This window comes from Thermobia domestica, chromosome 3 (genome assembly GCF_964235325.1).
Source record: "Thermobia domestica chromosome 3, izTheDome1.hap1.1, whole genome shotgun sequence".
NCBI lineage: Eukaryota > Metazoa > Arthropoda > Insecta > Zygentoma > Lepismatidae > Thermobia > Thermobia domestica.
The window spans coordinates 52314977-52387065 of record NC_137456.1 but is presented as its reverse complement, the minus strand read 5'-3'; the positions used below and the strand labels follow the sequence as shown (position 1 = coordinate 52387065).

At 34.9% G+C, this 72089-nt stretch overlaps 1 protein-coding gene across 1 annotated transcript; it reads right to left on the bottom strand.

Annotated features, from left to right (window-relative positions):
• Nucleotides 1-13231: 13231 nt before the first annotated feature.
• On the bottom strand, nucleotides 13232-55875 carry LOC145681785 (uncharacterized). The gene is made up of 8 exons (XM_081753395.1): nucleotides 55828-55875; nucleotides 32648-32760; nucleotides 31720-31786; nucleotides 28611-28776; nucleotides 27909-28099; nucleotides 26077-26242; nucleotides 23519-23658; nucleotides 13232-21244 (listed from the first exon to the last, which is right to left on the bottom strand). The coding sequence occupies exons 1-8, from the start codon at nucleotides 55873-55875 to the stop codon at nucleotides 20909-20911; spliced, it is 1227 nt and encodes a 408-aa protein (XP_081609521.1). The 3' UTR covers nucleotides 13232-20908.
• Between the last annotated feature and the right edge of the window lie 16214 nt (nucleotides 55876-72089).

Here is a 72089-nt window from a genome sequence, read left to right as displayed (position 1 = left end):
ACAGCACCCTTCTGACATTTATGTTCTTTTTTAGAGGTATCCAATTTAACAATATAACGTCTGTTATTAATATCAGTGGGATGTGCAGTATGGTTAGCATAGTAATTCTTCAATTTTGTACTTTTATTAAATAGAACTATTTCACAATGTTGATACACGTCATTCGGTCAGACAGGAAAACTCTTCACGTGTATGGCACAAAAAGGGTAGGATTTCCTACAAGATATGTCATAACATTTTCCCGAAGATAAATCCTAAGACATTTCCTAGGATTGACCTCGTGGTGTATAGCGCGCCTAAGTTGAAGTGTTTGTGCATTGTGGAGTTCGAATAGATTGTGTTGTGTGGTGATGCACTGAGTTAGATTACGTTTGTGCTGCTTCATGATTGATGAAGTGTAGATTCGTGTCTGTATGTGTGTATGATACCTTACAGCAGTGGCGGCAATTGGACGTTAAAAGTGGGGGGCAAGGCATGATTTGAATATTTGTGTATCAGTCTTAGTTTCCCTGGTTCTTTCTAACACTATATTTTTCAGTTGAAATACCGTATATCGTATTTCATATTTTATTAAGTAAATTGACAAGAGCAACAGAAGTAGGTATTAGCTCTTTGTACTTTTAAACAACGAAGTATAAGAAGAAATTTGATTCCTTGCTCTTGAACATCTTGAAATTCTGTCTGGAAAATTGTGTGATCAGATTATTTAATAACAAATTAGCAAAACAAATAAATAGAAAGGGTAATATTAATCATAGTAATGAATAATGAGGATTGTTTTGTAGAAGTTACATTGAAACTGGGAATTAATGAACGACTTAATTTTTAATTCCACATGCTATTAAATGTATGTTATTACTCTCAGAAAATGAAAGACAGTAATTACTACAAGCATATGCTACATTTAAAGAAATATTTAGGAGGGCGGGGTGAAAACTTCTCGGCCTGACCCAGAGATGGCACTCCAATCAGCAACATTTTATTATTCTTGCCTGGGTGCGCTTTTCAGTTGTTCGTATAACAAGTGTCAACTTGTTCTCTAGTGCAGGCTAGTGACTGCAGGCATTGTTGCAGTTCGACATTTTGCGTGTTAGTTGTGAAAATGGATAAACTTCAATATCATGCGGTAATCAAATTTTTCGTTTTGGATGGATTAACCCCTACGGAAATTCATCCGAAGTTGACAGAAGTTTACGGGGACTCCGCTCCTTCCATGTCAACCGTTAAAAAGTGGGCAGCTGAATTTAAACGTGGTCGCACATCCCTCGAAGATGAACCACGTGAAGGAAGGCCGAAAACCGCAACCACACCGGAAACAATCGAAAATTGCACGATATTGTGTTGGATGACAGGCGAGTGAAGGTGAGTGAGATAACTGAGAGTGTGGGGATATCGGAGGAATGGGTGCGAAACATCTTGCACAAAGGACTAGGGATACGAAAGCTCTGCGCAAGATGGGTGCCGCATTTGCTGACTGCCGATCAAAAGCAAATGCGAAAACGATTTTCGCAGCAATCTTTGGACCGATTCAAAGGGATCCGACCGATTTTGTGCGGCGATTTGTGACAATGGATGGGACATGGGTTCACCACTACACACCAGAAATGAAACAGCAGTCCAAGCAGTGGGTGGAAGCCGGTGGTGCAGCACGGAAGAAAGCGAAGACGGCCGGAAAGGTCATGATCAGTGTGTTTTGGGATGAGAAAGAGATCTTGTTAATTGATTACCTTGTAAAAGGGAGAAAAATTACAGGCGAATATTACTCCGACCTTCCTGACCAGCTGGATGCCAAAATTCGCGAGGAGAGGCTTGGCTTGAAGAAGAAGAAAATCACCTTTCACCAGAACAACGCACCTGTGCACAAAGGTGCATTGGTGATGGGAAAACTGCGGGATTTGGGGTACGATTTAATCGGCCATCCCCCATATTCTCCTGATTTGGTACCAACAGACTTCTATCTGTTTCCAAACTTGAAGAAATTTCTTGCTGGGAAGCGCTCCACATCGAATGAAGAAGCTGAGACGGTCGTGGATGACTATTTTCGCAACCTTCCAGACTCTCACTTCTGGGAAGGAATACTGATGGAGAAACGCTGGACCAAGTGTATTGAAGTTAAGGGAGATTATGTCGAAAAATAAAATAATTTTTGAACTGAAATTCGCAGTCTTTCATTGTCAGGCCGAGAACTTTTCTCCCCGCCCTCGTACTTTTGCAGCTTCCCGAAACATGTTCGTTAACATTAGGTGAAGTTTTCACTCTTTTGGACCACATCAAAACACAATGCTTAGAATCACTCCACACTCTAGTTATACAAAATAATCTAAAAATCTAGAATTAAGTTGAATTCACTAAATTTAATTGTATATACACCCATACCCATACATACCTAAACACACCACTTGACTTGTATGTTACACTGCAAAACAATGGAAAAGCTAGAAGTTGTTTCATGTTACTCACTTTTTAATCAGTATTCCTTACTATTATAAAGAAAAGACACTTTTGGAACTGTGAATTTTTGTGCAGTTAAAGAATATCGTATAAAAACCTTTTTTTCTCGAAATGTTCTCGCAATTCGTTTCAAAGCGGCTGACTAAGATATCGAGACCTTGTAAGAAGAAGTGAAAGTATGTGCAATTGTGCTCGAATAGGTTAATTTTTGTGTTATTATCACTGGCAATTAAAACCCAATTCCTGTAACTTTCTTAATTCCACAGGAAGACAACCAATATGTACTCACGCAACGGCAAATATTACTTCTATATGGCACCATTTTTTCTATGAACCAGTAATACATACAAAAACTTTACATTTTCAAATGAAACTATATACCTTAATTGGCTACTTAAAAAAGTGAGGGGGCAACTGCCCCCCCTAATCGCCGCCCATGCCTTACAGGATACAAGATGTCGAGGAAGTGTTTAAATCACCCAGACAATTTCTGTTATGTATGTGGAGAGCTGATATTTAAATCGCAACGTCGATGTTTTACTCCACTTGTGAGGAAGTGTTATCAGTTATATTTTGGTTGCTGTGTAGGAGACCAAGATAAGAATTGGGCTCCTCACTACATTTGTTATACTTGCATGAAACGTCTGACTGGGTGGGCAAATGGTGAACGAAACATGAACTTCGCAGTATCGATGATCTGGAGGGAACCAAAAGATCATTCTTCAGACTGCTACTTTTGTATGACACAGATAAAAGGAATAACCACTAAATCTAAGCACACAGTACAGTACTTTAATTTGCCATCAGCAATTAGGCCAGTTCCACTCAGTGCAGAATTACCTGTACCAGTACCTCCTGCTCATCTTACGGTAAATGAGGATTACGTACTTGAGGGAACTACTGAAGTTCCAAAATGAAGTAGATGATCCTACTTATGTAGGAAGCACATCTACATGGGATCCCCATCTGATAACTCAGGGTGAACTAAATGAGCTCGCATGGGATTTAAAACTCTCCAAGATACAGGCAGAACTTCTTGCTTCTAGACTTAAAGGCTGGAATCTGCTCCATCGTGACATTAAAGTGTGTATTTTTCGAAACCGTCATACAGAGTTTCAAAACTACTATTCTCAAGAAAATGATTTAGTGTATTGTAATAATGTCTGTGCTGTGATGGATACACTCGGACATGCACATATAAGTACAGAGTGGAGATTGTTTATTGACTCTTCCAAAACTAGTTTGAAGGCTGTCCTTTTACACAATGGCAACAAGTTTCTTTCAGTGCCTTTGACTTATGCAACCAATATGAAGGAAACCTATGAAAACATCAAAATAGTGTTAGAAAGAATTCAGTATGAGAAAGACAAGTAGACCGTTTGCTGTGATTTAAAAGTTGTTTCCTTGTTAATGGGTTTGCAGCTTGGTTATATGAAATATTGTTGTTTCCTCTGCGAATGGGACCGGAGGAACAAAGCGAAACATTACATCAAGAAGGAATGGCCAAAGCGTGTATTAACTCCTGGACAGAAGAATGTTGTTTATTCCTCACTGGTGAGCCCTGATAAGATAATTCTACCTCCTCTTCACATAAAGTTGGGGCTCTTCAAAAATTTTGTTAAGGCAATGGACAAAAGTAATGCAGAATTTTGTTACCTCAAGGAAAAATTTCCTCAGGTTAGTGACGGTAAAATCAAGGAAGGGATTTTTGTAGGCCCCCAAATAAAATGTTGATTCGTGACCAAAAATTTGAGGATCTCTTAACTCCGGTTGAGGAAGCAGCTTGGTGCTCATTAAAATGTTTAACAGAGAATTTTTTAGGAAACCAGAAAGCCCCAAATTACCGTGAAATTGTGAGTGATTTCCTGCAATCATTCAAAGAAGTGGGTTGCAACATGTCCCTTAAAGTTCACTTTATAGATTCCCACCTGGATTTCTTTCCTGAAACCCTTGGTGCTGTTAGTGGTGAGCTTGGGGAACGTCTTCATCAGGATATTTCCTACGTGGAGAAGAGATACCAGGGACAGTGTTCACAAATGCTAGCTGATTACTGTTGTACACTCAAAAGAGATTTTAACAAAAGAGACACTGACCAAAGCTTAATACGTTACTTTATTTTAAATTATAATTTGTTACTGTTTCGGATATCTAGCATATCCTTCTTCAGACACGATCGAAATTAATGAAAATACAGACATATATATAAATGTTGTTATCTCATTTCTCCACTCACTTCTTTTGTATTATTTATTAAGTAGACATAAAATTATGTTTTAGTGCAGTTCCTGTTTCTGTACCACTATATACAAATAGCAAGTTAAGACAAAAAACATCTTATAAACAACATTTATATATATGTCTGTATTTTCATTAATTTCGATCGTGTCTGAAGAAGGATATGCTAGATATCCGAAACAGTAACAAATTATAATTTAAAATAAAGTAACGTATTAAACTTTGGTCAGTGTCTCTTTTGTTAAAACAATTAATCCAAAGCCATGAATAGTCTTACTATCAAAAGAGATGTTCCAGAAGCTAAACACAGAAGAAAGTCTACAACTAAAATATTTTAGTTAAGGTAAATAAGTGTTCATTTATTAAGGTAATACCACTCACTTCTTTTGTATTATTTATTAAGTAGACATAAAATTATGTTTTAGTGCAGTTCCTGTTTCTGTACCACTATATACAAATAGCAAGTTAAGACAAAAAACATCTTATAAACTACTTTTTGGAGGGAATTTCTCACACAATTCCTCTAGAAATTCCCTCATACAAAAAATGGTGACAGTGTATACATAATTGAAAATATGTTTTATTTCAAATCCAACGAGGTATAAACCGTACTTATATTGTAACTTTCGTGGAAGTTATATGTGATTTTATATGCACAAATGAATACGATAAAATGAACAGTACACATAGCATATTTTTATATAAATATATTTATTTCTCTAGAAAGAATAATGCGATTCTTATGAAACTTAACGGGCTTACTAAGTATAAATCAAGCTAACATGCAATATAATTTGTGTGTTTATATACCTAAAGGTACCCGAGCTACAGGTATGCAAATGGTTTTAAAAAAGGGGAATTTGAGGGGAAATTTCCCGAAAATCCCTCTGTCTCGGCAAAACTGAGGGTGATGGAGAAAAACTGATTGCAGATTCGAATTCTACGTGAAAAGTTCTATTGGAATCAGGTATTTTCTTCCGTGCACCAGTTTTCTTTTTTTTTTTCCGACTAGTGTTATCGATGCAGTTGAAACAGTTTTTGGAAATCAAAATAATAAGTGGATATAATGGTAACATAGATAATTTTACGTTAAATTGTGTCTAAAATGTAATTTGTATATATTACAAATTCGTGCATTAAGAAAACAGGTGGTATTTGTTATGGCGTGCCTCTTGTGGAAGAATAGCGTATATATTTAAGTGTAGCAAATTGGCACTAAATTTTCTTTCCTTTTTTTAAAAATTATATAGTTTTAAGAATAACAGGAAAGTATTATTATTGTTCATCCGCTACTTAATTAGTGTAGCGTGCAGTTTTACGAGATGTCGTTTACTTTATTAAAAGCCCAAATAATTGTGTACAAATTAATAATGTAGCTGCACAACTATGCCTTAAAACTATTATTGATGAGAAAAATTGGCACCAGCCTGTACTACATTATCACTTCAAGCAAGAATTGTATATATTCCCGTTGAGGACAAGGTGAAACTAAAGGGACTATGCAAGGATACGTTCATGAGCAGGAGACGCGAAACAACGGTAGATCAGAAATAAGCCAGTCTGAACATTAAAATTTGCTTAAATGTGACTTCTTTTCAACATCAAGCAGTGAAGTTAATGAAAAAGCCTAAAGAAAATATACACCTTATTATATCAAAATAGAATAGTTTTAAGAAAATTATCGTTTAACACTTTTTAAAAAATAATAACGTTTCGTTAATTAACATAGACATTCGTTATCACAAATGAAAATTGATCAGCTTATTTAACTTTATATGTTTTTCAAATATGCTGTTATTATTTAAAGAATCTTTTAAATTTACAGATATTTAACATAGTATATACCTCCATTGAATATTTTAGTGTCACCTCTCATATTATCTGTTTTTCATTAAACATTCAAAATTTATATGTGATAATGAATTTACCATTTGCTTATCGAAAAGTAAGATGAAAACATTTGAAGTTTTTCATAAGATTGAATTTACATCCTAAACTCACGAATTTTGCACATACAAATTTACACAAAAAATAAATGACAAATTTCGGATTTCTTTGTCAAATACTACTTTCAGAAATAATACCAATATTTTAATGCAATTACCGATTTTAATAAAATAAATATACCAATTTAAACTCATAGTCTAAATAGGAAATTATTTTTTACGATATGGAAACAACTCTTAGTAATTTTTTTTGACACGGTGACTCAATGGTAAAGCGCTTATCTCTGGTGCATGGGGTCCCTGGTTCGATCTCCTGAAGAGTAAGTTTCTGGTGGACAACATTGTGTTCGTGAAGCTTCTCGAGGGGCTCTCCTTTCCTCCCACATTCTCATTCCATCAATTCTTCCATTATCACTTACTTGCCTTAATCATCCGTCTCCCTTACTCTAAAGGGCATAATCTTAAGACGTTAAACTCAAAGATTTCATTTTAGTTTCATTTTCTTAGTAATTTCTGGTAGTGTCATGTTTTGCAATATGCCTATCAGTTTGATTAAAAATGATTTATCTTAAAATAATCAAATATTTTCATGTATACCGATAACAAAATTAAAGCTGTCAATAATTCGAACAATTACAAAAGTAAGAATTTCTAACGTAATAGAAGAATCCATATAAAATAAATAAAATGTTCCTTACTATGTCCCAATGCATCAGAGAGTACATGTGCCGACCAACTTCCAACTGTTACTGAAGCATTGCGATCTACAGAATGAATAGCATCTGCTTGCCAGTTTATGAATGTCAGAAACCTAAGAATATAATAAGATGAGTTAATAGAAATAAATATGAAAAAAAAAATCTAACAACATTTTTTTTTTCAAAAGAAAGGAAGAAAATAAGTCAATACAATTGATTAAATACAGTATGCGGCAAAACAAACAGTACTGAAATTCGCTTACGGATGGCGCTCAGATGCTATGTGGTATGAGATGTGAGCAGCGTTGCCAGATCTAGCGTAATGATGCTAGATCTAGCATAATTTGCATGTCCTTAGCATCTAGCATCTTGCCTTTAGCATCCTGCCCAAATCTAGCATAATTTCAGCAAGTTTATCAAAAAGCCGTAAAACCTGCAGATGAAAAAGAAGTTGGTCGTGGGAAGAAAAAGAACCGCAGTAAAATATCCGCTCCCATTGATTCATACAGTCGGTAAACCATACAGGAAGTCTTATTTTCCGAAGTAGGTTAGAAACGGCTTTGGGCTTTGTGTGTGTGTGTGTGTGTGGCTCCACCCAGGGTTTTCTAATCCTCTAACTGCGAGGCATGGGCGGAGCTATGGGGGCCATTCTCCCCCCCAACTTTTTGACAATTCCACTATCTTTATTTCTGACTTCATGACCATCTTTATTCCTGAAATGAAAGGTCTAAGACCGACCAAAAATTTGCCTTCCAGCAGACAATTCCCAACTCTGCTTATGCTGCGAGGTAATTTTCTTTCAAAATATGTAAACAAACACTTTTCCTTCATTTATACGATATATACACCATTGAGTCTGGCAACGACTGCACTACTTCAGTTGAGTTAAAGCTTTGGTGCGTGAAGTATTGAGTTCTATCCCCGCATTCTTGCGCTCTGCATATTTTAAGTTACGTTATCTCAACTTCGTTTTTTTTCTTTTAAAACTCCTGAATTAGTAATTATGAGGATCTAGCATAATTTGACCGAATCTAGCATAATTTCGATCAGGTTTTGGAATAATTCCGAGCTGTGAGTCTGGCAACGCTGGATGTGAGTGCCACATGTGTGCTCAGTTGTGTGTGGATTAACGTAGTGTGCAGTTGGTGCGAAGATAATGTTACTCACAACAGAAGAGGAGATACTTATTGTCGAGCAATATTTCCGCTCATACGGTGTGGGACAGCGTCTCACTGCAGGAGATTAGCGTCGATGTCTACTGTATTGCTTTGGAGTGTTAGCTATGGCATATGAAAATGAAGATTTCATCAGTATCATATGGTTCAGTGCTGAAAAGACATGTGTACTTTGATCGCCACATCAATCAACAGTTGATTATTGACCCTGTCTTGCATGATTTGTGCAGCTTTTACCGCACGTAAAATCTGTCGTTATAACAACAATGGATGCAGCAAGACGAAGCTATTGCACATACTGCAAGTGAGTCACTTATCCTTCTGCTCACAAGAGTTTGGACATCGCTTGATTTGCTGTGGAACGGATTTTCCATATCCTTCCCACTCCCCTCACCTCATGACTCCAGATGCCTACATACGGGCTATGCTGAAGGAAGCAATTTTCCGAACAGATAACTTCCTACCACTATACCGGAGTTAAGAGAAAAGATTCGGTCATTTGCTTTGTCATTCCAGCAAACCGTGTTCACTAACATGTCCATTGATCTATAGGACTACTATGAAGAATATGTGCGACATAATGTTCAACATTTTGAACACATGATGTACAGGAATAATTCCTTGTAAATTTACAATATGTGTTGAGTAACATTTAGTTGACATACATTTGACAACCTTTCTTATATTTCGTTAAGTTGTACAACAAATAAATAAATAAGTAAATAAATAAATGTTAAGAATGTGATTTCAGTACTGTTTGTTTTGCCGCATAGTGTATTATAATCGATTCTACATTGAAATGTATGCATTCCTTTCCATTCACTTAAGTCGAAATACCAAAATCTTCAGAAGTGTACTTAACATTTACTTTTAGAAATAAAGAACATGTATAAGAGTGAACTAGCTAAATGGTAGAAGGTTAATACTGCAAAGGGCATAGGCGGATAAGGCGGTGAAAAGTGCTCTTACATGGATTGCTGTGATATTTATACCAAAGATAACTTTGGCCAGAAAATCAACTTCAAATTCCTTCGAAATTCGAAGTTATTGTTGAAAATTCGAAAATCAAAAACTGTTCATATCTCGGAAACAAGTTACGAGAGTGAAACAAAATATGTCCCTAATTAGAAAACGAAAAAGTCGTTTAAAATGGAGATCACCACTTCATAGCTCCTAGATTGTATAGCATCTCTAAAATAGTTTTAGAAAAGGCTTAGAATTTAATAATTTTACTTCCAAAATAAGAATTTTCGAACTGAAGCTGCTTCAGTGACACTCGATTGAACGAAATACTGTATATTGCATAAAGCACACACAGACTTGTTTACGGTGTATGCGTATTGATTGAAGAAAAACACAAAGCTGAAAAATTACGATTGAGTTTACGATACTGAATAGAGCATATTATTTATTCTATTATTGATGTATGTAAGTTTATTATTATTATTATTATTATTATTATTATTATTATTATTATTATTATTATTGTCGAGTATTAGTGGGGCATATAATTGCATATTTCAGAATAATCGTTCAAAACGGGAAACAAGCACCAAAATTGGTATGGATATTGTTTAAGGGTTACTCAGTTAAAAAATAACGTTAGCCACTTGAAATTTCAAAATGGCGACCATTTTCCAATGTGGTGAATATATCAGGCTCGGAACAAAATATTATTGTATAACAGAATTGATATACTGACTGATTTCAAAGATCTTCGATCGAATCTCCACTTTTGCCAGTGTTGAAGTCAAATTCACAATTGCAGAAGTTTATATTCAAAATGGTCTCAATGTTTTCAAGATGGCGGATATTCCAGACAGATAAGGACGTATTATATAGCAGAATTAATACACTGAACTGATTACATAGATTTTCGTATCGAATACTGTCCTTAGTAGTACAGATGTAGAATTCTTAAACATGGAAGGAAGTTTTAAAAGTAGGCGGTCATTGTTTCAAAATAGCGAATATTTCAGCCATAGAGAAGCACTTATTAATTCCCTAGATTGTTATAAAAAAAATACTACACTCCCAGCAATATATGTTAAAGTATATATATATATATATATATATATATATATATATATATATATATATATATATATATATATATATATATATATATATATATATATACATATACTCCGTTTTCTAAGTTGGACCCATTCTAGGCATCGAACAAGACTTTCTATATCACATAATTTTTTCTATTTAGGAGATTTCTGTTCTTTTTAAATAGCGTATCCGGGCTGTGAAAATACCAAGTTCAGTTCATGTCTGTAAAAAGTTTTCAAGGATCTAAGATTTCTTCGAGAGTTTCCGCCACGTTTTGGCTGCTGATATTGCTCTCTTTTAGCACTATAACTACGAACATTTAGGAATATGGAAGGGGGACAGGAGTATTGTCCTTTTTTTATGTAAGAATCTCCCTCTTCTACGCAGCTTCTTTTCGAAAAAAAAAAATAATGAGAAAGTATGTGTGCTGGGAAGTTCGTAGAATACTCGCTAGATTGCAGGAGCTGCCATTTGTTAAAAAACATATATTAGTTACTCTTTAATTATAATTTTTTCATTTATGTTGCCGTTACATTATTTCAAATGAATGTAGTATCGTTGAATTGAGTATTTTTACTTGCTGTAGATATGCATTTATTATATATTTTTTCAACATATTAACACCAGCTACTGACAGCAGTGGCGGCGATTGGAAGTTAAAAGTGGGGGGGGGGGGGCAAGACATGATTTGGATATTTATGTCTCAAGCTTAAGTTTCCTCTGTTTCTAATACTACACCCTAAAAAATGGTATAGTTGGCATAACCATTAAATGGTTAATAATACCAGAATAGTATTGCTTATATAGGGACAGCTATGCTTATGGCCAGTAATAGCATACAGGTATGGCTATTAAATCCGGGTTATTGTTACCATACATATGTGCAATAGTATCATATTTCTGTATTGTAAATTTAACTATAATCGGAGTTAATAGTCAATATTACCATGCAGATTACAATACAGCTACATCCCAACTATACCTTTATAGCTCTGCCTACAATACCATATTCGTTCGAATACTATACCGTATAGGTATTGCAAAGATACTAGATGGTTGGACAACAGGTGGACAACCATACCGTATAGTCATTGTAACCATTATATATTGTTGTATTTGCAAGACTAAATTACAGTACCTACAATACCCTATGGCTATTTTAACAATACTGTCTTATTGAGACAACCATATAGCAGGGTAGGTGCACCAAATTTTATACTTGATGTAACCATACTATATTGCTGTAGTTGCAATATGATATGACTATATCTACAATACGGTATGGCTATGTGAACAAGAACGTCTTGTTGAAGCAGCCATGTAAGATGGTAGATGGAACAACCTGCATAGGTACTATAACCATATTATATTGCTATGGTAGCCATGCCGTATTGTAATATTGAAGATAAAGTATGTTTGCTGTTACCATGCTAGATTGTTGACAGAACAATCTAGCATAGTGTGTGGAACAATTTCGGAATTGTTATAGAAACAACACGCATAAACACACCACCTTGATTCTGCTTCATATTAAACTTCACAGAAGATAAGACAAAGGTATTATTAGAAACAGTTCCAGTAACCATTTCAATACTTCTTTAAATGAATAATGGAAATGTTTCTAATAATACTTTTGTCTTATCTTCTGTGAAGTTTGATATGAAAGCAGAATCAAGGTGGTGTGTTTATAGCTATCGTAACCATGCAGTGTTGTTTCTATAACAATGGAACTGAGGTGGTATGCAATGTAGATCAGAAATTACACAGCATTTATAACAACTACTTTTATTTTCCTTTAATCAAGTATACATTACAGAAAAATTAGAAATGCAGCACAGTAATACCAGAAAAGGAACTTTACAATAATGCAGTTATGAAAGTATATAAATCTTTTAATCAATGCAATGAAAATATACCACATACTTTTGATTTACATTTCTTTCTTAATATTTTTACACGTATTTTATAAAATGTGGATGTTACTAAATAACAGTTATTCCAAGTAACTGAACACGGAAGACACATATTGATGATGTGTCCAAATTAGAATTATTTTTCATCTTACACAGTTTCAGTGTACATCTGACACCATCTTCAGAGAGAGGAAATAAGATGGCAAATAACGGGTAAGGAAATTGAGAAGAACTCGAAGTATTCAATTTTGTAATCCATTCTTTTCCCATCCTATTTTTCTCTATCTGAAGATGCTGTCAGGTGTACAACCAGACTGTAAGATATAATTCTAATTTGGATACTAAGAATTGCCCCAATTACATAAACTAGAAGTTTTGAAGAATCAAGATTCACTTAATACAATACACATATATACACGGTGATTCAGAACTCGAATTCGCAGGAAAATGAACTTTGAATACCCTGGTCCTCGTAAAGTCCTTAAAACTACAAAGAAAAACGTTCTTCGCAGGACAATCCGCCTCCACCATATCCGTTACGTTTCAACACAAAACTATGAAATATTCAAATTTGAAAGTTTTACTCCCTTGAGCGGAATATGGTACATCAACTCTGTCAATCATAGTAGAGGAGTTAGTGTTCTAAAGTTCATTTCCTTACGACTTCGGTATGCATACAAGCAAGAAATATATTGATTCTAGTAAGGAGCATGTAAATGAATATCAAATGAAATTAAATGCTGATTCATTTCACATTCTAAATTCAAACTTGAAAATTAAGTGGCAAGTATTTGTGCTTAAACTGATTCACACAGAACAGGAATCAGAAGAAAACAAATATATATATGTATTATTCCATTAGACGCAGACTTACTGTTTTACTGATAATGAATATATTATAATACGATTTATGGCTGATTCGTTTTATTATTAATGAATTTAACACTAATGCTTTATTGTTGTAAGATCATATTGCACTTATTTTTAATTTATTTTCCACATTCCTAATACTGATACAATAAATCATTTTTCAACCAAAACTGCTAAGTTTTATCTTAGACAGAAAACCAAGAAGAAAAAAAAATGAGTACAACTTAACAAATATACAGAATTCTTTTGAAACTTGGTAACCGTTTGCATTAAAAATGTAAATAATATGAAAAAAATACAAAACATGTTACAAGACTGCTTTTTTAAATGGAAAATTTTGTAACTACCATGTAGTTCTTTAGGGTCAATACCTACATCATAATAAATGTGTTTCTTCCTACGCTTGATAAATAATACGGAAACATGCATAAAATAAAGCTTAGAAGATTGAACTGAATTAGTGTTTCGCTATGTTAACTGAATTTTCCTTATCATTTTATTATTACTTATTTTTCAAAAAGCTTTTTGGAGTTGGTAGTGCGTATTTCTAATGTCATTTAATCTCTCAATTTTTTTTTCTTTCTTTCTAAAGTGTACCGTATATAACGGAGTACTGAAAAGTTTTCAGAATAGTTTTGCAGCTCGTGAAGTTTAAGCTAGAATGATTAAACACCACCAAGCAATTCCTCGTACATCCTTTGAGAGTCAGTGCCCTAAGCGGCTTTGTCCTAGGAAGTCGCATTTAGTTTTTAAGCGTATCTTCCCCCAGTTATGCGCTGAGTAACAGCGAAATTGAAGGTGACGAAATTTATGAAACTAGGTAAAGCTAGAAAATCTGCTTCAGAAACTCATGAAATGTTGAAGTCAACATTTGGAAAAGATGCTTTAGGCCATGGTCAAACGTAAGAGCATGTTAAAAGTGACAGAACATCGGTTGAAAATAATGTCCGTTCAGGATACCCGTCAATCGGCATAGGATTTTGTACCACGAAGAGAACATGGGAGGATTACTGTAAAGGCTGTGTAGAGACTTGCTGTAAAGACTGTGAAAAAAATTATACTACTAACTTTCCATCGGATTTACCCAACTCTGCACCGTGTAACATTTTCTTCTTCTTCAGAATGGAAATCAACTTCAAGGGCCGAGGATTTAACAGTATACAACACTCAAGCGAAACTGCCATCACGAAACACACGAGTGGAAATATATGCAAAAATTAAACGTGATCTTCTAGCACAAAGTCGCTTAAGCATTGACCACCAAGTGATGCACGAGGAGCCATCTGCCGGAATTTTACTGTACAGACACTGTGGAAACTGAGTACCCCATCATACACATGACATTATTTAACATGATAAACGCAAACAAAAATTTACATTAAATGCCCACACAGACTGGATTACAAACGACACAATTTCACGACGAATATTTTCGTTAGAAGTAATTATTATTATTTTACATTTTCTGAAATTATTTTCTTGGTACAATATGCATTATTTGCATCTAACAATAATACGAAAGTATTTGCTAAGCAGTAATAAGACTTGTAAGAAAAGGCATAAGGACAAATAAAATACTTAAATACAAGGGACAATAATTAGAACCATCGTTAGCGTAACGTTTCGTAACACATAATATAAACGTTACAATACGAAAGAATATCTACTGATTCATGTTCTATCATAGGTTCGCTACATGTTTCCGTACCTATCTCTTTTTAAGAGTTAATGGCATTTGATTTTCGCGACGTCACGCCTGTGGTTTTCATTCCTTAATAGTATTCGATTTCTCCTAGAACCTTTCCTTATTTTTATAAGTTTAAAATAAAATGAGGAGACAAAATGTATAACAAAGAAATTGGAGCAGCTCCTGCAAGTATCTACATTTTAAGGAGTAAAAATTTTGTTAGTGCACCAAGGATCAGAACAGGAATCGTCAGGCTGACGTCCTGGATTCAATCTTACGTCCAATAGCATATTTTCAACTCTAAAATTAGAACAAAGTATAGTTTGAACTCAGTAAAGGTTATAGTAAATGGTTATGTAATTCAGTGAGATTTTGAATAAAGAAATATTATGACCACTAGCAATGTATTTGTAATCAATAAAAGCTATTCTTTTCGACGTACGACACATCATACTACCACATAATCGGAATTTAATGGCATCATATGTTTTTTCTTAAGACGGACACCTTCCCAAGATACGGTTCTTGACTTTGACACATTTATATTAGAATTGCAGAAACCCATTAAAAACTGCTTTCATAAATATATTTTTAGTAGTTTAAACTTAGTGTCACATGACATCAGGGTTGAATTCAGGGGGTAGCCCGGGGGGGAATCTCCCCCCCGAAGAAAATCCTTTCCCCCCCGGAGAAACAAAAAATTTCAGTCACAAAATGTAGAAATTACTTCACCCAATTATTTGCTTTCTTTCTGTGCACGTGCAGACGAAATCCGATCTCTCAATATACATATAAATGACGCAGACCCATTCTATATAAATATTAAACATGTAACATCTAAGATAGAATACTAAATAGTCAATAAAACTTGTATTTCTTAACGCTATGACCGAGTTTGGCAGAACATGAAATTGTTAACTATTGAAGAAAGGTTTGTATTTTAGTAGGTACTATACTCTCGCCCGATATTATATATTAGTAGGTAGCACTAGCACAGATTGAGATAGGAAAGGAAAGATAGGGAAGATCTTTCGATCATTCCATATGATCTCTGATTCAGCAGACTTCAGTTCTTGAAAATGTACAGTTCTTGCATTATTTGAAATAGGGCGCCTAAATCCCATTTCTCGCATCGGAAGTAACAGACGTAAATGTGTTTTACGATTGTTAAAGTAAACACACCTTTCTTTAATCAAAAATAATTCAGTTAAAGGGTGAGGTTCAGAGGGCGTTATTTAGAGGGATCAGGGAGGAAGTTATCCCTCCTGGGTTAGAGATTTATATAGATTTATCAATATAATAGTAGTATATAAGTGAAAGATTGCTATTGAAGGTGATGAAGATCCTGCTCAGTGCCGTGCCATGGGGGAGGGGCAAGCGGGGCGACGGCCCCGAGAGAGGAAGTAAGAGGTGCAAAATTCGGGAGGGAAAAAGAAAAGAAAAGAAAAGGTAAGAAAAACAGAGGAATGAAACACATGTGGATATGTGCACATATATAAAATGAAAGCACAAAAGTAATGAAAAGTGCTCAAAATCAAGGAAAAGCATGGTTTACTTTTTAAAATTTTCTCACCTTTCGCGGCTGGTCTGTCGACCTCACTCATATATACGGGGGTGCCGTCGTATACTCTCGCGCCAAGCGCTGATTTTCCACGACACGGCACTAATCTACTGAAGATTACGTAAACTAAACTATTGATGTGTATGCAGTGAAGAAACCAAGGCTAATATGCTTGATTTAGAATCAGTAGTTTGAGAAAGAATGATAACTTTTTGTTAAGATATTCCTATGTATGTTTGTTTTAGGACAAAAAATATTTGAGTTAATTTAAATCTTTTTAAAAACTTCTACATTAGTAACAAACATTAACTACTGAATATAGGAAATAATAACAAAAATAGATACTGTAAATAGCAGTTAAAGTTCAGTGTAAAATATTTTGCCAGTCTTTATTTAATGTTTTAGATAAAATTAAACGATTGTTTTTTTTTTTAATTATAATCTCACATTGAATATTTATCAGCAATTAGTCTCAATATTAGGTAAGATGTGGATGTGAATGGAATTGTTAAATATTCTGTTTTCTTGCAAAAATACAGAAAAACAACTCTCCCCCCCGAGGAGTTCACATTCCCCCCCGGGTGAAAATGTCTGAATTCAACACTGCATGACATCCTTCCCAATTAAAAAAAATACTTAGAAATAAAAATGGCAGACAACGATTTACCTTTCTTTCACGCAATATTGTTTAACTTTTGTTTTAAACCCATTTCGGTAACACTAAATCCTTTTCATTAGCAAATCCAAGTTACATTCTTATAAAGGAACCGAACCCATACAAACTTTTGCGACTGGGTACACGGATTCCTTTTCCAAAGCGGTTTTATATATATCGGGTGTAAGGAAAAGGTAGTACAGGCAGACAGACTTGATTCTACAGCTAAAACGATACGAAAATGTCTTTATAAAGTTGTCCTTTAAGGCCCCCTTTTGGAAGGGAGAGACCGGTAAACTTTGGTCGATATGGCAATATCGCACGGGTTGTCCGTAACAACACTTGACAGCAGCGACTTTGGAATGGTGTTTATCGTGGAGTAGAGGAAAGTGCCGTACTTCAAACGAAGGTACCTAACTTCAAAGCTCTTTGTCATTTTTCTTTTTCTTCTTCTTTTTTTTAAATAAAAGTATGGAATATGGGATGCAGCAAAAGGTCTGAAATGTGGCGGGAAAATGTGAAGAGATGAAAACGTAAATTTAAAATGTCAAATTGAATAAATGTCGTACAAAAAGAAGCTTTCTGTGCCCAGATCATGACAAAACATGCCGTTTCAAATCTAGCCATTTTGTTGTTAAAATAAAAAAACTGATTTAAAAAAACCTTAGATAACGAAGAAGTTTAAACTAAACAAAACTATCACGTGTTTCTACAGAGTACTGCAAGGTGTTACCTCATAGTCCAAATTTTACCCGTCTGTCACTTCAAAAGGGAACCTCGGAGGACAAAATATCGTAAGACATTTTCGTTTCATTTCAGCTGTAGAGTCAGATTCTGTCCAAGCTGTGCGATCTTTTCCTTACACTCGATATGTAACCTTTTTCTATTCCGAACAAAAAATCTGTATAAAATTTACATAGAACCAACCATGTTTTTTAAAAGTTTAGTTCCTACTTCGGTGGCCATAGGACCATGCAGGCAAAACATCTAGTAGTACAGGAATGTATGCTTCATTGCAAATGCTTTGCTAGTGGATATAATATTGTTTGACTGAAAATCACATGGATTAAGAAACATTTTCTTATGCTCGATCCCTATTACGATTATGTTAGAAAACACTGCCCCACATGCAACACAAAATCATACCGAAACAGAAACATATATGTTGTCATTATCGATTATCTTATAATACGTAGGAGGCCCTGCAAAATTCAAATTTACTGGTATGCAGATCCACTCTTGCGTGAAAGACAAATGATATGCACAGTAGTGACTGTCATAGCCAACTGTTTTCATTTTCTTACATAGAAGGAAAATGTGCGACTCTTCGTCTAACAAAATTTTTTTTATATTATAAAAGTTTAAACCATCTTCATGAATTTCGAACGCTACCATGCAACACTTGAACACAAATCCGTTGTATATGCACCAAGCTACTGACCGACAAAGTTTCAACAACGAAGGAGGTAAACACATTGAAAACAATGGAAAATTCTGATCTTGTGAAAGGTATATCTTTGCTCCAGGTCCAATTTCTTGTTGAATATGAAAACCGTTTTTCTGAAAGAACTTATAACATATCTGCAATTGGTGTTTCAAACCTATAGTTTCTAGAACATTCTTTCGACAATAAGCAATACGGGCAGCAATCTTGGACGGTTGGTGTTTGGATTCATACCTCATACACCATGTGAAAACAAGTGGTCCTATATGTCGCATTAAACGTGGATAGTGAACCATATGATGATGCTTAGGTTTTAATGTATCCTGAAAAAAAGATTTGTATATCTCATGATGTTCTTCAATTAAGGTACAAAGTAATTCAGAAGTGTTTACGTGAATAACTTTTGATGTTAATATGACTGTTATTTCTCTTAGCAGAATATAAAATTTCCAAACGATATTTTCCTCGGGGATTAAGTCACCCATTATCAAACCAAAGTACCTTATGAGAAATAACATTTCAGCAGCAGACAAGTTTAATTTATTCTTTTCAAGATTTTCAGAAGATAAAGGTGCCGGCTTATTTACGTCATCTGACATGCTTGCAAAGGCCGAAATCCTACTGTTTAAAATATCCATTGTGAAAAGACGTGTTTCGTTGATGTACTTCAAAATATGCATCATATCATAGTTCCCCACCCCTTCCAAAAGATCATGCATCACGTCCACACTGTAATTTTTGGTAACATGAAAACTCGGCAACATGTTCCAAGTGCTATTCTCTTTTACTCCTGTCTGTGAAGCATCTCCGAGAATTACATGTAGTTCATAATTCTCAACGTCCCGCAAATTCCGGACGTTTTCTCTTGACTGCGCCTGTAAATCTGTTTTTGATGTAAGGCAAAACCTGCAAGGGTACTTAGCAGAAAATGACTCTGTAAAGCCAAGAACGGAATTCAATCCAAGATTGTCACCTGTAATAACACACAACTTAAAATAAATCTGTACTTCTAAACCATTATACATTACACATATACCTTCACATTCTAGGAAACGCAACTCTTCAATAAGAATTGAAAAGGTTGCTTTATTACCGAAAGTTTGAATGAAAGAGTAAGGCGAGAAATATGTTCTCTAGTTTCGCGAAAAACTCCGGTGGAATACATGCAATTGTATAATAAACTACCCCTATCTTTTTTGTACCAGCATGCCCACTTAAAGGATTGTTAATTTCATAATCGTCAAAGTAAAGAAATAAAGGTAATATCAAACGATCATCAGAAAACGTTACCTCGTTTCTCCAATGCAGTCCTTGCACACTACTGAAAAGTACTTCAGTCTCTTGTTCTGCACTGTTCTTGAAGTGGAGTAACGTTGACAGAACATTCGGTAACTCCAAAAATCGTTTAAGCATTTTTCGCATAGGCACAAACTTTCCAAGCACTTGTAATGTTTCCATCGAAACCTCGCCTTTCTTTCTCTTTTAAGATAATTTCTGTCCAATAACATAATCAATTGGTTTTATCAAACTGCCCATTGTCTCTAACATGCCAAATCGCCTATATTCGGTTTCCAAGCTATAAAATGGACTGGACATTATACTAAACATGTTCATTACTTCAGTTACTGTATTATCATCAACATGATTTCCTCGAAGCGTTTGTAAAATTTTCTCTCTTAGCAGTTGCATCACACTACCGCCCATAAACCCGTGTACCCAGTCGCAAAGGTTTTGTATATGAGTTCTGGTTAAGTTACATTGACTATACAGTTTAGTAATAAAAAGAAGGGCTTCCTCCTTTACAGCCTCACGGTAATCTTCAAGAGAAAGGCTTTCCACAGAAGTTTCAATTGGTATATCACCATTATCAGTCAACTGTCTCTCAACATTGATGTGACACACCTCATTTTGGTATCCTCGAAAAGGCTGGTTCCCATCACCACCCGTACTTGTTCTTTCGTGTTTCAGCAAGTGTTTGCGGAATGAATTGGCGTTATCAAATTCGCGTCCACACAATGATTCCCCACAACGAAAGGGGCTCATGGCACCTAATTTGTGACAAAATTTTAAATGAAGTAACAGAGACTGACTCGTTCTTAAGTCACTATGACAAACAAAACACTTAGGCATCTTCTTACAAACTAAAAAGAACGTATATACATGAAAAAACTATTTTACAAACTAAATGATTAACGGAAAACAACCTTTCCCGCCATTACACCTTTGATATTTCAGAGATAAGCGTGTTCACTGAAGGAAAATTCTTGTCGCAGTCATTTTCAATTTTGTACATATGTTTCTGCACAAATGTCCACACCTGTTCCGATTCCTTCGGATATTCTGCATCCAGTACTTGAAACGACTTGAATGTGCTATCGATTGCTTTCAGTGGAGTTTCAACTCTGTAGAGATTATCCTCAATACTCACGTAGAAGGCTTGAGGTTCATCTATTTTTGAAGCGACAACGACGGGCATGGGCTGCACACTACATCCAAAGCGCTGCATCTTTAGATGATGCCTTTCTAACTCTGTTTGAAGATCGGACGCTTCCTGTAAGTCATGTACACAGAATTATTATCACGTTACACACCTATTAACACGTTATCAAATTCCAAAAACTACAAATACACGTATAATTAAAATGAGCTTGTATTTTAAATACGAGGTGCACCAATAATATATATAGCAATCCAATTAAACTGGTACCAACTGTTTTCAGGCATTCTTCTTTACTAGAAATGTAATGTAATGAGGTCATAATTGACGCGAGTCACTTCTACGCGATATGAAATGTCTTGAAAACTAATATAGGTTAATATGACAGTATTTCGAATGTATTATTATACCCCTTGAGTTGTACATTTTTAATACCGTTCATTGTGTTTGTATTATCCGATGCAATTAAGAAAAGTTCTGGAAAAATTAAGTAAAGTTCCTTAGAGGAATCTACCTTTTAGTATAAGGTTTGAAAATAATCACAAAGAAAACAATCTGAATTATTGCACTTATAAACTTGACAGTAGTTACGTGAATAGATAACTGCGACATCAATAAAATTGTCCTAAGCTTACACTTAATGGTTTACATTTACAGTAATAAATATTTCAATTAAATGTGGCAAACTTGGAATCACATCCAGACATAAAGTAAGCACGGATATTTTAAAGATAAAATAAATTTAGATCCTGTACGTCAATGACCGCAATTCTTGACGTTACAAATCTCCAGGAAGAAGAAAGAAAAACCTCTGCGGAAATTTGAAAAGTAAGGATGCTACAATATCAATGAATTAGTTTTTAAAATAATGATCGCGAAAAGGTTGGTGCCGTTCCCCTACGTGCTGTTTAGTATTTTTATAAGATTGATATTACACACATATCATTACCTCGAGTATAAACACTTCTTACTTATTTATGCCATAAAATGAAGAAAGGAGTGCTATCATAGTTCCAATATTTGAAGGGTTGAATGAAGAACATTTTTAAAGACACTGGGAAAAAGCTGTTTTGAGCCAAGTAAACATTTTATCCATGACCATAAACATATTTAACCTCTACTTATGTTTCAGAAAGTTTACATAGCATTCACCGAAAGTTTTACAGCATTTTTACGTTTACTATTGTTATTGGAATATAGGGTTTCATCACGGGAACTTCATAAGGCATAAACCTACAGTGGAACCGAAAATACGAATAACATCCTAAAATCCCCTCCCCCTTCCTCCCGGGAAATCGAACGCAGTCGCCCAACAAAGGAGATAAGTGTACTAGCAACGAAGGAGTAACTTTTAGGTCGGCCTTAAGTTCGTCACGTTTGAGGGATGTCGTCCCTCGGAGAGCACACAATCCGAGAGAGGGGAAGCAAGAAAGGAATGGATGGGGAAGGAAGCGGTCTGGGACCTGTGTGTTAGGTACCATCCCGGCATTTTTAGCATCATTCACTGTGTTTATATTAAAAAAAAACTCACTCAACCCAGGAAAAAACACTCAGGATGATTGGCCTGAAAAAGCTGTTACACTTCTTTGATCGAGTGATCCCACCGGGAATCGAACCCAGAACCGCTCGCACCAAAGGCGAGGGCGTTAGCGACTAATAAATATTGTGTTTTCCTATTTTATGCATATTCCTTTCTATCTACACAACTTAGGTTCACGATATCTTCGTAAGATACAAATCGCGTCACATACACCGATACATGCTTTACTAATTGCATGAAGAAGAGTCATGTATATTGCAAAATATGGTTGATAGCTCACTCCACCAAGGGCGTGCTGTCCCGAGGGGGCCTTTTCTTAAACTTTTTTGTTTCCATGTACCACCAATATGATCCTCTTGATATGGTATGGTAATCATATCAATCGAGTGCACATCAAAGATGGAGCGGGTCAGTGGCTATGGATCACGTGGGGATAATTTTGAGTATACTTTAGTGGATCTTGGGTTACATTTACATGTTCCACTGTTACGTATGACTACCCTAACCCAACAATAACAACTGACTCATTGTAGTCCTCAATATAACACATTCCACTTTGATCCACTCTCGACATATTCGGTCAGTAGGTCGAAGTAGATCAGTAGATCATGGTGACACGTGGTGAGTCAGAGTGGATCGTGGTTTGATGAAAATGGTGTTTGCTTACACAATATTTTTGTTTGAGCATAGCAGTTTTTCCAGAAAAGCTGATTTTTTTGTTTGTTTGTTTGTTCGATAAGGTTTCGTGCAATGTTCTCCATTCTCCAATCACTAATTAAATGTTAATGACATATTTCGTGGTAATCAAGTGTAGATATTAATACATTATATTACATAATGGTACATACTCTGACATGAAAAAGGAATCCTTGCTGTGCCTCGTATTTGGAAGGTTTCCATAATCCACCTCCGTCTTTCCTTTTGATACACGTGGTCACAGATGGGAAATATCTTCCAAGAAGTATTAATATTACGACTGTTCTGGCATCTGGAAAAGAATGAAATATCAAGAACATTTGTAGGTAATTAATTTACGCTTATACAGCGAGGTCCGGAAGTGGGCGTACCTCTTAATTGGTGTTTTCTGACGGTTTTTGGTTTTACCTACATGTGTTTGGTAACACTGCTTGGCATTGTCTGGAAACATTGCTATCCATTTGTTTTCTGCTTGGTAACAGTTATCAGATCAGTTCCTGGCCGCTGGATTGGAAGAGGTTGTGCATCCAGCTCTTTGCCAGGCCTCCAAGAAGTCCCGATCTGACGATATCAGACAATGCTCCCTGGGCTTTCATGAAGCAACACGTAAGAAACACTCGATATCACACAACGCAGGAATTACGAGCAGCTGTGGAACACGCCTTCATCCTCGTTGACTCCGGAGTATCTCCGCAAAACATCTGCCAGAACTTTGTGCAGAATTCAGTTGTGTTATGACATGGATGGTGATCATACCTTTGTTTACGACTCTTACGACTTTAAGGTAGCTGTGTACAGACATTCTACCATAACTAACACTATACTGTTGAAACTAAAGGGGGGTACGCCCACTTTTGGACCACTTTATACTAATTTATTTGAATGTAAGTGCTAACTTTCTGACTGCATTCATTCTCATACCTGCAGAGGTTTGCTCTGTGATACGCAATGAATACTGTATATTACTTTAAGTCAATAATCAAAGAAAAAAGGAAATTACGTTTTGTAAGCAATGGACAGCAGTCTGAAAAAAAACACACACAAAAAGTATCATCTTTTGTAACTACACCCAGATTCGGCAAAGGGATAATGCGATGTTTCTTATATGCAAATATTGGGTCCAAATAATGGTGAAAACTAATCTTAATACGATACTTATCTATCGCCTATAAGTACGTGTATAAAAGCTGTACATGAAGTATATTATTTCAAGAACCAAAGGTTAAAGTCAACGTATGTATTTCTCTTTGGGAAGTTGCAACAGATACGGATAAAAAGAGAGAAATTGAACAGCTTAATGAATCAAAATAGACAATTAACAACAAGTTAAAGACTATACGCTGCGGAAAAGTTCTTTCGTCACAAATTCTAAACATTAGTTTCATTCATTGCTACAAAAGGGATTTCATATCTGCTTATTAACCCTACTGAATCTATCTTCTTCATATACTGTTATTCAAGTAATTACTGATTTCAGGGATGTAAACTGGTCACTGAACTCAGTATTTCAGACTCTTTGGGAGATTAAACGAAAAATGTTCAATTACTACACAGCAGTTGAAATATTTCTCGTGATCTGAGCTCAATAATGAAACAAAAGAATAACAGAGCTTTTTTAAGTGCTCGATATGTTGTCGATTTACAATTATCATTTATTTTTCTTCTAGATTTTGATTTATTCTGCTCGGACTTACGACTAAAAGGAGACAAGGGAAAATTGCCGGAGCACCTGTAATTGATCTTTTCTTTGCTTACGGGAGTAGGCTGAACAGTGTTGCGTTTTAATAATTATAGTGAACAATACTTAATGAAATAATAAACAATGTGTACACCATTTCTCCACAGTCAAAACTTACTTCCATGCACTTCGATAAATTTTATTATAATTAGCAATTTTTAAAAAAGGGGGCAGGAAGGACTCGTAAACCTTATTCGCCTTCTGTGCAGATGGTATGGTAAAAATCAATACTGGATAATGAAAGTGTAAGTGTAAAGGCTAATATGAAACAGAGAAACAAAAGAGAACTTCTTCAGAAGGGAATTGGGAGGGGAGGGGATGAGAGTACAATGCTGTGACACTTAAAATGCGTCTTGATTTGTATACTTCAACAAACTTTTCTTATTAGATTACGCAATTTCTAGTTTCTTACTCCGATTATTCAAAGTATTCAAATGTTCTCGGAGGGAGTGACCGCCCCTCCCTTTAATCCGTCCGTGGTGTCATTCGTTTGGCTTTTCGCTACTAATTCAAAATGCTTTCCGAAACAAGTTGTCTTCTTGTGACAGCAGGGGGTGGAAGAAACAAACAAACCGTGAAAGGAAGAAAGAAGTGGTTTTGGGCTCTTCCAGTCCAGACCATTCTAACCACTGAGAAGTGAGAATCACAACGTGATTTTTCTGGTAAGAGCGTCCTTTTTAAAGCAGCTAACAAGCAAACAGATGGTCAGCCCTCTTCCCTCTGCAGCATACTTTTTATTCTCTGTTGCCAAACTTACTGAAGAATATATTGCAATTAATCTAACGCATGTAACGTAAATTGGAGACCGTGGTTGGATTTATATGGGTCTTGTCTATTTGTATTAAAAATTTCAAGTCATTACCTACAATACTTTGTTAGAAATTACCATATTAAAATTTACATGTTTTCAAATGGGAAGTTAGAAACATAAGCGAAGAGGTAGAAGATCCCCTTAATAAGAAAAATAATTACCTTCCCTGATGTTCTCCTGCAGCAAAAGTTCTACTAATGTGGCTCCGTCATTTGTTGTTTGTTTGGTCGTGGTAAGTATATGCTGAATCTTCTTTAAGTCTGCATTCCACGTTGAAAAAAATGTTATATCTTTCCCAGGATATAACTGGCCAAAATCAATGTCGATCTGAAAAGTAAAAGAAATTGTTGTCACATATACCTAACGCTGTTTGATGATATAATGTTCTATGCTTTCTTCTCTTTATACAAATGTTTGGTAGTATAGTTTCCTTTGAAGTTCATTAAATAATCTTTGTTTCAACAGAGCGTTTTTAATCAAGTTATGAACATCAATGGCATTCACCCCACTATAGTATCCATTTTCAGAAAATACTATGTCTGATTGAAAAAGAAATCCCAAAGTAGGCATGTAAAAAACAATTACTTAGAGTGGAACTGATAAAATACACGCAAATATAAAACAAACTTCCAAGCGCTTTCGCATTTATGGAGTCGTCATACAGGGACGCAAAGACGAAAGTGGAATAAGAAATAGAGAAAGACACAAGGACCGCACCTATACCAACAGTGATTTCTCCACAAGGTTCTCTACTTTCTCGTATGAGTACTTGACAGCAGTCACGTGATCACATGACCACCATAGCACCTAGCAGAAATATGGCAAAATGAAATGAAATCTTTGAGTTTTACGTCTCACGGTTACGCCGGTTAGGCTAAAGGAGACGGTGATGATGAGAGATGAATGAAATGGTGGAATGAAGAAAGTGGGAGAACCCGAGAAAACCCACGAGCACGGTGTTTCTACACCACAAAGTCCACACGGCGGGAGCAGGGTTTGAACCCGGGACCCCAAGCACCGGAGGTGAACGCTCTACCACTGAGCCACCGCGCCCCCCCCAGAAATATGGCGTAACTCGTCTTACTCTGTATCTTTCTTCTTCCACTTTCGTCTTTCTCTTCCTGCCTAACAAAGCCATAAAAGGTGAAAGCTCTTACAAGCTTTTTTTTCTTTCTTAAATCTTTGCGCGCATGTACTGCACGTGTATTTTATCTAATTTCTGGTAACTGTTTTATACATTGGTTGGTTTTTAATTACACAAAAACGCGTCTTTAACGTAAGCTTACATAATTCTGAACCTTCTGCCGCTGATGCTGGTATATTTGTAAATTAAAATAAACTATTAAATGTTTTCATAGGAACATTATCAACAAGAGTGAGGATGTGGGGCTGATCGGGGAGCGGGCTGGGTAGCGTAGAGGTTAACTTATTGGCATTGTACGTCGAAGACAAAAGATCTATTTTCGGCCCACTCGCACTTTTTCACTCTGATTTTTCATTATTTCTGAATCTATACAGGTTTTGGTGTACTGAAAATCCGGTTGATTTTCTCAGAATTACTAAACGTTCTACCTGCTACAAGATGCACCATCTCGTCCATCAGCTTACTCACAGGAAAAAATTAGAACCGAAAAACTCCGAAACATAGTGCAAGACAGGGTACAACTTCATACACCGAAAAACATTTATAAACTCTCTCGCCTCATGCTAGGTGCTTTTTTTGCAAAGAAAAACTGCCGTGTTCGCAATTTATATATAGCATCAACATAAGACCCTTATGTTCATGATTTTTTTTTTAACTCATTAAATTTTGTTACTCGTTTTTTTTTTTTTTTTTTTTTTTTTTCATTTTCCTTTAAGTACAGTTAAGTACAGAAGTGTGATACGGAATTACACTTCTATAAAATAATATAAAGGTATTTTCTTTCTTCGGTTACATTCATAAAATAATAATAGAAAGATGTAAACTTCTTAGCAATATCACTACACTTACAAGTGTGTATCCAAGAGGCTGTTTTAAAGCAGGAAATTCCTTGAAGTAGGAGCTGATATCCTTCTTTGACTGAATGTAATTTGCTCTCCGATTTAATGTCGTTTGTTTCCACAGATCACACACTTTCTCCCATGGCTCTATATTATTTCTCAACCACGTGAGAGCTTCCTCGGCAAATTCATCAGTGGACTCTGAAAATAAAGGACACCATCTACATAATTCAGTGTGAAAGAAACGTACATACTCAGTATACGTAAATACATATGTATTAATTTCTAGGACAGAAGTACAAGAAATAATATTTCAATAAACATGTGAAACAGACAGTATTATACTTCTGAACACAAATGTCATATGAGGTGTTCGGAACATGTATTTACAAAACGTCCCGTTAATATATGAAAGCAGTGATAGAGTTTTACACACAGATGAACAGCAGATATACTGATTGCACAAATTCACGGAAATTTGTTGATTTATAATGAAGGTAGTGCCCTTGAACTGTGAATCTGTTGATTGACCATAATACGTGAAAATGTTTAACCATGTAAAAAATCGGCACGCATCTCTTTTAGGAAGTTTTGTACCCTTGTCTGAATATAAGATAGCATAAAACACTATGCATCGTGATTTACTGATAAAATTATAATACAGAATTTATGAACATGAAAGCAAATAAATGAAAAAGAACTATGAACGTACCATCTAAATCGACTTCGGTAGAAGTTGTAGCTGCACACCGGTTTCTCAAAGGCAAAACACCACTTTGCCGCAAATACCTTCTTGTGTTGCAATATCTGTCCCAAAGTTTCCCTCTTGCCAAAACCTTCTTCCCTTGAGCAACTTTATAGGGGACGTAGTAAGTATGCTATTTGAAAAACAAATCACTGTTATAATATACAGTCCTGATATCCTATTGCACAACACAAAATTACAATTAAACTATATTATTTCCACAGAGAAACAAAATACATGGAAACCTGTTTAAAACGAAACTTATATAAACCGGAAATTTGCCGAAGATGAATAGTTTTTAGTCCCGGCAACTCTGTCTGATTTGCCATATGGTAAAGATTTTTCTCTTAACTGATTGCCAGCTCGAAACGTAGGGGCACTGTAGTCTGTCTGTCTCTGCGTTGGCGTTACTACTGAACTTCTGTTTTCAATAGTTAAGATCTTTCGACCGTGAACAAGAATGGAGATAATGTTTCTGTTATTTAAGTTACCTGTTTCCTGTTTTTGTTGATACACACATAAGCACTTTTCTACTGTCAAAACTTTCTTTATAAATTAAAGACTTACTGCTTGCTACTCCGTCATTACACATGCATTTCCAAGAATTCGGTCATTTTTGAAAAAAAAATGGTAGAAATTTAGACCAGTTGTTGAAAATTTCCATTGTTTCTGCTGCAGAAAATGTGGTTTCAGTGTGGCGTGTTTGTGTGCCCAGTGTTGTGTACAAATACGGCAAAAACAAATGTTATTGTTACTTTGGAGGACACAATACGATTATTGAAGAGAGAAAAAGAGACAATGTTTGTAAAATATAAAGTTCATTTCAAATGTTGCAAACGCAAATTTCCAACACTGAAACCCAGAAAATGAAAACAATCCTTAAAAGGCGGTGAAAATGTAAAGAGGAATGTGAGAGGAAATACATAATAAAATAATACATACTTGTAGTTTCTACTTTAAGCGTCTGTCTTATTCAAATAAGTTCACTTTGTAAATTGAGTTTATGTTGTAAAAACATTTTTGTGTTAATTAATCTTTCACCTCAACCATTTTAACCTAGGTATAGTACTACGAGATTATTTTTACCAGCAGTTATTGTTACAGAACTTAACTTTTCGAATTTGCACACAACGGAAAATTATTTTGTTCCTTGACGTTCCGTCTTATACAAGTTTCACTGTATATATATGCTGTAAATTAGACATATTGGAATTTCTTTTTTTTTTCTGGATTCCTTTAGTACTTCAATAAAATGAGCATTGAAAAATGTATTCTGATAAGTTATGGAAAACGTTCACTTGTAAGTTAAATTGTAAATTTCTCCTTGTTCTGAAGACAATGATAAAATAAATATTAATACAATTAAGTCTAATTTTCAATGGGTGTTCAGAAACTATACCGGCGAAATCGGAAGATGATAGTTAATATAATTCTAAGCAAAAAAGCTTCTACACATATCCGATTCTCAGCGGCCTGACACCTACAGGTTGGTAACAATTCTGTACATTTTTCCAAAACAAAAATGTATTACTCATCCTGTATTTTTTCTAAAGGTCATCTATGATGCATTTGAATGGTGACAGAATGGCCTTTCCAAGGGTATATGGCACGTGACGATAGTTGCGTTGGAAGGAGCCTCATGAAGCTAATTTTCAGAACAAAATATCTTTCTTCCAAGAGCTTCAAGAAACACGGTTGCCAACACTGTCGCCAAATAGGAACGACAAAAAATTACGCATCAACTTCAATTTTTATGCTGAATAATGTCGCAAATTTATATTATATATATATATATATATATATATATATATATATATATAGGATGGTGCATTTAAAATTTGCCACCCCTATATCTTCGAAACGACTGCGAATATGAGAAAACGCTAAAACACGTCCATCATTATTTTAAGGGGCTTGAATTTTCAGCTATAAAAGATCCCCCTAAACACCCCATATAGCGGTATCTGGAGTCAACTTGAAAATTTTAAATAGCAAAGGGGGTCGAGTGATATATCGTTGGAAAGGTCTCGACAAGAGAAATATTTTACCTAGAGTTTCAAGTCCCTATGTTGACTCCATCTAAAATGGCTCGGGTTCACATTCTTTCCAACGATATATCACTCGACCCTCTTTGCTATTTAAAAATTTGAAGCTGACCCCATGTACCCCCATATGGGGGTACCTGGAGTGGACCGTTTATAGCTCAAGATTCAAGCTCCTTAAAATAGTGATGGACATGTTTTTGTGTTTTCTCATATTTACAGTCGTTTCGAAGATACACTGGGTGCCAACGGACTTTATGGACACAAAATGGGAACCCCCGCCATTTAGGATAGGGTCAACATTGGGACTTGAAACTTTTGGCAAAATATTTCTCTTGTCTAGACCTTTCCAACGATGTATCACTCGACCCCCTTTGCCATTTAAAATTTTCAAGTTGACCCACGTACCTCAATAGGGGGGTACCTGGGGTGGACTTTTTATAGCTCAAAATTCAAGCCCCTTAAAATAATGATAGACGTGTTTTTGCCTTTTCTCATATTCGCAGTCGTTTCAAAGATATAGAGGGTGGCAAATTTTAAATGCACCACCCTGTATATATATATATATACTACAGTATCAGAAAGAAAAATAAAATTGTCCTTATACAATCGAACTACTTTTATTAAAATGAAGAAAGTTTTTTTCTTCCTCCACAACTTCCCTTCCAACTCCACTATCGTCATATATACATCAGTGGAAAGGTACTTCCATTGCCGTTCAAATACGCCATGCGTCATCTCTTTAAAGTACATACAGGATGAGTAATAAAATTTTGTCCTGAACAAATTTGTATAAAATATTTACCAACCTGTAACTATCAGACCGTTGAAAATTGAACATATTCTTATGGGATCATTTTTGCTTAGAAGTACATCAGCTATTATCTCCAAAAGTTGTCAGTATGATTTCCGAACAATCTTCAAAGAATCATAAAATACTCCACGACTTTTAAATTTTTTCCAGTGAACGCAAAGAAAAACGAAAAATTAGCAATATACAAGAATTCCCTCACCTAACTGAATTTTACACAAACCTTGTTTTCAGACGGAAACAATCGTACAATCGCCTCACTTATTGAAATGAATGACTGTCTACTGATCCTGTAAGACAGAAAATGAAATTTCACAAAGCAATTCCCATAGAAGCTTGAATAAATATTAAGAGACGACGCTCCATTGGGGAGGAAAAAAAAAAAACACTTGTTTATAAATTTTAAACTGACACACAATCATAGTATTCGTCTTGCGAATAAAATCAGAAAAACACACTGCTGAACAAGACTGTACTTTTAATATAAAAATATATTTACACGTGACGTTTCGATCTTCTAGCCAAGATCCTCATCAGAGTGTACGTCTGATGAGGATCTTGGCTAGAAGATCGAAACGTCACGTGTAAATATGTTTTTATATTAAAAGTACAGTCTTGTTCAGCAGTGTGTTTTTCTGTTTCTTATAAATTTTGTAACACTGGCACTAAAGAAAGAAGTGAATGTTTAGTTTCATTAAGTCAGGCAAATAAATGAACTGTAATATTTAATACAACTCAACGTGTTCCAAGTTACTGCAAACAGTTATTAATCAATCCAAAGGGTGCTATGCAGTCATCAGAACACTTTCAAATTCCAACTGATCCATATTGTTGTGTACCACAATGAGCAACTAACGAATTAATGTGTTTGAACTTTTGCTTTGATAATTTCAATGCATTTTGAGACCAAATTAATCCTAAAAACACAACTACAAACATACTTGTAATATAGATCATAAGTGAAAAATACTGTCACGGTGATAAACGCAATCAATACCGTCGAATATGTGCCATGTGAAAACGAGATTCTACTCGGAATTCTTAGTGAAGACGATAAATGTATAGGACAGCAATTACTTAATATTTAAGACTATTGCATTTACATTATCTTTAACATACGATACCACAAAATTTAACGAAACGATCTGTACCTTTTATCTGCGCCAATATATCGAACGATGACATCTGTTAATAAACTGCGAGCTCTGCTATTAAGATTCCCAAATTCTTGTGCGTAGATAATACTTCTTTTCCTTGCAGTGAACTATTCAGAATCTTCTGCAAGTCCTAGAACAAGGTACTTGTGATCATAGAATTTGAAATAAAACAAAACTTAAACAACAAAAGCAAAACTATAAAATAATTTGATATCACTTATGTTAAGATCACATAAACGTGAATACGTATAACCAGACGTATTTTATTTCAAAAATTTACAAAAAGAAACTCTTGTTTTCTACGAAAAACAAAAACGAGCATGAGCATGTATGTGTAAAAGTACACATATGTCCCAAATTTCGTCGAAATGGGTGCAGTATTTTTTTTTTTTTTTTTTTTGATATCTGGTGATTACCTGAAGAAGAATTTCATTTTCAACGCATCACAACTTTGACAATTTTTCACATGGAAATTTTATTTTGATGTCACTTGCAATCTTTTCTACCAGAAAACAAATGTTTTAAATTTCATTCATATCTGTTTCGTAGTTGTCGTAAACGAACAACGCCGAAATGCCATTTTTTGTATTCTAGAAGCGTAAGCACTAGTCGATCTACTTTTTAAAGCCTTGCTTGCAGGGCGACCGTCCTGCCTGATAACGTAGAGTTGGTTTTTAGTTTAGCGTCCCTTTCAGCAGCGAGGCTATATGAGACGTGGACCTACTGATTAACGTGGATTCTGTATATTTTTCTCTGAAGGCTATATGTATGCCAAGTTTCAACTTTCCACGTCAACTGCCAGTTCCATTATTTTGTCAGTTAATGGCACGATGAAAAGTTTGAAACTTCCGGCTTTTATCCTAACTTAACGTACGCTCTAATGCAACGTGTGAACCAGATAATTGCTAAGGAGAAGTTCTATAACACAGGTTCCCCATATAAATTAGCAAGGTTGGTTCCTTTCTGTACCAAAATTTAAATTTTATTTCACAGAATATTGCTAGCGAGCGTCAGCAAGTGAAAGCGGGTTAGAAGACCGCAGGATACGTTGTTTTCTGTTTTTATTACAGCTAAATGGGAAGTGGGACATGTGTTCTAGAACCTTGTAATTTCTATGACGTTTATATTTTCTTCTCGCTTATTACAAAGCTAAGGCATTACTGCCGCATCGCCGGACCAGTATTAGAATCGAAAAAAAGTACCAAAATGTACTGTATACGGATATATTTCGTTGGACTACATTAACTTACATTAGATTACCTCACATTAGGATAAGGGCATAAAAAACTACAGTGCAAAAAACACAAACCAACTTGTGCTAGGTGGCCACTAAGTGCACGAATGCTATCTAACCGAGCCAAGGTAGGGCGGAGCTAGCGGACCAGCGCGGTAGTGCCCCCGAAGGGAGCAGGCGCGTCAGCGACGATGTGTACACGCGTAAGCGAGGGTACTGAAAACATCTGGTTTCCGCAATCATATACATTTCAATAGCACTTGCCATACTCCTCTTCGCGCCACTACATCATAACAACTATATCTCTCCGCGAAATGGTCCATCCGCCTCCACATACAGTGTCGCTTACAACATCAAAAATAACCAATTTCTTCATTTTTACTATTCCCCTTACATGACTTTCACTCATTCTTGCTCATAAACAAACAAACAAACAAACAAAAAAAAATTTAACTGACCCGGCAAATTTTCTAAAACTGTTCCGGTGATACACCAGTTAACCCCAAAGCTAAATAAGCTCCATTTCGTGGGAACAATCACATACAAAATTATTATGAATACTTGACTAATTTCAGTAAACTGTGAGATCAACTAAGCTTATATATTAGTTTCATTAGATCATGGTCCCTTGTACGAAGGTACTGAATGTTTAAACTTAGGTCAAGCTTCAGTACTGCTTAATGGGCTGACTGGTAAATAATTTGTGAACTACTGGTACATCATTTGAGGAATTAGTTGACCTCTGACCGAGTCTGATCGGGTTAGATCACTTCTTGAGGTCAAAACCGAGCACTCAATCCAATCAGCGCCCCACCTTTACTTAGTTTTAAATAGGGACTTTGTTTACTCCACTTTAATTTAACCTAAATATATTTAAAAAAATGAACTGGTTCAAACAAAATATCGGATTTAAAAAGAAAATGGTTTCTGCAAAACCTGTTATTTATGTGCTTTGAAGTTTGACATCACCATCATGAATTAAATTAAAAGTGCAAAGGTGGTGTCACTTAGTGTAACACAAAGAGAAAGGCCTTCTGTAATAATTTGAAAGCGACAGAAGCACACTTAAAAAGCATTAAATCGTAACCTATCGTGTTTTCTTTTTGCTACACATACCTAAACTAGCCTATATAACCATACTTTCGCTCGCTGTCGCTTGTTCAGCATTAATTAGTAAAAATTAAGGGTGAATTATTATTAAAATTCTTGATCCCATCTGTACTGTTTGTAGAAAGTAATAAGGGCACAAAGTATAACAATTAAGGGGTTAAATTCCAAAGTTGGACGTCCGTTTTCAGCAAAATTTTGAAACTTGCACGGAAGATACGTATAATTTGATCGTTTGTGTGCTTGATAATATATAAAGATAATACAACAACACTCTCTCTATTTGTTATATATAATTGGTTATAAACATGGGACTACTAAGCGAGCGAAGAGAACTACCTCGCGCAAGGTAACCGAATAGTTGCATTGTGGGAAAGTAACGAGCATTCATAATATCAATATTGCGGGTAATATACCGAATCGCTGTACGGGATGTGAACTGACAGTGTTGAATTTCGTGAAGCTCCCGTCGAAGGGTACTTCTATTATAGATCCTAACGTAACCTAACCTAACCTACACTTTCTCCCAACTCGCGAAATTGAAAAATTATACATTTTAATAGCTTTTACGCAATTTTGGTAGAAAAGTATCGGACGTCCAACTTCGGAATAAATGCCCAATTAAGTAAAACTCAACGTAGAAATATCAACATAGGACCACTATGATCCTCAAGCATCGAATCGTTCTGCAAAAGCTTAAGCCTCTTCCAAATAGTACGAACTCTCATATTAATAATAACCTTTCTCTCAACTTTTCACACAAACATCTTACAAGAAGTCTTAAATCATTATTATACCTTATATAATTTCATCTGTACATTTTCGGGCTTAAGTTTAGATTTGCCCCTCCAGTTTCCAACCTACGAAAATGCAGTTAAAACATTAAAAATTGTTAGGTTAGGTTAGATTAGGTTACCTGGTAAGACTTTAGTTAGACTAGAACAGTGACTGAAACAGGTTCTAATATCGTAATTCCGAGTAAAAACGGGCTAGAATCTCTAAACTTACCCTCAATTGCGTGAACACATCGTGTCTCTATTTTGAAGTATTTTGATTTGGTGATAATAAAAATAATATTTTGGAAGCGTCATAAATGCTTAATAATACACTATTTCGTACAAGGGACTTTCGTTGCTTGTGCGCAATACAATTCAAATAAACATTTACAAATACATATCTTCAATTTACATATTGAAACTTACTGACTATCCACTTACCTTGAAATTTCATTATTAGGGTTTCTAAACCCCACTCTTTTAAGATATTTTCGTAATTCATATTAACTATAGAATCCATTATGGCGGCTACATGACAACTCGTAAAAGGCGGGATTTCGCATAGTTGCCATAACAAGAGTTTTATATTGTAATAGCCATTCTAACCATAATGCTATCGCTATTTTAGCAATACTAAATAATCTGGTTATATAAACAATATGCATGATATTATTAACCATACTAATATTAGCAATATTTTTTTCTTACAACAGCCATACTAAAAAAATAGGTGTTGTATAAATAACAAATCAGTATTTATACATCAACTATACTATAGTCAATATTAATTTACCAATTAGCAATACTCATCAACAATGCTTTTATTGTCAATTCAGCTATACCATTTTTTAGAGTGTACCGTAGTTAACTATGGGTCAAGACCTCACTCAGGAATAAGTATGTGCCTTATTAAAAAGTCCAAGTTTCAGAATCCTGCGGTATTTTAGCTATAATTTTTATTTGTAGAGATAAATAGCGAGTACTTCAAATTGTATCCCCGCAGACAAAAACCCTCTATAAAAATTATTGCGTTAGTACGTTAGAAATCTGCAAAATGTATTTTTGGATAGCGCAAATACTGGTTTCTAAGTGAAGTCTTGAACCGACTAGGGAACGTCCCATAGTTTCGGAGCTATGGACTTTAAAGTTCAGTTTTTTTTTTCATGTTTTCGGCAGCTTTATAAATCCGAAAGGAAGCATTAGTCTATATTTTTTTGTCTTGTCTTGGTGTTAGGAATCACTTCCCAAACGTTGTCCATGATGTTTGCAAACACTCTCTATATGTTTTAAAATGAAAAAAAAAAATAGTTTAACATTCCACTCGTTCACCCTTTGGACTGAAGGGAACGAATCATTAAGCAATCAAAGAGAATGATTGTCAAATATTGTTTTGTGTTTTCCCACCGGGAATTGAACTCGCAGCAGCATAGTAAGGATTGCTGCAATATGGTTACATATGCTGCTAGCAGAACAAAGAGCCCAAATATAGAGCTATTTAGTAAGTTATTTTGTTTACTATTTTTTTGGGGTAGATTTTGGGATCGATTTGCTATAACAGCGCACTATTGATTAGAAAGACGAATCAAAAATCATTAGCAGTTATACTCCAGACAAGACATTCTCAAGAATTTCACAACTGATTTATATTGAAACATTTATATTCTGCACCATGTTATTCAGTTAACATACACATATGCGGTTTTGCAAATATGTGTTCATACTTCTATTTTCTACTTGGAAAGACATTAGTACAATAATGCATTATTTCTAGATAGCGCGTCTGGTATTGACAACATTAGCAGTAATACGAAATTTCAGTATATTCTGTCGCTTGAAGCAAAGTGACAACACAGAGCAAGTGCGATTGGAAAAAGGCAAAAGCCCTCTCCACCTTCAGGGTCATGCACCTTCTCATTTGAAAACAGCTGTATTGGAAGAATAATTTTCCGATATTACTCATAAACAGTGTATCTCGCGTTTTATGGACGGCGAGTTCTAGTGCTGCATAACTCGCGTGTATCGAAGCATGCTTTTAGCTTATGTTTAACAGCCATGCCATTCAACACGGGAGACAGTTTGAATACAATGTCTTATGTCAAAGTCTATAAGGTCGACATTGATTTTTATGCTTAACACGTATATCTATTCTGAAATGTGTTACAAATCAATATAAAACATATGGTCTTTTATTTTCTTTGTCCGTTTGTAAAGCTTATGCAATTAGACACACACACACACACACATACACATATATGCTGCATGTATACGAGTATATACAAGTATGTATATCTATGTGTGTGTGTTTGTGGTGTGTGTGTGTATGCGTACAGAAACTGCTATGTAGGGACTGGGGTGGCTCAGTGGTAGAGTGTTCAGCTTTGGTGTTTGGGATCCCTGGTACAATCCCAGCTCGCGCCAAGTTAACTTTGTTGCGTACAAAAACCGTGTGTGTGAGTTTTCTCTGGCTCTCCCATTTCCTCCCACTTTCTTCATTCCATCATTTCATTTATTTCTCATCATCACTATTTCCTTTAGCCTAGCCGGCATAAGCGTGCTACGTAAAACTGCAAGATTTCGTTTCAATGTTTTTCTGAATCTGCTGTGCATATGAATAATATTGAAATCAAGTGCAAGGAATCGCCGAAAAGAAATACTTGTAAATGATATTTTATAGTACAATAAAGATTAGAAATCTGCTTAGGTATATTTTTTTCGGCAATTGTAATAATTAGCTTCAATAATTAACATAGGAACAGGAGTCATTATTACATACATTCCTCCAAATGAGTATCCCCAAAGCGAGAAGTTTATGTTCAATACGGTAATACTCTACATTCCTTTTAATTTCCCTTCTTTTTTGGTATACTTCTATCACGTCCATGGATATATTTGTTAACCAGTATCATATTAACAAATTAAATTTAATTTCCCGTATTTTCTTACAGTTTTCTCAATTTTGCCATATGAAGGTACTCAGTCTACTTTTCGTATTATTTCGGGACCGCGATGGCTCAGTGATGCCCTCCCCGCTGGTCTACTGATTAGCACATGCACTTTCGGTGTACGTTGTCGTTCTAGGTTACCTTTAAAGAAAGTTAAACAAGTAAAAAGCTAGTAAAATTAAGTAGAAACTAGTAAAAAAGCAGATAAACTAGTTAAATAGGCACGCTCGGTGTATCAGTTAAGTTTAAAAATGTGGTAGATTGTTCAGCTGTGGTGTATAGCATCTTTGGTTAGTTCCCTGCTCCCGTCAAGTGAGGTTTTCTGTAGGCAAGCACCCATTTCAAAAATTAACTTTAATCACTTATGTTGTGACTCCTGGTAAATAGTAACGTTGCATTTTCATTAACATTGGGCAAATTAAGAGTATACAGATTAAGAGGAAACCAAATATAGTCCCCAGTTTCTGGCAACCACCTAAAAGCGTACTACCGTATATTTTCATTGCAGACTGTTCCCATAATGTCTCGTGACTTACATTTTGCTAAATTTGAGGAATATATTTAACTATTAGTTTTATAGTCATTGTGAAGGCAATCGACTACACTACCATCATGACTTTTTTACGAGTTTATCAGCAAGGAACCATGTATTAGGTACAGTAGTCTAAAAATATTTGAAACTTTGATTTACTAGTTTCTTTTTACTGATCTTATGGATATATTATTCAGTACAAATGTACAATGAAATTATGGATGTCAGAATATATTTGGCCGCACAAGCATACGGAAAGTTACAATTTCATTTCGTTTCGTGAATAAGTTCCTGTATATATGTGAAACTCTATCTTTTGGTAGCTACTGGCCGCATTAAAATCGAACTTGACGTGCAAGTTGCATACCGTAAAATTAAGATATTTAAATTTAGTGGCCGAAGTTTTCTAGAAAGAGGTTCAGCTTTGATCCTATTCCCTTTTCAAACTTTTAAACTATGGTATACATAGTTGTCAAATTGTTTTGTCTCCTCCGTCTGTTAGCAGGCATAAGAGCGAAAACTGTGAGATATATTGAGAAGTGTTTTCTTCCTTTTCTTTTCTTTTTCTTTTTCCTTTTCTTTTCTTCTTCTTCTTCTTTTTTGCAATGGATTCAGTGTCACAAGAATTGATTGCATTTTCATCGTTTTCCATTTCTATCTATGAAAACCGAAAGTGGTTCAAATCAGATATTTCCGGTTTGAATCTTCGCCATCAAAGATCAAAACGAATAACAGATAGTTAGAAATGTTTTTCTTTCTGCAAACAATTAAACGTCTTGGGGAAAAATAATATGAGTAACTCTAATACCCTACCAAAACCAGAAGTGGTTCAAATGTTCTATTATTTTCAATTTTAAAACCGATTTACATAGACCAAAATATTAAGAACATGCTTTATACGTAGAGTCGATTCGTCATAACAAGAACAAACTCCATCTTTGCTATTGAAGCTCTCTTCGAACCAGAAGTTGCCTACATTATCATTCTCAATTTCAAAGACAGGTACAAGTTAACTTAAAAACCATGCAAACTAATGATTCGATAATTCAATCCTTAGTTTTATAGATTTTGCGCGACACAATTTCAACCTTTTCTAATGCTAATGGTAAATTAAATCTTAATTAAATGACATTAGCAGTGCCATTATTTATATAATTGACTCCGGAAACTATGAACTCAAGACTAATATCATTTATTTTTATTTATTATTATTTTTATTATTTTTTATTATTTTATAATTTTTTATTATTTTTATTATTTTATTTATTATTATTTATTATTTTTATTTTCATTTATTTTTACATGTCACTCCAGCTGGAGAATACTAATGGGATTGAATTTGGATTCAGTCGTCATTGGAAACATCACTGTACATCTTAGTGATCCTGAAAACTAAGAATTCATTAAAATCGGCCGTTTTCAGTCATTTTATGTAGCTCCTTCTATTTACCTAGGTGTATTAAGGGGTATTACCTCACATGGATCTTGAACTTGGATTTAGGGCATCGAAACTATCAGCAATCAAGTTATGTACCCCGGCAAATATGGATTTGACACTAGCATTGGTCGTTTCCGTTCCGACTAATAAAACATTCCTTTATTTGAATTGACAAGCTCTTTGAAATATTGTATCAGCTTCTGTCATATTGAAATTGCATAACAAAAATCACATGCGAAGACGAATATGACGAAAGGGTGAGAGGGGCTTCTTGTACAAGTTTTGTAACTAAATGAATTTCATTACTTCAGTATCATAGTTCCTTTGTCATAGAAGAAGAATGCAGAATCTGCAGTTTTTCTTTATGACATCATCCATCTCAGTCTTCTTGCACTCTCTTAAAATTGTGTTACTTGTGATTACTTACTAAGAAATCAGTCTCGTACTTGTAACATTGAACTTGTCATTTATTGCAATAGTGATTTCCTAGGGAACCATGTTACCTAGAATTTTCCAGTTGTTATGTTATAATGATGCATTGAAACCAATTATTTTCTGGTGCAAAAGGTTTTCAGTTCGATTCCTTTATAGGGCTTGACTTCGTTGTCATAGGATTATCAGTGAAATCATGTTACTTATTACAGGAAAAATTTTGCCAGTAGTGAACGATGGTGCATTGAATCAATTTACTATGGTGAAAGAGCTTCCCTCATAAAATTGTAAATGAGGAAAAGAAAAAAAAAACTGTTACGATACCATGACTCTGCTTTAGTTTTCTAAACGAAGTGAACAGTTTATCGTTTTGAGCTGCTACTGATTGTACTGTGGTGCTGTAATATGAGTGATTTGTATTAAATAACATTGTAAAGAAGATCGTTTTCGGCTGGAAAACAAAATGATTCATAAACGTGAACAAGTGCGTCTAATGCGAAAAGAGTTTTAGTTTGATCCTGCTGACGCTCACTATTTTAAATGAAGTTTTATACGGTAAAAGTATTCACAAATAGTGTGTGCCTACTGCTAAAACTTCATTACATTTTCATTTAAACCAATACAAGTAATACATTTGTAGTCATAAAATATATTCAGTATGTAATAAACAACATTATGTGTGTAAGTGTACGTGATGTTAGTCTAAACAGTCTTTTCGTGAGTGGTTTTCGTAAAATTATCGTTGTAGTATCTGTTCTCCGAGAACAGCTGAGGCCTGCAAAATGAGCTTCCTCGACTCAGTGACCTTGAGTGTTTCATGTCAATGAATGTTACGCATATCATTATCTCCATCAAATATTTTGTTTCTATTTTACATCGTGATGCCTCAATGATAAAGCGTTGACCTCCGGTGCGTTAGATCCCTGGTTTCATCTAAGCTAACGCCAAGTTGTCTTTGTGATGGACAAACACCTAGTGCGTCGGTTTTCTTAGGGTTCTCCTAACTATATTTATTCTATCATTGCATTTACCTTTCATCATGGTCTCCTTTGGCGTTGTTGGCACAAACGTGACAGGTAAAAGATTTAATTCGATTTGTTTTTTACGTATGAAATTGATTAATTAAAGTTTTGTGTCACTATCCTGTATTAGGCGTGAAATATAAAATCTGAACCAGCATGAGTGTTTTATGTTCACTTAATAGTACCGAGGACAGTCGTTCTTTCATAAAAACTGTTCCGGGGGGTACACGTACCATTGCGGTGTGCACTGCTCGTACTAATTTATTTATTTATATGTTATATACGTATTATTTTGGTCTCGTCCGGAGTGGCACCCTTAGAGCTCCGGGGGGCAGTGCCTCCCCAAAAACATGTCTGGAGGAAACACTGACAGAGAATATATGATACGTAAATCTTGTGTCTCTAGACCGCATAAGACGTGAACGACAAATATAAATATAAATATAAACGTGTTATTATAACGTGTTATAATAACATTTTATTAACTCACGTCTTAATATTCGCTAACCAAGTAGTATTTCATTCCTGGAGAAATTACAGATTATGTCCAGCCAAATGGTTACGACTAACCAAAGATAACAAGGTCGTTATACAAGCTTTGCTTGTCGTTTAGCGTGGAAGACCTGAGATTGATTCAAACGAAGCTCATGTGTTCCGCATTCCATGTTAATCAGTAGGTCTTATCCTTGGAGTTGAATGAGACGTCAAACTCAAAATCAACTCATAAAGTTTAGTTTCAAATTTTGATTTGAAATTTTCAAGTTTGATACTTCCTGAGTTCGAAAAAAAAGTTTGAATATTTGGTTCGAAAAATTTTGTTTTGAAAAGTTTTTATTTTCAAAATTCAGCTTGAAATCTTGAGTTTGTAAAATTTTATGTTTATAGGTTTAGTTCCAAAAAGACTGATTTAAGAATTTTAAATTTCCAAAAACTTGTTTTGAAATTTTTGGATAAATTTTTGAATTGGAAGTTTAAAAAATTGTTTTAAAATTTTATTTTGATTTTTTAAATTTCAAACTTTTGTATTGAAAATTTTGTTTAAAAATTTTTAGTTTCGAATATTTTTAGTTTGAAAATTTTTGTTCGAAACATTTTTAGTTTTGAAAATTTTGTTTAAAATTTTCTTAGTTTGAAAATTTTTAGTTTTCAAAAGTTTTAGTTTTTAAAATATTTGCACTTTGCGGAACCGTTTCGAAAAAGAATCAGAGCAGTTTAAATTTTGAAAATCTGGCAACACTGTTTCCATCATTGAAGTGTTTACTGAGCAACAAAACGATGAACCTTTAAAAATCGCTCGAACAATGAACCAATTAGATTTAAGTAAAGTGTAAAGGTGACGTCAACTCTTTATTTAATCCACGAACGGAAACGAGAGGTACTAACTAGGTCCAAAATCATCTCATTCCATCCCTTTTGTCCTTCTCAAAGAGTGAATATGTCCTTTCAAAGTTATCCATTACAAAATATTTGACAATTAATCACTGGATATGTTCATTATGCAATAACGGAAGAATGTCAATTATACTGACAACGAATAGGTAATCAATTGTAAAACAATATGACTGACATTTGCTTCTGGACATATAATTATAAGCCAATACACGAAGAAGCTTTTTAAACTTTGCAACATATTTATTTAATCTGCGAACAAAAACGACTTAAATTAATGTTGTTAGCCGTGTCCAAAAGCGCCCCTCATTTATATATTTTAGAGATATTCATCAAACGAACTGACATTGTACTCTTCGTAAAAGCAGATTCTGCAATTTCATAAAACAACCTCGTATATTTACCAACCAGCAGAAATGTGTAATGCAACATAACCTGCCCAAAGTCTGTCATGATCTTTCTATACCTGAAACTGCTCACACAGAAAACAAACTAAAAATTCTTAATGGTAGAGCGTTTACCACAGTGGTAGAGCGTTACCCTCTAATGTGTGAGACTCCTGGTTCAATCCCAAGACAAGTAAGTTTATGATGTCCATGGGTTTTCTTCTCCTTTTTAGTTCCGTTTATTTCTCACCATCATTGTTTCCCTTAGCCTCTCGTGGGACGTCAAACTCAACGAAATCGGTATTAAATTTCTGAAAACTAGCACCAAGGATCGGACTCGGGACCGTGTTCTGTTACATTCAGAAGATTGTAATGTGCATAACGTAGTTACCACGAGGTCCTACGTTATCCCAAATTGGTAATTTTCAAAATTAAGTGTAAACAATAAACATTTAAGGTATCTCTGTTCATCCCTGAGTATCATTTTAAGGAATGAAATGGATCTCGAAGTACATATACTATTATATCATATTTAAAAATTTGAAACTTAAGGGAATAATCTTAAGTACAGCTCCAAATGGATAAAGGTTCATACAAGTCCATATAAACATTTAATGTAATTCAGAAGATTGTAATGTGTATAACGTAGTTATCACGAGATCCTACGTTATTCCAAATTGGTAATTTTCAAAATTTAGTGTAAACAATAAACATTTAAGGTATCTCTGTTCATCCCTGATTATCATTTTAAGGAACGAAATGGATCTCGAAGTATATATACTATTATATTATATTTAAAAATTTGAAACTTAACGGAATACTCTTAAGTACAGCTCCAAATGGATAAAGGTTCATAAGTGTCCAAATAAACATTTAATGTAATAAAGCCCCATTAAAGGGAATGTCAAAAAACCTCCAAAATTGATCATTGATACCCATCAAAGGGAACGGGATGACTCCCAAATTTAAGAAGATGTGAACTATTGTACTCAATCATGTAACCATATCAAGTAATAAGGTCTCACCAAAGATGATAGGATACGTTTAAGAACAACTTCCGAAATTAATATTTTTATACTCATCGAAAGGAACAAGAAATGTACATTGGGCACCTTCTACTCCATTATACAACACTATAAGGTAAGAAAGAGGATAACAATCTCCAAATTTTATGCCGTAAAAGGAAACGAAATAGCCTCCCTCAGGCGTAGCATAAAACCACGTGAGCCAGAGAGGGCGGGGCGTGGCCTAGGGGAGCAAAATTTCGTTCGGCGACTAGGTGGAAAACTGAAATCAAATACAGCTAGGTGGGATATACATACACCCTGTACTCCAACACAACAAGATAAGGAAGCTGATAACAATCTCCAAATTTTATACCCATAAAACTGAACGAAATATACTCTCAGTGGGACTACCCCATAAAGGCGGAGCATAAAACCACGTGACCATAATAGAATGTGTCCTAATTCCACGTGACTCCTGACGTCATCTCAGGGGCGGAGCTAAGGTGGTCGCCCGTAATCTCGAAATTTTATGCCGTAAAAGAGAACGAAATAGACCCCTCGCTGGGACTGCGGTATAAAGATGGAGCATAAAACCACGTGACCTAAAAGGGGCGTGGCCAAACATCACGGCACACTATGACGTCATCCCAGGGCCGAAAATAAGGTGCGCCCCAGGGTACAGGTTGGCCAATATTTCGATGTGACGCCGGACGCCATGCTCCAGGGGGCGCCAAAAGTGCGGTCAGCTGCTGCCATTACTACTCACGGAAATGGGAATGGCGGGTAGTTCATAACAACTAACTACATATTTTATACGGTTTACCAAATTTGTTAAGATCATCAAGTCTAGGAGGCTTAGGTTGGCTTGTCATGTAGCTAGGATGGAAGAAAGTATTAATGCTTCCAAAGTCTTAACTAGAAGAATCGAAAAACGGCCATTAGGATGATCTAGGCGCAGATAAGAGGATAATATAGAGATGGATCTCACAGAAATAGGAATATAAAGTAGAAACTGGATCCAGTTGGCCAAGGATAGAAGTCATATGAGATATTTTGTGAACGCGGCATTGATTCTCTGGGTTCCGTAGGCCATAGAGTTAGTTAGCTAGTTAGATTGATAGCATAAATCGCCTCTCGATATCTCTTGCCGTTTTGTTCTTATGAGGATTAGCCTTGAAAATAAAAATGGTTAATTTGTACCACTTGTGATTTGAATGGAGGTTAACGCAGGAAATGGAAACTATTCTTAGGATGCGAAATGAATTTCAAGAAGCATCTCAAAATCTTTTTCCTTCTATCTCCGTGGAATTGAGTATTCACGCTGAAAGTTGTAGTAAATTTCAACTAGTTATGGTTCGATAGAATGTTGCGTGTTGTGTGGATACGTTTTTCTTATACACTGAATCGATGAAATACTCTTTTGTTATATTTGTGTGTTTCTTCTACGGAGATAAACATTGAAAAAAAAATGGTTAATTTCAATTACATTAGGTTCAAATAGATGGCTAACGTTGAAATTGTAGCTCTCTTTTGGACTCTGAATCGATTCGAAAAATCCGCTTCCTGATGTTCCTTACTGTCATTGTTCTGATACATGTTGATAAAGGAACAGACGAACAAAGCTGTTCTCTAAAGTTATAACCTCTCTCAAAAGAGGAAAACTAAGAATTCATTATATGTTTAACTCGTGTTTAAGATACATTGACGAATTACAATTTATTTATCCCTTGACCATATAATTTTGCTTTCGCTGCATGGCTTTCTTCTATGTAGGGATTCGCTGATTTTTTTCAAACCTTAATATTATTTTTACTAAGCACTCCCTTATAAAGAAAAAAACTTTCTTCGGAGATGCCATCATCAAATAAATATGCAGCATTTGATATCTACTTGCTGTTTGAAAATTTCGGCATTCGTTAAAGCATAACTCTCTAATATCTATTTTCGACGATACCCAGAAATTGTCGAAAATAATAGTTGAAAGAATTAATTTTTTGACCCCTTTTGTTTTGAATTCTTCCACCTGACCCTTTCTTATTTAGTATATGACTCGAACCATAATATTAACCTCAGCTCCGATTACTAAATAAATTTCATTTTCGACGTTTCCTTTGCTTAAATCGAGCAAATTTCTCAAACATGTATTATGGTAATATTGTGCAATTTAACGCGCATTGCAGTAATTAACTAAGTCACAGTTAAATTTTATACTAATTTCTTTGGAGGGATTCATTTTAAATAATTCTCCCTCCCAAATGACCATACACAACAAATGATGCATGAGCATATTTGTAATGTAACAATAGAAGTGCAATAGGTACGGTTCAACATAAAAAATTCATTTAGAGTACATTCATAAACTATTATCGTCTTTCACAGACCTTTCATTCTTAGTGCTAAGTTGTTCCATGACATCAATTTCTATTGAGCATTAAGCTAGCATCTGATAAGAAATGTGTTCTTAATGGCCTACCATTAATACAAAAAATGTAATTTATATTTATGTTTAATAACACCCATTATGAAGTATAGAGCAAGGTAACTTATATTGTGAATGTTGTAAGAATCCATTTCCTGTCTCTAAAATAAAGAATGGCCATTATTGCATCCATTAATCTATTTTCAGGAAGTTACAGATATAGTCATGCAGTGCTAGAGAATTATATTGTGTTATCTTTCAAGTTGGAACTGAAGAGAAACAGAATGTAGAAAATTACGTAATGACATTCCGATTTCATATAGTTAAAATTACAATTTTTGTAGATATTTTGTAAGTAATTCCTGTTTCATTGTTTTAAGTTTTCAAAGTAGTAACAATAATAATTGATACTGTGACTAATGCACTAGTTGCTTTGTTAGAAGTACCAATGTTTTATTCTACACAAGTATCGAATAAGATACATTTTACTACGGAGATAAAATGGTGAAAATAATAACAACTATTTTTAAAGTGTTTAATTTTATGATTTGTATTGTGCAACTGACAGCAATTTGGTTCGTTCATTTGATTCTTCACAATACAAATCAGGATAATGCCAAAACTTCCTTTTGGTCAATATAAATACCAAAATACATTAAAATTACCTATTTATAGAAAAATCCATAATCAGGCAGCTCTAAACTATTTTAAGAAAGCTGGCTACATAAAGGAGCTCGACATTTGGGAGCCACATTCTCTGTCTCCAAACCATTAAGTTTTTCGAATTTCTAACTGCTAATATCTATTGAAACTAAAAAACTAGAACATTGTTTACCTGAGTGATGAATTGGATAGAGAACTACAAGAATTGTGCAAAATAGATTGTATCTGAACTGAAAAGATTTATAATATATGATAAAACCATGTGATGTCAAGACAAGGTTTGATGTGTATTTAGTAGAATCGAAAGCGTACCACGACCAACTGCCGTATGACAGATCCACAGGCTTGGTTCTATACTAACGACAATTACCGTGACTGCATCTACCTATAAAAGAAATCGGGTTCACCTGGTCAAAAATATAATGTCATATACAACTCTGGCGACATGTAAGTTTTTTTTTACTTTGCCGAGACTAGCTACCCGCCTAGGGTTACGCCTCCATGGGGAAAGAGAAGTTTGAGAATTGGGAGGAAAGGACTGAGAGAGGGTCTAGGGTATTTTTTCATTATTTTATTATTACTTTATTTCATAATATATATTATTCAGAAGGTGCATATTGCTATCTTTGCGATAACAATCATGAAGTAGGGGAATGTCGGCATTGCTAGATAAATTGAATACAGTACACTGTGAGGTTGAACAATATTTCTTTATGGGGGTTAAAAGAGGAATGAGATAACTATGAGTTGAGGTGCACTTGATAACACAAGGGTGATTGTTAGAGGACAGATGCAAGTTAATCTTCTCTCTTGGGTTATGTTCCAATCTTTGATGAAAGACAAGGGGAAGCCCTGTTAGTAACAGAGGACTACTGTGCGGAATGTGACAACATAATATCAGGTGGAGGATGGTCGATGAGAAAAGTACTAGTGAGTGGAAGATTGGGGTGGTCGGGTGGTAGACAGTAATTATACAATGTGGAAAGGAATGAAAGGGAAGAATGTGTGCTGGGATGTAAAAGACCAAAGTTCTTATGAGCGTCAATAGTATCACGGAGGAGCGGGTGATGAAAATCGAGACGTGCCCAGAAATATTTAAGGCGAAGCTTTTCCAGATGGAATAAGATGTGGGGAAAAGACATTCGACAGTACAGAATATGAGTTAGACTGGGAAGTTTGATACAGTAAGCGATAAGAAGGGCGTATCATTCTATGACTTTTAGTTTGTGATAATAGGAAGGAGAAGCTGCAATCCAGGCAGGATGACCATAAGCTAGCAGCGGGATAAGAAATACTTTGTGTGTGTTTAAAAGGAGTTTTGAATGAAGACCCCAAGCTGTGCCGGTTAGTTATTTATGTAAGTTAAGTCGACGGTATGCTTTTGCTGTGACATCCTGTAGATGTGCTCTCCAAGTAAGGTTTCTGTCTAAGGTTAGTCCCAGGTAATTGACTGTTTTAGAAAGCGGAATATGGGTATCATGAACGGTGAGATTCAATAAAGATGAATTGCGGTGAGCTTTTGAGGTGGGAATACTGTTTTTTTAGTTTTACTTACAATGAGATGAAGAGTGTATCTATCGCATCTTGTAATGCTTTTATCAATTGATGAATAGTGAGGCTTACTGCAAGAAAGGCCATTTCGTCGACATATTGAAATCTGGACGTTGGCAGGAAGTGGAGGCATGTCTGCGACATACAGCAGGTAGAGTAGGGAGAGAGAGAGGAGAGCCATGGAGCACATCGGAATATAGGAAAATGAAATGTGACGAATGCTGATTGATGAAAACGTAAGCGAGGCGACCAGATAGGAAATTATAAATGAATCGTATGTATGCAAGTGGAAGGCTAAAATTGAGTAACTTGCAGAGAAATCCCTGATGCCAAACTTTGTGCCGGGAGGTTTATCTGGTTTAATAAGCATAAGAACTTTAGACGTTTTTTATGTAGTAGGTATGTATCCGGTACGCAGTATAATAGTATACATCAAGCAAGTGGGCTTTCTTTCACATTGCGGTACGAGATGTTTCCGATGCCTGAAGCGGTGTTGCGTTTTCGGGTAATTCCAATCGGGATCTCAGTATGAGTGATGGGGGCAGTGAGTGGTTTGTGAGAAGAGGCTGTGTGATTTACATCAGGTTGAAGATTAGAAAACCAGAAGTTAAAGTTCTCTGTGGGATGATGACGAAAGGAAGCGAAGGCATTAGCTTTATCTTAGTCTGAGTGGAATGCTTGATAGTGATAAATGAGTAGATAGGACGTTCTGGTGTATTTTCCGGTGAGTGCGTTGAAACGCTTCCAATATTTTGTAGGATGAGACGTGTCAAAAAGTGAATTGCAAGCCTTGATCCATTGTCTTAATTTGTAAGCTTTAACATAGTTGGAGACTGTACGGTGTAGGGCTCGATGATGTTTAAGAGCTTCAGGGTTTCCAGATCGTACGTATTCTTTATAAAACTGGCGGGAGCGCTATATAAGAGTAAGATATTGTGTGGTGAATATATAGAATTAGGAATGAACTGTTCCGAGGCCACTTGTATGTGATTAGTGATATGATCCAAGTTAGAGTATAACTCATCTTCCGTAGTAGGAGGAACGCATTGCTCAAGAGAGAGAGTTAAGTAAGTACGATATTTAAACCAATCTGCTTTATCATAACGGAGAATGAGACTTGGAGGGAGTGATGTGTTGGTGATAGAGGGAGTGGATACTCGGAGGCTGAGCTTAATTGGGACAGGATCGCTACCTATAACATCTAACCGCATTTATTTAACGACTAGTAGGAAATTCGAGAACTTGACTGTGAGATTTAAATTCCTACACCGTATAGTCTGTACGTAGCCCTATTAGACTGCTATTTGTTTCGGCGGGGCAAGGTGGCTCAGTGGTAGAGCGTTCACCACTAGCGCATGCGGTCCCTGGTTTGATCCCAGCTCGCGCCGTGTGGACTTCCGTGCTCGTGGGTTTTCTCGGTATTCTCCAATTTCCTCCCACTTTCTTCATTCCACCATTTCATGTATTTCTCATTATCACCGTCTCCGTCGCCTTTAGCACAACGGACGTAAAACTGAAAAATTTAATTTCATTTTCATTTTTGCTGTTTGTTTTGGTCTCTGTAGAACCCTTGTGAATCATATTTGATTCATTTCAGAAGAGGTGTGTGAAAGCTCGCATTACAATTTTTAAGCACATAAAATTTTATAAATTATTGAGTTCCTCCTAGCAGTAATGATGCCAGCTGTAAGAACTTTCCTGCCCCTGGGACCCTGTTCTAGGATTTATTAAATTATGTGATTATATGGGCATGTATTGGAGTTCAATTACTTTCAGTCGGCATTGGGACATTGATGCTAACCTCTTGCAATTTGGGAAGGGTACATTTTTCAATCCTTTAAATTTTTGAGATTGAAAAATTCTCAAATTTTCTATAGTAATATAGGACCACTATAAATTTGAGTGGTTCATCTCGTTCCCTTTCATCAGTAAAAAGAAACGCTAAAAATTAGTATGACCACTTGTTTGCCACGAGGTCGATCATTGATAAGCGTTTTCTTACCTTATATGATTATATGGATACGAACAGGAGTTCATTTTCCTTTATAGGGCATGGGCACATTGACGCATCCCTTTGAAAATTTGAGATGGTTAAGTAGAACCACCCTTACATTTGGCGATAGTAAAAAAAAACATTGATTATTAAATGCTCTCTAGGACTCTACAACAAACATATATAACGTTATAAATTTGGTTGGTCCAGCTCTTTATTTTCTATGGGTATAAAATTGTCAAATAATAGTACGGTCACACCTGTTAGCCACGAGCTCGATAATTCACCTAATTTATTCCTTTGATGAGAGTATATCACATTATATAATTTTATGAATGAGTACAGGGTTCATTATCTTCATAATACATGAGTATATTGGCAGCGCATTCTTAAATTTTGTAAGGGAATCATCAGTCCTTTAAATTTCGAAATTTTCGAAAGCAAAATTTGGTAAATGTTTGGTAGGTCCCATTGTAAATTTGGGGAACTCAGCTTCTGTTTGTGGTTAAATAACTACCAAACATTGACATGGGCACTTGTTCGTCACGACGTCGGTTATTTCCCTATTTTTTTTTCTTTTCTGATGATGCTTATCATCCTATATGATTAAATGAAAGAGATTAGGGATCCATTCCTTTTATAAGGAATGGGTATATTGATGCTTTATCTTAAATTTTGGGAGAATTTATTTAGGGCTACCACTTAAATTTGGAAATTGTCAAAAAGTGAAATAAGGTAAATATTCTCTAGAACGAACTGTATTTTTCATTAGTCTGGATGATTTCCCTTACCGGTAAAAGAATATCAAAATATATATATATAAAATACCAAAGCAATACATTGTATAATGTGAAGTTATTGACATTAAAATTTGCTGGTTTTACCTCTCCTTTGATAAGACTTTATTATCTTGTATTGCAGTAGGTGTGAGGATTTGAATTCATGACATGGGCATGTTGATATGCTACAGTCTTGGAAGAAAGCCACACATGACTACTCCTTAAATTTGGAAACTGTCAAAACACAAAATTTGACAAAAAGGGTGTTGCTTATTTCTTTTATGGGTAAAAATAAATATCAAACAATTAGTATTGTCAGGTAGTCGGTTAATGACCTATTTTTATGAACTTTTATGATGATATGATTTAATACATGTGGTTATTCTCCTTTCATAGAATTAACATTTGGGTAGTGTAGATAGGGCCACTGCTTAAATTTTGTAATTGTCGAAAAACAAAATTTGTAAGAAAGTGAAATAAGTTAAATATTCTCCTTATTATGTTCTAGTATAAGGTACGATCTTTCATTGTCTTGCATAATGATTAATAAGATATAATGTAACAAGATCCAATTGCCTATCATTGGAAGAAGTACATTTCACTCATTCTTAAAAATGGAATGTAAAAAATAAACAAGAAATCCGTAAACGTATTTTAGGACTCTTTTAGATCTAGATGATCAAACCTTTGTCCTTTAAACTGTATGAAATTGTTACTGAATAGTTTTTCATTTCAATTTCACACTTTGACCCTTAGCCACAACACAAAGTCTAAAGTGACAGGTGAAAATTTAACTTTAAAGAAATCTGGTTGCTTAATCTCTTGAAATTACACATTTTTGGGGCAACTGAATCCGATAAGCAACCTATTGATGTACATAATATTTTCACACTACAATTAATGTACATAATATTTGAACACTAGGATGAATTATAGTGTAAGGTTACAATGTAAAAACAATTATCTGATAAATCTATTGATATACAACAATACTTTGTACTTAGTCGTAACTCACCGGATAAGGTAATTATTTTTGATGAAATCTAATTGGTTTATCATTGGAAACTTATTCTTGATGTAATCTGATTGGCTGATTACTTGTAGTTATTCTTGATGCAATTTGATTGGCTGATCACTTCCAATTCCTGTCTTCGTATTTTGTTTAAGACTTTTGTTTATCGTTTTTCGATATTTTATACAATTTTAGGAAACAAAATGTATTAGTTGCAAAATTTTGTTTTTAAAATTTTGTATTATTTTTTTGTTTAAAAATATTTTGAAAATTTTAGTTTTAGAATTTTTATTTTGAACATTTCCGTCAACTTTTCAGTTTCTACTCACAGATAACTCTGTTTAATAAACTGAAAACCGTTTATTTCTTAATTGATTATTTAAAAAGGCGGATAATGTTTGACTATTATTCGTGAAACGTGTTTGAATTTGGAATGCACTTAAATTTCAAATGTCCAAAATAAGATCAGTTTCGAGGGTAATCAAATCTATTACAGAACAGCATCTACGAAATGGCTGACTCGTTGCTAATTATTTTTAGAACTAGTACAAACGTACTATTTAATTCTATGTTTTGTTATTTTACTCTGATTAGGTGTTGTGTCCCACAGGAATATGTACAAATAAAATGTGATGCAGGAAGTATTTCCTTACGAGTCCATCAAGCTAGAAACATGAGATTCGGCTTATCACACATTTAAAAGCGGATTCTAAGGGGATGAAGAATTGTGATTACATCTTTAAATCTATTTTCGTGAACAAAGAACGAGCATTTACACGTATTCTTTCACATAAGATGAAATCTTAAATAAATAACAATAATGAGCTTTGATGCAGTATTCATAATTTGAAGTAATTGAGTATATTCGACGACTGTCTTTATGAATTTCCATCATCATTATATAGCCTCAAAATCACTCTATGACAAAACATAATGTATTCCCAATATGAATTGTTTTACTTATCTTCAATGAATAACCAAATATCTTTCGATCTCAGTAATAGCACTATAGAAAATTACAGATATGTGGATAGCAATCATACAATAAATGCTAATAAACTGTATTATGCTATAATCATAAACGTAAAATCACATGCATACTAGGAATATAAAACTCTTTAAATATAACATTTTCTTTTCTCTTAATTGATAATATTATAAATTTTATACTGTTCGATAACTGCAGTGTAACCATTAGAAAATAATAAAATCTGTCTCCCATATAATAAACATCAACGTTAACGTCGATCATGTATTACAAATAGAAAATTAAACTAGAAGTTTCAGACAAAATAAAATGACCAATCATGTTTATGTGCGTGTTTAGCTCAGAGTAAACTGGTGTTAATGGTCAGTTAACAGTATTGACATTTATGAAACCGCTTCAGGTCATAAGAGATAGATAGAAGCTATTATTATAGATATACACAGCTAAATGCGTTTATTATGTTTATATAGTTCAAGCAGATCAGTATCATAAGTACAAAAGAAGAGCATTTTTGCCACGTGTAACTTCTAGTGTTAACGTCTTCTTTCCTATATTCGTATTAGATTCAAGTTGTGGATACCTTTTTTAGTAGTGCGTGACTGCGTATTTAATAATATGAGTACTACAAATAATATGGTATGGTGGTAGTAAAATATATAAGGTAGTTAATCCTAAAAGTAAACTCATTCATTTTTCATTGTAAACACACAGTCCTGCCTAATTGTGTTATTAAAGCATGTGACGTTTGAAGCGAGAGTCCATATTCGAAACCCAGGATGATCACATTTGTTATCTCTCGCAAGTTTAAGCTAAACATTTAGCTCCACTAAACAAAAATCTAATTTGTTCTCTGAAGATAGAATCACCATTAACGCAACGAATTCTAAATTCAAATACAGAAACTGATGTTGTAAAGTAAAATGTACAGTTATTAATGAAGTGGGCGCAAATCGTGTTTATATTTATAAGGTCTGAATTTGCTTTATATTACTAGTCACTAGATCATATATCATTTAAAAAGACAATTACGTTAGTGAACTCAGTAAAGTGCATTTCAAAGTGACGAACCTACCACGTTCTTTGTAAACATTTAAAGTTAAATATAATTATTTGAATGCTTACTTACAATGCTTTCCATCTCGAAATGAGACTCCACTATTGGAAAAATATGATCATATCCTTAAAATTGGTCTGGAGTCAATTTTAAACTACTCCTTAAGCGACGAATCTTGGATCCAAGCATCTTTACCTATGAGATTAGGGGGTCTTGGTATTCGGCGATCCGTGGATATGACGATTCCTTCCATTTTAGCGTCCTACCACGGATCTCTTCGTTTAGTCGAGGCTCTTCTTCCGCAAGGTTACCACCTAGACCCAGATGGCACAGTTCAAGAAGGCTCTACCAAATGGAGAAAATAACAGATACAGATTTTCCAGAAATTAACAAAAGAGGTTCTCAGGCATGTTGGTACACACCAATTGCAGCGAATTTTCATGAACTTACAGTCAGTTTTTGCTCCTGAGGATAAAGCCAGGATTCGTGCTGCCTCATCCCTACATGCTGGGGCATGGTTGAATGCAATACCCTCCCCACCATTAGGTCTTCATGTGACTAATGAGGCATTTCGAATCTCTGTCGCCTTAAGATTTGGTGCTGATATTTGTGAGTCACATCGCTGTCCAGCTTGCGAGGATCAAGTTAATCAACGTGGTCTGCATGACCTTTCATGCATGAGGAGCATGGGTAGACACGCTAGACACTCCTCTGTGAATATCATTTTACGAGCCCTTACTACAGCTGGAATTCCTTCCATACGTGAACCTTCAGGCTGTTGTCGTGCATATGGTAAACGACCTGGTTGCATGACATTAGTTCCTTGGTTGAAAGGCAAACCGCTAGTATGGGATTTTACGTGTTCAGATGCATTTGTCTATTCAAGTCTCCCTTTAGCTGTTATGAATTCTAGAGCTGTTGCTAGTCGTAGAGAAGTAGAAAAGGACAGGAAATATAACAACCTCCTTGATAAATTTATTTTTCTCAAATTTCCATAGAGACTAGTGGTGCTTGGGGACCTGCAAGCCTTCATTTTATTAAAGAAGTAAGCAGACGTGTTTCTACAGTTATTGGAGATAATCGTTCAACATCTTTCCTAATTCAACGCATATCTATTGCTATCTAACGTGGCAACGTGTCGTCAGTTCTTGGCACCTTACCACATGGAAAGGAACTAGATGAGGTGTTTCTTCTCTAACACAAAGGACAACACTGAACATTTATATAACTGGATGACATACTACACAAATGTAATATCATTGGATGGCGTAGAAAAGTAGACAGTAACATTAGATATGATACCGTTGATACATGGTTTTCTACCCCTTCCTTTGGTTCGACTATCGAAATATAATTCCTGCTGACTTAATTATTTTTTCGCAATTATTTCATAAATTTATTTAATGCAATTTTTACAATTTTATTCAAATTATTGTATTTTTTTGTCATTCTGTTTGCAATTGTTGTTCCATTCCTCATTTATGCCTGTTGTTATTTTATCTGATGGTTGAATAATTTTGAATTGTAATAAATATCGCACGAAAATGTATTTAAATATAAAAAACTTCTAGTTTACTATTATTTGAAAATATATTAGTCTTGCAAACTACTTAGATCTTCAATTTTAAAATTCCTGTGGAAGTTTCTAGAGAAATACCTGAAGGCAAAACATTAGACAGCGCCGAATTTATCTATATCTGCCTCTCACATGTAGATAAATTGATAGTGTAAAATTGATATTGAAATTAACGTTGAAACTATAATTTACAGTCAACGTGTACAATTGATATTGTTTCAGATTGATTGGATTTAATAATTACACATCAGTTTGCAAGTCTTTTTCTTACCAATGACTATCTAATACGACTTGTTCCTAAGAATCGAAGATATAATATTAGGTCAACATCCCAAAAAATGAATTTTAGTACTGTTATATGCACATTAGCATAAAAGCATAAAAGCAAATTACATAACGCATATTTAAAAGATCCCTTCATAACAATTAGGACACGTTTTTATTTTGACATACAAAATTCAAGGCTGGGACAAATATATATATTTCTCTAGGAATTTAAAAAGAGTGTTTCACTAAAAGTCATGTTCAATGAAAGACAATGACACATTTTATGTTAAATCCTTCTTAGTTAATATTAACAGACAGCTCGCCATGGAAGCAGTTTACCAGCTATAACAACAGTGTTACCAATTGAATGTACATGAATGGAAAAATTTCAACAAAAAGAAACAACAGAAAAAATCAGAACAAAAATTTATTTATCTGGGGTCTGTCAGACCTTAGAATTTCCACGCATGGGTGTATATATACAATTTAAGATGTGGTATAATATATCCATAATGCATTTTGAAAGAGAAACGTCAATGTAAACTTCTTCTGGGAGAGAATGAAGAATGTACTCAGCTACATAATGATATAATACACAAAATATTCTTCAAATAGCGTATAACAAATGAGAAACATCCAAAGTTTAACCTCTTTACCCTGAGACAGAACAAGCAGAATTGAGAAAATTTACAGAAATATGTGTATTTTCTAGTCCTATTGAGTAACAATGATGCCACATATCATATTTATTCGTATATATCGAATGAAATTTGGATAATGTCAATAGTGTAGAATGGTTCACTAGAAATGTACATGGGTAGCCATCATTAATGGTTCTTGTGAAAGCTTTAACGATTTGACTTTGTAAAAAACAATCGAGATAAGCGCTCTAACTCCCTATTATGAAAAACTATAATTCAAAAATTCCCTTACTTGTATAATATATAAACCATAGAAAACCACCCATACATTTGGTGTTAGAACTGAAACTTTTAGTGGATCGACTCTACAATCAAGTTTTCCCGAGGTAAGTGCCCCAGTCACTCATTACAAGAAACATAATTCATGAATTTGCTTTCATGTATTTGATAAAAAAAATAGCCACATTTAAAGTCATGTTCACGCATTAAGATATTAGCGATTTGACTTCTTTTAATGAACTCCGAGAAGATAATCGATTTACACATCTCTCGCAGAAAAAAATAACAAAATTCTAAAGTTCACTTTTCTTCAAGAGTTACTTCTTCCTGAGTCGAAAAATTACAAAAGCATTTTCAGTCCATCTACCCTGAGTAGTTCTCCTGGGTTTCCGTTATTCACACCAGGAAATGTTTGGGTGGTACCTGACATACAAGTCCCAGCCGCTTCGTTTCTTCCCTTTACTCGAGTACTGTGGTTGCAGAAGGACATCATCCCTCATACTTGACTGCTTATCATGGGTACAGACGTCGGAAGGCCAAACAGCCAATTCCTAATTCTGTTCTAACATTAAGATCATCTCAAAAGAGACATAGATCATTCCATGGCGGACTGGGTTCACCTCTTAGTTCTTTGGTTTCAGTTTCACATATAAATTGACTCGGTTATTGTTTATTCAATGTCATTAGCTTAGATATTTTTCTCCATTAGTTGTATGCTTACATTTTTTCGACCTTATTCTACCAAATACAAGTAAGATGATCGAAAGTGGGTAAACGCTTCTTGACAAGTTCATTAATATGGTTTTTAACGACTCAAACTGTTGATCGGCAGAAAGGATTATCTATGAAGTATACAGTAGATAGTACTGATATATAGTAGATCACAGATGATGTTGGAGTAGTTGAGGAAGGCCAGGGAGAAACTATTTACATATTTATAATAACAAGATCATATTTGGATATCAATTTGCAGCTATAACGTAGATAGACGAATTGTTTAGCAGGGATTGAACGGTGTAATGCAATCCAAGACAAAGCAGAAGGATCCCTGAGAAATGGTCATCACTGTACACTTAACGTTGATGAATAGCATATGCCCTCACGAATTTCGCTTCTTGATGCTCACTATGAACCACTCACCCACGTTTATATTCTTAATTTGTAAATATTATTCTGTTTCATTAACTTTCATTCATTACATGTATGTACTATCATTGTCTCAACGATCACTTAAGGGTCCACTACAGCAAAGTTAAACTACCGCTAATTTTAGAGTCTTTCTTGTTACGTGTGATAATTTATCACACTATATTTATATAAAAAAGTTAATATGGTCATTGTTTTCCTAAAAGGTTATGTTATTAGTTCCTCAACTATTGGGTAATTGAGCGCCTCTAGTGGAAGTTTCTGAACCGCATACTTTCGAATGAGCTGCCGGTAGACTGAACAGCCATTCGAAACGATATGTCGAACTGGGCAAGATTAATCTCGTCTTGATATGTAAATGTATAACGGCGATAATGAAAGTTGAATAGTTCTACAAATATAGTGTACTAAATCGAGGATTACGTGAAGTTTATAACAGTTATTATATTATATACCTATTTATTCGAGTGAAGTTTCGAAGTTTCAATATTTGGTGTGTATTTATATAAGGGTTATAAGAGGCGTACCGAAACATTCCTGCCGTAGGTGGACTATGGTTGTTCATAACTTAATAAGTTGGGTGAGTGTAATTTTTTATTATAATATATTTTCTTTATATATTTATATTTCATTAGGAACAAATATATATTTCAAATTGTTTTGATAAAATTCAGGAAATCTAATAGATAGTAGAATAATTATTGATAGATATTTTTAAAGCGTACTTCTTGTTGTATAATTTCATAGTACCATTCAACCTAGCTTTTAAAAGCGAGATAATTTCTGATAAATGTTTTAAATTTCAATATAGCTGTTAATTGTTATATTTTGATGAAATTATATTTCTGCATTTCATATTTATTTATCTAGTAATTTTGTTATAAAATTTTCAAGTTTGAAAACAGATATTTCATTATCCGTATTATCTACTATTCTCACTTTTCTTGAAGGATTGAAGATTAAAATTATTTTAAAAAGTAATTGCGATAGGTATAGTAAAAATAGACAATAATTTAGGACGAAACCTGATAAGGATGTCATAAAAAATGTGAATGCTAACTTATAATTATATCCTTTATTCATTGAAATTACAAATCCCGCTAACCATTATTTGTCCTGGTTTATATAACCAGCGGCCCAGGGCGGAGCACTTGGAGGCACGTTACGTTCTCTAATATCTTCAAACCAAATAAAAAATATTCTAAAAGCAAAAACGTAGTGAACTAGACAGTACGATTTTGCATGTGACACCGTAATTACAACTCATCTATTTGCTTTTGATTTCCAACTGTAGATACATTAAGCATTTTTTGTTAATAGGGCATTTTTTGTTATTTCTGTAAATAGCGACATACCAAAAGTAGATAGGTGAATTGTGGTAAAGGTGTCACAACCAAAATTGTATTCACTAGTTCCGGACGTTTCTGGTTTTCGAATATTTTTATTTGTTTTGAAAATATTACAGAAAAAACTCTGAAATTAGAGGTAGTTTAATTTCGCTGTATTGAAGACCTTTAATCTCTGTTCCGAAGGGTAGAAAGGGCTTCATCCGTTCAAGATTCGTTGCGTTTTATCTTAAAACGTATCCTATAATGTGTTTCCCATACAGGATAGTGTGTTCCCTATAATAACCCATATTAAAATTATGATCCAATGTCGCGAGTTAAATATAGGAGGTCAACACAATCCTTTCAGTTACATGTTCCTCGTAGTAACATTTATAATTAAATGTCAAAATCATGTCTTACCAAGTTTTCTTGTCGCATTCATGTTCTGATATCTCGATTTCCTAATATGGGATACGAGTTCTGATGGTCAAATTTATAATAATATGGCATAATCCTACGTTGCCTAGTTTGCTTTCTTGCACCCGATCTATACTACATTATTTCACAAAAAACATTAAATTCCACATCAACATTTACTAAATACTTGTAGATTTATTATATGTAACAAGTTAGAGTAAAGCTCGAGTACGATATTATTTACTTGATATTCAATATTTAACTGACCAAACAGCTTGCCAAAGCAGGATGAATATTAGGCCCATAAATCTTGATTTAGAAAGTGGGCTTTAATTTCTAAAGTGTGATAATTTTTTTGCAATCTTAAACACTTATTTCTATACTACATTATACTAATTGATAACAAAAATAAGATAGGCGTAACTAGGATTATGTGAAATTCAAATGAAGTTTGGAAATATCCTACAGAATACAAATCTCGCTACCGTAGAACTTCATATTTGTTTATTTATTTTTCCAGATGTATTCTGCTCATACAGAAGGCGTCATCCATGGACTTTGATCTGCCACAAGATTACGATAAAGAATCACCTCCAGTTGAAGCTAATGGTAAGATATATATCCTATATATTTTAAAAATATTTTTACTTTGTTTAGATGTACAGTATTACATTTGTCTTAAATACATATTTGGTGAACGTAGAAGTACCTGTAAAGAAAAAAAAGAATAGGTTATTAAGTTAAACAAGTTTTATGTACAAAGTTACCAGATATTAAGTTGAGTAAATCAGCCTATGTCATAATGTATATTCGTCCTTATCAGATATGATAGTATAATTATCATAAGATAAAAATGAACTATTAATATATACATAATAACACAGTCACAGTACATTCGGACGTATTTAGTTAGGTGGATGAGAACCTCAGCTTTGCAGCACACCCTAGATAAATCTGCTTCTAGTTTGACGGCTTAGGGATCGCTAATTTAGTGCACTCCCATTTTGAGACCACGTCATAACGGATAATGTAATCAACGTTGGGCGATCAAGTTCTGTACAAAACTTCGCAAAACATCTGCTGAAACTAATGAGCCTACAAAGAGTTTGCTTCCGTTTGTGCATGTTACGAGGTTTTCATGAAGTTTAAGTGATCCAGGAATGGGGAGCGATGATTGTACTCTGAACGGCCCTTAATAACTGAAATTGATGAAATGTTTTGAGTACGTGAGTTGTTTAATGGTGACCACTGAATGGGTGATTGTCTTTTACGTCACGTCTGAACTTTCAGAAAAACAGTATTGAGAAAGAATTGAAAATGCGAAAGATGTGTGCTATGCTGGTCCCGAAATTGTTGATAGACCAGGAAAAGGCTTATCGAATGTTGATTGCGAGTGAATTGAAGAAACATTGGGGAAATTGAACCGGGTTATTTGAAGAACGTTATTTCTGGTGATGAAGAGAGGACTCTTCAATACGACCCAGAGTGCCAAATGCCACACTGGCGTCCTCGAAATAAAAGAAAGGAGAATGAGCAATTCTAAATTGAAGACAATGTTAATTTTTTTTATCCAAGCGTGTGGTTCACAAAGTTTGTACCTCAAGGAAAGGCCGATACCGCTGCCTACTACTTGGGTGTTTTGGAAATATTTCGTAAGAGCATTATCCGCGTACAAAAATACATCATCACTATTTGACTGTTACATCATGACAATACGTCCAGCCAGGTGCCTATGAGCGACCACGAGTTTCTAGTGAAATAAAACAAGACAACGTTATCTCAGCCAACCTTCAGTTCTGATCTCGCTCCATGTCGCTAAGTTACCATTATTAAGTTATAAATGGCGTTCGATGTCGAATATAGTTGTGCGAGCTATAATAATTTATTTACTGAATGACAGAATTTAAAAACACGTGAGAAAAAAAAACAAATGGGTTATGTTTCATATTGCAATGGAATGGATTGCGCTGTAAATGATCACTAATTTCGCAATTGGATTGAAGGTTTAAAATATGTATAATTTACTCATCGTATTGAAATACATCTTTCTTCATAAGCTCATAATATTGCCCAAGTCTTATTTGGAATAATTGTACATTTATTTGAGAAATAATTATTGACTATTTTATCTGTATAACACCAGGATCTATTATAGTGTCTCTCCAACGATAAAATTATATCTCCTACTAAAATCATATGATTAGTTTATACTAAACTGGAAATGTTTAATTGTAGAGTACATTAGCAAGTAAAAGCCGACATGCATAAATTTACAACAGTAAACATCAACATGCACAATGATTTTTTTTGACAAATATAACTTACATAATTAATCTTTGTACTAATTTAAAATAAACTCATTAATTGATATACGACAAGATATTATACTTAATATTTGAGAAACAATGCTGATGTATATTTATGATCCCCGTGTACGGAATGCTATGGTCTAAGAAGCTTGCTCAATGTACATGGGATTTCAAGGATTTCCCCTGTGACGAAACGCTCATTCCTACAATATAAAACCTAGAGTAGAAACAAATACGTAACGCACACACCATCTCAAAGCGATCCAAGGTGAGGAAGGTGGAAGTATTTAATTGCTTGGCACGATCTATACTTTATTTGACTCCTTTGGAATCAGTTGGTTATTGGTTAAGGGACCATCCAGACTGCTTTAAAACCACAGCCTCACTAAAACCACTTTGTGATTCTACAAGACGAATTGTGGACATTACTTACTGAAGTATATATATATATATATATATATATATATATATATATATATATATATATATATATATATATATATATATATATATATATATTTAGGGATGGCCAAAATTTTCCGGAATCCGGATTCCGGAAATTTTGTTTTCCGGAATCGGAAAATTTACTTTCCGGAATACGGAAAAATTCCGGATTTCGGAAAAATTCCGGAATTCGGAAAAATTCCGGAATTCAGAAAAATTCCGGAATTCGGAAAAATTCCGGAATTCGGAAAAATTCCGGAATTCGGAAAAATTCCGGAATTCAGAAAAATTCCGGAATTCGGAAAAATTCCGGAATTCAGAAAAAATCCGGAATTCGGAAAAATTCCGGAATTCGGAAAAATTCCGGAATTCAGAAAAATTCCGGATTTCGGAAAAATTCCGGAATTCGGAAAAATTCCGGATTTCGGAAAAATTCCGACATTCGGAAAAAATCCGGAATTTAGAAAAATTCCGGAATTCGGAAAAATTCCGGAATTCAGAAAAATTCCGGATTTCGGAAAAATTCCGGAATTCGGAAAAATTCCGGATTTCGGAAAAATTCCGACATTCGGAAAAAATCCGGAATTTAGAAAAATTCCGGAATTCGGAAAAATTCCGGATTTCGGAAAAAATCCGGATTTCGGAAAAATTCCGGAATTCAGAAAAAATCCGGAATTTTTCCGAGATCCGGAATTTTTCCGATTTTACTTTCCGGATTCCGGAAAGTAAAAATTCTGGAATTATCCATCCTTAGCTAATAGCTGTTAAAAGAGAAACACAATAATGAATAGGCTATATATACTGTATTAATTTCTTGTAGTTGGATATGTCTTTATCATTTACGTAGACAATTGCTACTGCAGTTATTTACTACTTTATGAGAAAGGTCTTATTTTCACACACAAAAAAGTCGCCGGTATGTCTCAAACATTATCGCGTTCCCACCTGCAGCTGCTCCAAAGCACTGCAAACTACTTTTTAATCAGGCGAAAGGCAGTGAAGGAAAACAAATCTCAACAAATATTCTAATAACATTCGCTTATTGTCAACATACCTACAGTGAGCGCAGAAAGTGTTCGTACACCGTGCATAGTTTATATTGAAAACAGCTAGCATGAGAACGGGAGGTGGAAAAATATATATATAACCAGAATTAAGACTACACATTCATACATTTTATTTCTATATACAAGAGAAAGGCCAAACAAACACAATCACTGTTTTGTTCAGAAGAAAAGAGAGAATTCCTTTTTTGTAAACGCAAAAAGTCACCGTACACTTATGCTTGAATTAATGCTTATAAAGTATATTACGTTATTTAATATTTTGTGGGATTACCCTGTGCGTTAATGATTGTCTGTAATCTTCGTGGCATTGATTTCACCTGTAGTAGTTCGTAGTTCTGTAGCTTCGGGACTGATTAGGTCCCATTCTTCTTGAATAGCTTTTCTTAGGCCTTCTTTAGTAGACAAGCTGTGCCTTCTGATTCTTGTCTCCAGAACAGATCATAGATGTTCTATGGGGTTCATGTCTGGGGATTGGGGAGGTGTGCGAAGCTGTTTCAAGGTATTATAGAGTCAGGGGCGGGTCCAGAGGGGGCAATCGCCCCCCCCCCCACAAGAGGAAACTCTTATTTTATACATAAATAAACCCATCCATAACAAGTTTGGAGCTCTTAAAAGTAGCAGTATTACCGCCGACCGCCCCCCCCAGAAGTCCGTCCTGGATCCGCCCCTGGCAAACCTTGCAGACAGGCCTTGTTCAACAGTACAAACAATAATTGCGATGTATAATGTTTCTATCACTGTGCGAAACCATAAAAAAAATAATAAAAAAAGAACTCGAAGACCAAGAGTGTTGAGTGAACAAGTTAAACGTTACATTATTAGGGAAAGAAAAAAGGTTCCAAAAAGTAGTGCTGTGCAATTGGCAACGGATCTGGAAACACGCGGTGTTAAAGTATCAGCCAGTACAGTGCGGAATATTTGCAGGGTATCATGGTCGGATAGCCAGGAAAATGTTCTGGGTGAACAAGACAAATCGTATAAAGAGACTAAAGTTTGAAAAAGAGTATAAAGATAAGGGATCAGGCTTCTTTCTGGAATAGGGTCATATTTTCGGACGAAAATAAATTTAATTTTATCGAGTCCAATGGGAGGCGTATGGTATGGCGCAAGGTGAATACAGAGATGAATCCTCAAAATCTCGTCTCTAAAGTAAGACACGGAGGAGGGTCCGTGCTCGTCTGGGGTTGTATGAGTGCCTCAGGAGTGGGTCGTCTCCACCTTATCGATGGAGTGATGATCCACAAAGTGTATATTAACATATTAAAAGAATATCTCCATACTAGTGCGCAGAAGATGGTTCTTGAAAACAATTTATTGTTCAGCAAGACAACGACTCCAAACATACAGCGGAAAATACTCGATTGTGGCTACTCTATACAGGGGCGGATCCAGGACGGACTTCTGGGGAAGGGGCGGTCGGCAGTAATACTGCTACTTTTAAGAGCTCCAAACTTGTTATGGATGGGTTTATTTATATATAAAATAAGAAAGTTTCCTCATGTGGGGGGGGGGGGCGATGGCCCCGATCGCCCCCCTCTGGATCTGCCCCTGAGGTTTGCTATCTTTCTCAAAGACTTACCCTTCTTATGCACTTTAATAATTACTTTTCTTGTCTCCTCATTTGTTTCTGTTCGGTTGCTTCCCATTTCGACAGCCCACCGTGCAGTTTTTTCACTCCTATTCACAACTAAACTCATTCTGTTACTCGTCATGCTATACAGAGGTGTATACTCAGGTGAATACTAGTGAACCCCAGTTGTGGTATCTTTGTTTCGTATTCGTACGTCAGGTGTACGATCACTTTTTGCGTCTACTCTATATATTTTCTACGGAATTTATTTACTTTCTGACCATTAAACTTGTCTTTGTGGTTCTTTATTGATATATTCATAAAGCTTAGTTTTCATTATTCATATTGTGTGTGTTATTACACTTCTTAAATTTTCTGTTTCTTTTTCGCAGGCATTCTCGTTTCAATAGCATAGGTGTACGAACACTTTCTGCGCTCACTGTATGTACAGTAAATACAAATTTATAATTTTTGACTTTACGAAGTATACAATGTAATTGTTCAATAATTAACATAAGCAGGCATTCATTAATTTATATTAATATAATAGTTAACAAAACTAATAAGCGGGTGATTGATGACTCAGTGGTAGAGTTTTCATCTATGGTATTCTAACCCAGGACATGTGGGTTTTCGATGGCTAATTTTGTGTTCGAAAATTTTCCCGGTGGTACTCTTGGTTCCCTTTCTTATATTTGTTCCATCATCACTCATTAACGAATTTAGTTTATCAAAACTCTATAGCCATATATTCATTCTGTCCGTCAGTGAAACAAACAGTCTCAAGAACTATCTGATGGATTACCAATCAATTTTGGCCATGATGTACAGAGTCAATAGTTAAGAATCGAGTTCCCTGATGAATGTAATATTCAAACCGGAAGCGGTACAAATCAACCATTTCCGGTTTTAACGTTAATCATTATATAGTAAATATGGTAATAGATAGCGAGAAGCGGTTTCCAGTAATCGACATATATAACATTCATGTAGATAGCATGTTACCCAGTTTGTGCATCTGCTGAAAATAATGAGCTTAGGTATTTAGAGAGCATTTTCCGCTTTAGAAAATGTGTGCTTGGTAAAGAATGTAGAGATTTAGCTGAGTCAGGCACGTAGCTAGAATATGGTAATAGGAAGGGGGGGGGGGTCTGTCACGAAATACTATGGTTATTTACCAGGGGCTCAATCATTCTAAACTATTTTATTGGCAACATATATTGATTCGTTTAGCCAAGATTTCTAATGGGGGCATGATATGAAATACTGTGGTTACACACCAGAGGCTCGATCAATCTAAATATTTTACTGACAACATACCCATATTGATTGGTTAGGACAATAAAATGAGGATATATTAGTAAGTATTTTAATAAGAAGCTATGAAGAAATCTCGAGTAAAAGAATATAAAAAAAGTATTGAAAAAGATATCGTCTTCCGAGGTCATTCGAACGGTGTCGAGAATTTTGCGTCTGGGAAATTTGCGCCCTACCTCAAGAACAGGGAAAATTGCGCCTGCGATGTACCTCCACCGGGAAGTTTGAGACCTGCGAAATAAAAGAACCTATTGGAGCTTACGCATTTCCTCGGAGGGGCTGACATTACAGCATAAACAATCCTCCCCCCACAACCATGCCATTTGTGATTTATTTTCATTGTGGCTATATAAGGGGAGAATAAACTTCAATATAAGCCAAAAGAACACAACGGATCAACGCAATCACTGCTTCTTCCAGAGATGATTTTGGGGGAACACTGGCCTCCCCAGAGCTCTCAGAGTGCCCCCTCGGAGGAGACCAAAATAATACGTCTATAATATAATAATAAATAGAATAGTACCAGCAGTGACCCCCCTCCGGAATACTAAATGTGCCCCCCGGAACATTTTTCCTGAAAGAACGACTGAACGCAATTGTGTGTTTGAAGTGTAATTCCAGCAAGTAAACACACTGTACATAGTTTTCTTGATAATATTACTGAACTGATTTTACATTCACTTTACATTTTCTTTTCTATATTTTGTGTCCTGAAAAGCCAAACAACTCTCAAGGATTGTGAACAGAGATATCTGGGTAGAGCCAAACAGCCTTTTGTAGATTAAATTATACTCTTTGATTATATTAATAAATAATTATATATCAGTCATTTATACGTTTATTGTAAATTTTGTAGTATAATGAAAAATTGTATTTGTATGGATTGCCCTTTAGTGAACTAAAATTGTATTTTTTTTTTCATTTGTTCGGAATATTATAACGGATGGAGTAACTCACTGAGACGATGAGAGGCAAGCCGAGTTCAAGTGCGAGTGGAAGTTACTTTACACAATACAATAATAAGTTGAATTGTAGGGCGCTAACATCCCAGTGCAAATATATAGCCGGCGCATTTTCCCCTCTTTTTGGGGTAGGGCGCAAACATTCCAGTGCAAATATATTGCGAGTGCATTTTTTCCTATTTTTGTGGTAGGGCGCAAAATTCTCGCATTCAAGGAAAATATAATGTCCGTGAAGTTGACAAGCCACTTATGTCAGACTCCAATTTCGACTTTAAACGTCGCTAGTGCTACGTTAGTGTTCGATAGTGACGCAAATCGTTAGTACTCCAACTGCATGCCAACACGCCCACTTCTAAGAATCATCTCAAAAGTGAGGTTAACCATTAGAGCAAGTAAGTGCTCATTGGTGCCATTAACATTAACGTTAAAGCCTCCATCGTACGGCCCTTTGAGTAATAATAACACCACGTTTTTTGCTAGTCTCAATGCGTCCCTATATTCTCGCGAATATTCTGACGTGCCCAAGTTAGTTACTTTTTTTTTGGGACTATTGTTTATGTTATTGTTTATTGTTTATTGCTAGTCTGCAGAGTAGTCCTTACATTAATATGCCATTGTCCTTGATAATCATTGCGTATTTACAAGGAATTTGTTATTACTGTTAGAAGATATCAAAAAACAACAGATAAAATCTACTACTTAACGGTTCATATTTTTCTTTTACAGTACATAAACGATTATTATTAATAATAATAATAATAATAATAATAATAATAATAATAATAATAATAATATTAACAATAATAATAATAATAATAATAATAATAATAATAATAAGAAGAAGAAGAAGAAGAAGAAGAAGACTATTCCAGCATAAAAGTTATCAATTGCATCACACTGGCAACAAGCGACGCATATTTTAACTTCATAAAAAATCGTTTCTCACGATTTTCTGGAAAACTACGTATGATAACATCTTCATTATGTCAAGTTGTTTATCTCAGTGTGATATGTCTTACATCTGGACAATATCACAGTAAAACGAAAATTAAATATTAGGAGTACATCGTACTTTTGGACTACATCTCATTAACCATGGGAAGATTGAGTAGTGTATACTTTAGGATGTAAGTTTCAGCTTAACTTGCATCATACATTCTTAGGATTACAAAAAGGAAATTTGTTCGTTTGCATTTGAACAAAATTCTTAGGATTACAAAAAGAAAAAATAATTTTTCCGAATTCCGGAATTTTTCCGAAATCCGGATTTTTTCCGAAATCCGGAATTTTTCCGAATTCCGGAATTTTTCCGAAATCCGGATTTTTTCCGAATTCCGGAATTTTTCCGAATTCCGGATTTTTTCTGAATTCCGGAATTTTTCCGAATTCCGGAATTTTTCCGAAATCCGGAATTTCTCCGAATTCCGGAATTTTTCCGAATTCCGGAATTTTTCCGAAATACGGATTTTTTCCGAATTCCGGAATTTTTCCGAAATCCGGAATTTTTCCGAATTCCGGAATTTTTCCGAATTCCGGATTTTTTCTGAATCCCGGAATTTTTCCGAATTCCGGAATTTTTCCGAAATCCGGAATTTTTCCGAATTCCGGAATTTTTCTGAATTCCGGATTTTTTCCGAATTCCGGATTTTTTCCGAATTCCGGATTTTTTCCGAAATCCGGAATTTTTCCGAAATCCGGAATTTTCCGATTTTACTTTCCGGATTCCGGAAAGTAAAAATTCCGGAATTGGCCATCCCTAATATATATATATATATATATATACATTGCTGTGTGTTTGTGTATGTGTGTGTGTGTCATGGTGGCTACGCATGTGGATAATTTACCAGCCGGAAAATATTGAATTCGCATAATGGCTACTATGAAACGAAGTAACTTTGAGACAGTAGGGGGTAACATTGCTACACATACATTTTTGAATACAGTACGGTGTAAGTGTTCTTATGTCACGGAGAGCAGAATTCTGTGCTGCCATTAGAAACTCTTCCTGCTCGATAATAGCAATTTTGAAAGCCATAGGATAATGCCTTGATGGAAATCCCAAGCGATCATTAATAGTAGTGGATATGTAAAACGAAAAGTGTTCTTGACAAACGTTTGTCTCACTTACAAAGACAGAGTTGCGTAAGTACATAACCTACAATGAATATTGGAAAGCATTGTTACGACGTATGTTATATAGTCACATTATATTAATAAAAATATTATGAAAATAAAATAGAAATATATATTTTAAATTGACATAATTACTATTTCCTACCATTTGGCATAATAGATCTTGCCACTATTTTTAACACGTTTATTAGATATGAGTTTATTACAAGTTTACTATACAAAAATATAAGAATGGGAACGATCTTGAGCTGAGAGTTATTATTACGGTACTAGTTATTAAGTTTTTCTTTCTATATGTGTATTAGAGTGCACTTCCACTTGAGAATTCCAGTGGAAGAAATGTTACTTTATGTTGGATATCAACATTTTCGTAGCCTCTGCTGAAAACAATGATATATTCAAGATCAACTAATTCAATTGTAACAAAAAATACATTAATTTAAATTCCAGCACTGGTAACAAAGATGTACAGTATGATAGGTAATTGCAAATATCAGCTGGTTTCAAATGAGTTTCTTATATTAAAAATGATAATTGAATTGTAAAAATGTAGATTTGCTGAAATAAAATTATTCAAAATGATAATTCTTTTTCAGGACCATTGAATGTATCAGTTCAGTTACAAATTGACAGAATACTAGATATCGACATGGAAAATAACGTAAGTATGTGGAAAGTGATATTTACGATAATGTTTTCGTTGGTGCATAGAATAAGCATATAGTATATTTTCGCTTGCAGGAAATAATCTACGGTGTCATTTTGTACTGTCAATATCATTTCAGTATGTAATATGATAAAGTTAGACACTTTTGCAATGGTGGTTAAGTGGTAGACTGTTTATATCCAGTGGAGTCTCTGACTCGATGCCAGACCAAGTACAATTGTGGTGAAGAACCTTGTATCGGTGTACTTACAGGGTTATTCTTATTTCCTCCCACATTCTCATCTCCTCAATTTCTTCCGTCGTCTCATTTGCCTTAGTCACCGTCTCCCTTATCCTAAACGACCAAAATCGTTGAACGTTAAACTGAAATATATTAGTCATTCCTGTTGGAATATGATTAAGTGACCAGTGGAAAGTTATTCTTGATACAATTTGATTGGCTTATAATTTTCATTTTTTTCTAATTAGTTGTTTTAAGAAGTTTAAAAATGTTCAGTTTTTCGAAATTTTTGGTCTAGAAGTTTTAGTTTAACTTATTTTATTAATTTGGTAACTTTGGCTTGAAAGTGCTTAGCTTTAAAATTTTGTT

Excerpts from the sequence above, each read along its gene's own strand:
- LOC145681785 (XM_081753395.1), bottom strand. The coding sequence starts at position 55,875 with ATGAGGCAGCACGAATCCTGGCTTTATCCTCAGGAGCAAAAACTGACT. Across the intron at positions 26,243-27,908 it reads AGCCTCTTGGATACACACTT|ATCGACATTGATTTTGGCCA; the intron begins GTAAGTGTAGTG and ends TTTACTTTTCAG. Across the intron at positions 23,659-26,076 it reads GCAGGAGAACATCAGGGAAG|ATGCCAGAACAGTCGTAATA; the intron begins GTAATTATTTTT and ends ATTCTTTTCCAG.